Source organism: Nicotiana tabacum, chromosome 22 (genome assembly GCF_000715075.1).
Source record: "Nicotiana tabacum cultivar K326 chromosome 22, ASM71507v2, whole genome shotgun sequence".
Taxonomy (NCBI): domain Eukaryota; kingdom Viridiplantae; phylum Streptophyta; class Magnoliopsida; order Solanales; family Solanaceae; genus Nicotiana; species Nicotiana tabacum.
In genome coordinates, this window is record NC_134101.1 from 29,342,644 (window position 1) to 29,414,732 (window position 72,089).

Genomic DNA, 72,089 nt, shown 5'->3' on the forward strand with positions numbered 1-72,089 from the left:
TGGTTCAGGGTTCAAAATTCGAGCTTGTAATGTGATATATACTTGGCTTTATTGGTTGTATGATATTATTGTGTTTGGGGGCTTAATGCGCTAAATGCCGCTCATTTACCGCTTTGATATTATTTGAACTGTATAAACTGTCTTCTTACGCCTCCCTTATGAGTCTTCTGAATTTATGGTGCACACATGCGCGTGGCCCACTTTTTTGTTAGAGGTCGTACCAATTAGAACGGGGTTGGTTTAGTAACTAGGCTGGGTAGACTTTCGCGCTCCTGGTGCGTTGCTCCCATTTCGGCTCGAGCTGTCCGCTTGGATAAGTTGTCCGCTAGAATAACATAACCTCATGTCGAATCTCTAGTAGGAATGTTTGTACCCAAAATTATAAAACCATCCTGATACATCTTACGTGCTACTTGTTCATTTTGTTTAAGCTGGTTTGCATGTTGACCGGTTTCTAGAATAGGGACAGAAAAGTTAATAAAAACAGGAGTGAGAGGTAGGAGAGAGAAAATTCATCCGATTTCTAAATTTTTTTTGAAAATATCCCGAAACTCTGCCGAAGTTTTGAAAAATAAAAAAAGTCATTTCAAAACGAGCCAAAATTTTCAAGTGTCATGTTTCCCCTATTTTGTCAAAATTGATTGAACTACGCTTGTGTGATTCTCACCGGATTTGAAATACGTAGGCAACCTTCATCAGTCCAGCCCCAACTTTCAAAATTCAAAAAAATATATTTTCTTTAATTCCTTCTTTAGAAGTCTAAAATAAATGAAATAAAATATTTTCCTTCTTTTTTTTTGAAGTATTTCAAATCAAAATACAAAATATGTTTTTCCATTCTTTAGAAGCCTTTCTCCCAAAAAATAAATAAAAAAAATTCAAAATCCAAAATATTCTCTTTCTTCTTTAGAAGTCTTTCTTTCATAATTTCATAAAACTTGAAAAATTGAATCCCAAAAATATGTTCGCTCTTTTTCAGAAGTTTGATTTCGGAAATGAAAAAGGAAAATTCAGAAATTCAAATTTTTTTCATTGAGGCCTTTCTTTTGGAAATTCAAAGATAACATTCAAAATCCAAACAATATTTTCTTTCTTCTTTAGAAAAAGATAAAAACGAATCGAATCCAAAAAAAAATTCTTTCTTCTTTCGAAATTCCCAAAAATTCAAAACTAAAGAGAAAGAAAAAGAAAAAGAAATCTTTAGAAGTCTTCCTTTAAAAAGAAAAAAAAACAAAATAACAATCAAATTTTTTTTCCCTTGATTAGGAGCCATTTGTTCCCTGAACTACGTGATGATCTCATTACGTAGGCAATCCTCATCGGATGCGATCATAACCATAAACAAACTGAGTGAAAAATAAATAAAAAAGGAGAAAAATTAGGTGTAAAACAAACAAAAAAGAAAGAAAAAGAAAATAAAAAGCGACACAAAATAGGAGGAGAAAAATCAAGAGAAAGAGAGCGGTAAAACCAAAAAAGAGCCAGAAATGGAAGAAAAAAGTTACAGAGTGGAAACAGGGTAATGAAAGTCGGGATGAAACACGCAATCGTTGCAAACACATGGTAGCAATGTTTAACTGTTTAGGTGAATTGCATCCCAACGTATGATTTCCTATATGTTAAATATCTCAAACTAACAAGGTTGTTATGTGTGCAAATTAGCCAGGGTGGTTGGTTTTGTTGGTAATCTGGTTTCCTATCCATACTTTACAAGATCTAAAGAAAGGTTCCTATGGCCTCCGAAAGCAATCTACCAATTATCAACACCAAGGATAGCCCGACACTAGTTATTCCACAGCCAGAATCAACAACTGCTGAAGATAACAGAATGTTGCGTCTCTACATGCTAGACATAAAGGACGCATGGTCAAATTGGAGGGAACCTACGAGTGCAATTCCTAAGTTTCCTGAGTTGATCCCGAGATCAGGTGCGACTGCCAACGTCCCTATGTCCAACCCGTTTATCCCATGCGTGTATCCTCTAATGCCGACTAATGGTCCCGGCATGCCTTTTGTGGTTCGCCCCTAAGCGTTGGTTTAAAGGGCATCGCCAGTAATGTTCTCATGAACTCCTGCCTCCATCATCTCTTCCAAATTTATGTTCCAATATCTTCTTGTCATCCCCCCCCCCATTCTTTTTCAAATAAAAAAAGAGACAAGGAATCCTGAACTGAAATAAATAATTGTTCCCAATCGGTTAACAGCCGACTGCTCTACAACTGAGCTACTGAGGAACAACAGGAGATTCGATCTCATAGAGTTCAATTCTCATTCCCAACCCATGACCAATATGAGCTCGAAACTTCCGTCATAACTCCCAGAACCATCCTAAGCTCGTGCTCGTTTACCAGTTGTACAAGTCATTTCACTCTCCATTGACATCAAATAAAGGTGCAACGATACATTCTAACCCAAAGTCATGTTGCATCCTTCTTCATATTAAGAAACTCCTTCATGTTGTATCCAATCTTCCTCAATATAGCAGCTAATATTACAACTTAAGTCCGTAGACCTAGTCAATGTCCATCCTAAATCCAAAATCACTCCAAACTTTCCTCAAGACGTGTAATTATCCTACCATGTAATCCATATGCTACCTTGCCACTCTCCCACTTTGGTCAAACCCTCTCTTTTAAGCAGCTACTCGACTTCTATTTCTTACACTTGGCCTTCTCGGAACCTAACCACCACAAGACACCTTTAACATGTCCTTCCTCATCCTTCGCTGCAAAGTTGTTGCCTTAACTCAAAATCCGTCTCTGTAGCACTTGAACCAATATATCGTTACCAACTTTAAACCTTTTCGAGGATCATCCTTCTCGAGCCATCAATACTAGGAACACCGCTTCGATCCTGAACCACTGCACACTGCGATCTCTAAAAACTGCTTCCCCCTACACCAATTCCTAACACCCCGCCGTGAAGGCGAGTTGAAGAAAACCATAACACCGGCGAACCTTAACGCATTTAACAAGGCGATGCCACCACATCACAATTGAAAACTCTACCACGCTCGAAAATATCAAGCCTCATTACTCCATCAACCCCATACCTAAACATTCATAGTACGATTACCTTTCCTTTGCTGGAATTAAACGTCAAACCTCTACATCATATATTGAGAATAACCTTATTTCAAGTCATTCACTGCATCGCCACATAAACGAGCACCCCGCCATTACATCAATTCCCTGAGATAATAACTCATGAACATCATATCAACCTGTGCATAGCCTCAAAACCATCCGAAATATAGCTACTGAGCTGAAATGATAGAACATCGTTCTGCAAGGTGATGACAATAACCCAATCAATTACGCAGGGAGAAACATCCTGCACCACATACGTAGTATCATTACAATTCCGCAATTCTCGATATATAACAGGCGTTCCATGACGCACGAGATTGAATAGGAAAGGAACAAAGGCACAAGCCTCAAAGGAATTAAATTGCATGATAAGGAATCAAAAAAGGAAGTATTCCTAACAGCCATGTAGCCTCGAAGATAAGTACAGACGTCTCTGTACCGATCCGCAAGACTCTACTAGACTTGCTCATGACTCGTGAGACCCAAGTGAACCTAACACTCTGATACCATGTTGACACGACCCAAAATCCATTAAAGATCGTGATGGCGCCGGGCACTACTATCAGGCAAGCCAACAATACATACTTAGCTTAATTACTCACTCTAGTATTTTTGAAATCAAAAGTTTTTCAATGAAATAATAAAGATAGAACTCATAGAGTAAATGATAAATATTTTTAGCAACTAAATTTCTAAACAATTCATAACCATTCCCAAAACCCTGTGTCACAAGTGCATGAACATTTACTAGGGAATTAAAAATAAAATACAACATCTGTCCAGAATACAAGTTAGATAGGAAAAATATAATAACTCTGAAGGAGACTCTGTTGGCCGCGGATCGTAATACAGAATGCAGCTCACCTAAGTTTTCACATTTAAACCACACCTCTATGCCCACAAGGCCGCTAGACATATATGTACCTGCACAATAAAATGTGCAGCAAGTGCAGTATGAGTACGAAAAATAACGTGTACCCAGTAAGTATCAAGCCTAATCTCGAAGAGGTAGAGACGAGATGGCCGACTTTGACGCTCACTAAGAGTTAATAATAATAAATAAAATAAAAATAGCAATATCTAGATCGACATGATTTATAAAATTTATAATAATTTTCTTTAACCAGCAGAATACAGGAATAACAATAATTTCCTTAACAAGCAGAGATAATTAATTCTTTCAATTCCATCAATTTCCAATTTATCTATTTTAATTCCTTCAAATGCAACAATTCTCAATCTATTAATTAAATTTACAAGCTGCAATTAAAATAGCAAAGTATCGAGTAATTATTATTATTATTAGGCACGATTTCTGCCGAGGTCATACAGCCCGATCCAGAGTGTCGTGTACACTACCGAGGGACGTGCGGCACTATTCATAGATGCATCTATCCTGCCGAGGCGTTCGGCATGCTCCACAAGAAAGGAGGACATTTTCTTATGTACCTCTGGAAGGAGAGTATATTCATTATAGGATTAATTCGAGAGGATGAATAATTTATTTTAACAATTAATTAGTTTAAATAGAAAATTAAATATATAAAATTTCCATCTTTTACTATCTTCCCTAACAATTCACAATATATATCACAATTTACACAAGTAATTCATGATTTGAGTTCTAAACTACCTGGACTTTTAGCATAAATAGTAGCTACGCACGGACTCCCATCACCTCGTGTGTACGTAGCCCCCAAAATTAACAACAATTATTAATTTAATTACCTATGGGGTAATTTCCTCCTCACAAGATTAGACAAGAGACTTACCTTGTCTCAAAGTCCACTTTCCGATCACCACATCGCGTTAAATTCTCAATTCAATACCGAAAAATCTGAACTATCCAAAAGTTATATAAAATAATTAATACACGTTCAATAATTCAAAATTTATCTATTAAATAAATTAACCTATCCAAAATGGTAAAATTCCTAAAATTCACAACGGGCCCACGTGCCCGGATTTCGGAAATTTCTGGAGAAAAACGTTACCCATAATCTCAAGAACTCAAATATACCATTTCCATCCAATCCTATAGCAATTTTTGTGGTTAAAATCTAAAAATACCAATTTTTAGATTTTTCTTCAAAATTCCATATTTCTACAAAATTTTCATGCCTAATTCCATGTATAAACCTTGTATGTAACTCCCAACTAGTAGAAATCACTTACCTCATGCTTGATGATGGAATCCCTTCTTCAAAAGCTCCAAATATCGCCCAAGCCGTGTGAAAAATGGGTGAAATGAACTCAAACCTCGCTTTAAAAATGTTCTGCCCAGCCCAGGTCTGGCCTTCTACGCGTTTGCGACCAAAGCCTCGCGTTCGCGAAGGCCAAAAGACTCTGCCCCAAAATTCCTCTTCGCATTCGCGACTAATGCCTCGCGTTCGCGAAGGCTAAGCACTTCCTGGCCCAGCTCCTTTCTATCTTCGCGTTCGCGACCACTGCGTCGCGTTCGCGTAAGATTGACCAGTTCTTGCCTCGCGTTCGCATTCCACACTCCGCGTTCGCGAAGGCCAACGACCTCGGACCCATCTCTTCCTTTCTTCTTCGCGTTCGCGTTGCCTTGGCCACGTTCGTAAAGGCTTGCCCAGATCCTTCTTCGCGTTCACATCCATTGCTTCGCGTTCACGAAGGCCAAACCAACAGCCCCTCAAATTTCTCTTCGCGAACGCGGGACTCCCTTCGCGTTCGCGAAGAATTAAACCAGATACCAGTAACAGCAGTCCCAAAACAATCCGGAATGATCCGAAATCACCCCGAAACTCACCCGAGGCCCCCGGGACGCCGTCCAACCATACCAACCAGTCCCATAACATAATAAAAACTTGCTCGAGACTTCAAATCTTATCAAACAACATCAAAAATCATGAATCACACCCCAATTCAAACTCAACGAACTTTGAAACTTCAACTTTTAAAATAGATGTCGAAACCTATCAAATCACGTCTGATTGTCCTCAAATTTTGCACACAAGTCATAATTGACATTACGGACCTACTACAACTTCTGAAATCGGATTCTGACTCCGATATCAAAAAGTCAACTCCACGGCCAAACTTCCAAAATTATCCAAATTTCCAACTTTCGCCAAATGACTCCAAAATGATCTACGGACCTCCGAGTCCACTTCTGGACACGCTCCCAATACCAGAATCATTATACGGAGCTATTCCCGGACTCATAATCCCAAACGGATATCGATAACATTGAAATGTACTTCAACCCAAATTTATAAAATTCTTCCAAAATGCCAACTTCCACAATAGGCGTTGAAACGCTCCCGAGTCATCCAAAACTCGTTTCGTACATACGTCCAAGTCCAATATTATCATACAAACCTATTGGAACCGTCAAATCCCGATTCCGGGGTCTTTTTATCAAAATGTTGACCGAAGTCAAACTTGGCCTTTTAAAGTCAAACTAAGGAACCAGTTGTTCCGATTTCAACACGATTACTTCCAAATTTCGAACCAACCATCCTCGCAAGTCATAAATTAATAAAAGCACATACAGGGAGACTTATTTAGGGGAATGGGGTTCTAACAGTCAAAATGACCGATTGGATCGTTACATTAATTAACTACAGTTAGGAGGATCCATCCAATAGCTTAATGACTTGCTTGAGTCATCTAAGAGGTAAGGCCTCCTCCGATCGACCATCACTTTCATTATTGAGCTAAAGGAGTTCACTAGCCCTTTAAGTTTACACGTTGATCCCTCTATGATGACATTCTTCTTCCTCTTCGACTTTATGATATTATTCTAGCACTTTTTTTGCCGTTTAAGCTAAAGTATAAGAATGACGGATTTATGTCCAGTGTGTGATCACAACCGCTACCGCATTTCTTTTTTCTTGGGGGGGGGGGAGGGGTGTGTGTAAGGGCGGACGGGAATGCCTACCCCTCAAAATCAGTCTTCCTCCGCCCCTTGCGAGGAAGAATCAATGGTCAATGGTTCTACAACTGCAAAAGCACTTACTAAAAAGACTATTCTACGACCAGCCGCGTCGCAAAAATAAATTAGTATTTTTCGGAAATTCTCGGTAAGAAAGAAGGGGATGTATTTTTTTTCTGGTTTAAGAAAAGGAAAATCTTATTTCCCGATTGAATAAACAATTCCAAAAAATCTTTGACATCCGATTCTTTTTTGTTTTTTTTTTCAATAAAAAATTTAAAATACGAAAATAATCAGAATGAAAAGCGCCCATTGTCTAATAGATAGGACATAGGTTTTTTAAACCTTTGGAATAGGTTCAAATCCTATTGGACACAATGTATTTCCATATATAGTTTTTCTTAGATTAAAGGGAGGAGGCACCCCTTCTTCCGAAGTTACAGGGCTATTTTGCCGAGTTCCTTAGGGAGAGTTGTCTCGCGCCCCTAGGTATTCTCTACCTACCCACCTGTATCGGTTTCGGGTACAGGTACCCTCTTGCTCAAAGTTGTTCGAGCTTTTCCTGGTAGTATGTCATAGGTTATTTCAGCGTCGTAGCACCTGGTATTCGAACATTGGATTAAGGCATTTTCTCTACCCCTTATTACCCTGAAAAAGCAGGGACACCTTACATTCTTGAACCGATAACCATCTTTCAGCTAACCTAGCCTCCTCCGTCCCTCAGGACCAACAAGGGGCAGTACAAGAATATTCACTTGTTGTCAATCGATTACGCCTTTCGGCCTGATCTTAGGCCCCAACTCACCCTTCATGGACCCTTTCTCTTCAAAGGGTGATATTAGGGTTTTGAGATCGGTTCTGACGTCGAACAGGTTTTCGTCCCAAAAAGCTCCACATAACTATTGTATGCGAGTACTACGAGCCCCGCGACTTTCTTGATCGCCTCATTCTTCAACCATGGGTTAAGATATGGCTAAAGTCTCTCTGATGGTAGAGTATATTACGCTCGAGGTCTCTCGAGCCTCCTCTTGTACCAATGTCTCCATTTAAGGGCAGCACCTGTCTTCACCGCAACGCAACTAACAATACCAGGCCATGTTTTGAGCCTCCGACTTTTACATTCCAGGGCCCACAATTTCAACAAGACATGACCTATGTCACTCTAAACTCATATACTCATTCTCCATAGTATAAGTTCCCGGCTGAACAAGAAAGAATGGCCAAGAATCCCGAGAAAGAATAAATGGCTTGGAAAATGAAAGCTTGGAGCAGAGTTTAAAGAATATGCAAGGTCTGAGCGGCCAAAAGAGTGTCTCTTACTCTAACTTGTGCATGTTTCCCCATATCCATTTGCCAGACGGCTTCAAGATGCCAAAATTTGAAAAGTACGATGGGCACGGAGACCCGATCGCTCATTTGAAGAGATATTGCAACTAGCTAAGGGGCGCTAGTGGGAAAGAGGAGTTGTTAATGGACTACTTTGGAGAAAGTCTCACATGAATTGCTTCCGAGTGGTACATGGATCAAGAGATCGCCCATTGGCATGTGTGGGATGATATGGCCTGAGATTTTGTCCGCCAGTTCCAGTATAATGTGGACATCGCTACTGATATAAACTCTTTATCCAATTTGAAAAAGAAAATTGCGGAAACTTTCTGTGAGTATGCAATCATGTGGCGGGAGAAAGCTGCTAGGCTCAAGCCTCCAATGGATGAGGCAGAAATGGTTACGGTCTTCCTAAAGGCCTAGGAGTTGGATTACTTCCCAAACATGATGTCGGCTATGGGGAAGCTATTCGCTAAAGCCATTAAAATTGAAGAGATGGTCGAAAATGGTTTGAAAACGGGTCGAATCCCGAGTCAGGATGACTTCAAAGCCACATCATAGGCCATCCAGAATGGTTCGGGGGGTCTAGCCAATAGAAACAGGAGAGAAGAGGGAACCATGATGGCTTCGAGCTCGAGGGGGACACACAAGTCATTTAACCAATCATATGTGCCTCCTAAGGTTCCAAAACACTATTACCCCGTCACGATGTTGCTTATACCGTGGAACCGCCTCACTATGCGGTGCTGAATGTGAAATCTTACACATGGCCACATAACTACCCACAAAATCGAGATCCATCTTCCATAAATGTTCGTCCCTACCAAACTCTATATAATCCATAGCAAAATATTCTCCAATACAATCCTTGCCCAAGAGAGTCTCTTAGAAGAAATCAGTTCACCCTTATTGGTCAATCGTATTCAAGTTTGTTTCAAAAGCTAATGAGCCTAGGTCTGCTGTAGCCAATGGCCCCGAACCGGCTGAACCTTGAGCCCCCTCGCACCGAGTTGATGCTAGATGTGAATACCACTCTGGAGCAGTGGGACATGATACATAGGACTTTTGGACCCTCAAGAGGGCAGGTGAAGACTTGATTGAAGCTAAAAGAATCATTCTTAGGGATGAAGAGGCTCCCAATGTGACCAATAATCCTTTCCTACTCACAATAATGGCCCAGTCATTGGAATGATTTTTTATGATAGGGAATTTGATCCGGCCCTGAAAGTCATTATAGCCATTGTCGCGATAGAAGAAAAACCAAAAAACGGTTGCCAAACTTGAAAAGGTCCCTATCATATGGAAGTCTCGGTAGCCGGTCTTGCTGTCCTTTCTGCATCCGAATTATTTCAGGGTGTAATCCAAACATTTTTACTTTACTGTCTTACCTTCTGATGTAAACCCTTCTTTCTTTCTTTTTAAAAAAAAAATTCAAATGAATGAAATTAATATTCTATCATCCATAAACGCTTCTTTTCTTAATCTTATCACTTTTCTTATTCTCTTTTCAGTTCTGTTAATGCAGATTTTAATAACATGACATGCATGCAGACTTCACACCTAGATCCTAAAATACTGTCAGACTATCAAGAAGCAAAATGTGTTGAAGATAAGGCTTGCAAGAAAATAAACAGAGAATTGGAATAGTAAGCCTAAACCAAGTCCAAATGAAACTACCCTTACTTGATTGGTTTATGGCACGGAAGCCGTGATACACATAAAAGTTGAAATTTCCTCTCTTTGGATCATTGTCGAAGCCGAGACTGAGGACAAAGAATGGGTCAAGACCCGATTGGAACAATTGACTTTGACTGATGAAAACGACCGGCCACAGTTTGTCACGGGCAGTTGTACCAACAAAGAATGGTCCGTGCCTACAATAAGAAAGTGTGGCCCAGGAAATTTGAAATGGGACAACTCGTTCTGAGACGTATTATCCCGCATCATGAAGAAGCTAAAGGAATATTTACTCCAAATTAGAAAGTCCATATATTCTAAGCAGAGTTTTGCCGAAGGGAGTGTTGTACTTGGGAAACATCGAAGAAAATGTCAATGCAGATACAGTCAAAAGGTACTATGTTTGACCCTTTACGCAGCATTAATGCTCTTTGATTGGAACGAAAGCTTTCATTCTCGCTACCCAAACACCGTTGCCCCTTTTTTCCAACCCGCTGAGCCGGTTACCCTTTCCTTGATCACCCTCTTTGGAACCCTATATAATTAAAAAGAAAGAAGGGAAGAAAGAAAGAAAGTTAGATAGAAAGAAAGAAAGAAAGGAAGGAAGAAAGAAAGAAAGAAAGAAATAAAAATAAAAGAAAAGAGAAAAAAGAGAAAGAAAGAAAACAAAAGAAAGAAAAGAAAAACAAAAAAAAATCAAAACAAGTTCAAGTTTATTGAACTACGTTCTATCTGATTCCGAAAGGATACGTAGGCAGCCTCACTCTAAGGTTAGGTCACACCGAAACAAAAAATCCACATTCTCCAAAAGTGAAAACTAGGGCAGATGTTATAATGGCTCGACATTGGTTTCGTCCGAAAGGTTCTAAAGTTGTAATTCAATCTAAATTTTTTTTACCCAAATGCTTTTCAAGTCCTTCCGATTAATTAGCGAGAATTTTCAAGAATTGAAGGATATAATTATTTGGATCTGATGCAACTAAAATGAGAAAAATAAAATAAGAGAGAGTCTTGTTGGTGAAAATCATCACGGACATTGCAAGGCGATGATGAGTAGATAAATTAAAGATGAGAGAATCTTATTAGTGAAAACCCGCAAAGGGCACTATAAGGCGATGGTGAGAAGATAAATGAGAGAGGTCAGCTAGTGAAAATTCGCAATGGGCACTGTTGATCGAAAAGAGGATCCACACAGCCATGACATCAACACAGTCCTAGGCAAGGTTTGTTGGTTTCAAGACAAAAGTTGTGACGAGTTTCTGAGAGTCGGACAGTTTAATCAGATCAAGCATCCAGTCCAAAAGGCATGTCATGTTCATTGAAGTCCGCATGTACTCCCAGATAAATCCTTCTTTCTGTTCCCCGAAAGGGATACCTCTTGTTTAAACTGATTCTCCATTGAATTGCTTGTTATTCTTTGAATCCCCATCGGTCTAACTTTGTTCCAAAAACTAAGGCAAATAAGAGATGGTCATGGTGGATGATGCTTCGAAATCGAAAACTCTAGGAAAAAGGAAATCAAATTGAAGTACCTACAAGGGAAAAATAAAGTTGAAAAGGTTAAGTCCCACGCAACTAACTATCTTGCAAAGTTTGAAAATCCAAAGGTTCCTCAATGCTCTGAAATTGGAACTTTGAACAAATAAGTCAAAAGTTAAATGCTCACAACGGCAAAATAAAGTTGGAAGGGTTAAGTCCCGCTACGTGACTAGCCGTCATTGCAAAAGTTTAAAAAGTCAAAGGTTCTCCGGGGCCAAAAATGCAATCGGTATTCAGGAAACAACCAGTTGCAGTTGAAATCATCATCGAAAGAAGATGGGCTGAGATCAAGTGACTGAAACACGCCACAAAACCAACCACTGGTTCGAACTGATAATTGTTCTTTGTTGAAAAATAGAAAACAAGTATAATCCAAAAACAACCTCGCAAGAAGCAGGTGCAACCAAAAAGGAAATCGCGCGGAGACCGAAAGCAGCTATGCAACAACAAAAACTCTCAAAAAGAAAAGTCTTCTCAAAATTCTTTCCTGCATTTTACTCATTCTCTAAATTAAAAGAAAAAGAAGAAAATTCAAAATCTTGGTAGTATAGGGTACACCAATCCCTAGCTGCGTTTTCCAACATAGGGTACACCACTCCTTAGTTGATGTTATTTTAGACTTAGGGTACACCATTCCTTAGTCTCTTTACCGATATAGGGTACACCAATCCCTAGCTGTGTTTTCCAACATAGGTTACAACCCTCCCTAGTTGATTGATCTTAAATGCAGGGTACACCATTCCCTGATATCTTTATTGACAGAGCTTAAATGCAGGGCACACCACTCACTGCTATCATTCTTTTAGACATAGGGTACACCACTCCTTAGTTTCCTTACCAGTATAGGGTACACCAATCCCTAGATGTATTTTCCAACATAGGGTACACCACTCCCTAGTTGATGATATTTTAGACATAAGGTACACCACTCCCTACTCTCCTTACCAGTATAGGGTACACCAATCCCTAGTTGTATTTTTTAACATAGGGTACACCACTCCCTAGTTGATGATATTTTAGACATAGGGTATACCACTCCCTAGTCTCCTTACAGGTATAGGGTACACTAATCCCCAGATGTGTTTTCCAACATAGGGTACAAAAGCTTCCTAGTTGAGTTGAGCTTAAACGTAGGGTTCACCGGTCCCTAATTGAGTTGAGCTTAAACGTAGGGTACACCACTCCCTGATATCATTACCAATTGATCTTAAATGCAGGGTACACCATGACCTGATATCTTTATTAATAGAGCTGCAAGGTACACCACTCCCTGATATCATTCTTTTAGATATAGGGTACACCATTCCCTAGTCTCATTACTAGTATAGGGTACACGAATACCTAGCTGTGTTTTTCAACATAGGGTACACCACTCCCTAGTTGATGATATTTTAGACATAGGGTATATCACTCCCTAGTCTCCCTACCAGTATAGGGTACATCAATACCTAACTTTATTTTCTAACATAGGGTATACCACTCCCTAGTTGATTGAGCTTAAACGTAAGGTACACCACTCCCTGATATCATTACCAATTGATCTTAAATGCCTAGCTGTGTTTTCCAACATAGGGTACACCACTCCCTAGTTGATTTTTTCCAACATAGGGTACACCACTCCCTAGTTGATGATACTTTAGACATATGGTACACCACTCCCTAGTTGATGATACTTTAGACATAAGGTATACCACTCCTTAGTCTCCTTACCAGTATAGGGTACACCAATCCCTACCTGTATTTTCCAACATATGGTATACCACTCCCTAGTTGAGTTGAGATTAAATACAGGGTACACCACTCTCTAGTTGAGTTGAGCTTAAACGCAGGGTACACCACTCTGTGATATCATTATCAATTGATCTTAAATGCAGGGTACACCACTCCCTAATATCTTTATTGATAGAGTTTAAACGCAGGGTACACCACTCCCTGATATCATTCCTAGACATAAGGTACACCACCCCCTAGTCTCCTTACCAATATAGGGTACACCAATCCCTAGATATGTTTTCCAATATAGGGTATACCACTCCCTAGTTTATGATGTTTTAAGACATAGGGTACATCACTCCCTGATATCATTACTGTTTAATTGAGCTGAAATGCAGGGTACACCACTCCTTTATATCATTTCAAATACATGGTACACCATTCCCTAGTTTTTACAAATATAGGGTACACCAATCTATAGTTGTGTTCTCCAATATATGATACATCACTCCCTAGTTGATTTGATATTAAATGTTGTAATGACCCGATCGGTCGTTTTGTGTCATTGCGCCTTGTTACCCCTTTTTATGCTTCATACATATGTGTTTATGATTTTATGACTTACGTAGTTGGTTAGTTTCGTTCCGAGAAGCTTTGGGGTTAATTTGGATCCTTGATTCTTGACTTAGAACTTAGAAGTTTAAATTAGAAAATGTTAACTAAATTTTGACTTTTGTAAAAATAACTCCGGAACTATGTTTTTATGGCTCCGATAGCTTCATATCGTGATTTCGGACTTGGGCTTATGCCTGAAATTGATTTTGGAAGTCCGTAGGTTGATTTATATTGATTTGCCAAAATTTGGCAATTTAAAGTTGGAAAGTTTGACCGTAGGTTGACTTTTAGCTATCAAACTCAGAGTTTGATTTTGGGACATGGAATAGGCCCATCATGGTATTTAGTACTTGTCTGCAAAATTTGGTATCGTTTGGAGTTGATTTGATAGGATTCAGACGTATAGTTGTACTTTTAGCAATTCTTGAACTTTACTTTGAAATGCATACGTTTTAGAGTTTAATTAGTAGTTTTAGATGTTATTTTTGTATTTTGATCGTGCGAGCGAGTTCATATGATGTCTTTATACTTGCGTGAATATTTAGTTTGGAGCCCCGAGGGCTCGGATGAGTTTCAGACATGTTCCAGAGTGTTTTGGACTGAAGTTGGCAAAAAAAACTAGTGTCTATGCCTCTGGTGTCGCAATTGCGAACACCATGGTCGCATTTGAGAGCTTAGCAGGGGGCCTCAGGTATTGCAATTGCAATTCCAGGCTCGCAATTGCGGGAAAAAAACTTCATGTAGAGGGTAGTTCGCATTTGCGACAAAAGAGCCACATTTGCGATGGAGACAGGCTTCGCAAATGCGAAGCCAGAGTCGCAATTGCGACCTCCTCATATGGCTGAAAGTGGCTACATTTGAGAAAAAAACACCACAATTGGGAACCCATGTCGCAATTGTGAACCCATGTCGCAATTGCGACATCTCCAACTAATCAAACAGGCTGGAAGTCGAGATTTATATCTCATTCTCTCATTTTTAAACCCTAGACTCGGTATGAGGCGATTTGGAGAGGGGATTTTTACCTACAAACCTTGAGTAAGTGATTCTAATCCTTTTATAATTATATCCCATCAACATATCTTAGATTTGAACATCAAAATCATGTGAATCAAATTGAAACTTTGTGAAACTTTGTCAACTTTTTGAAAAATAAGAAATTGAGTTTTGAGAGTTGATTTGGACTCAGATTTTGAAACTAATAAAATATATGAACTCGTGAAATCATGGATAGTCGGAATCTACCATTGGACCCGAATTTTGATCGGGCGTGCCCCGAGTTGACTTTTGTTGACTTTTTAGGAAAAGTATAAAGATTTTAGCTTTATCTATTGTAATTGAATTCCCTAGCATTGTTTGATGATATTGAGCCTATTTTGGTTAGATTCGAGCCGTGTAGAGGAAATTTGTAAAGGAAAAACTAATTTCGAGTGTTGAATTGGCCTAGTTGAGGTAAGTATCTTGCCTAACCTTATGTGGGGAAACTACCCCTTAGTATTAGTATTGTTTGATTCATTTGTGTTATGTGAAATCCGTGTACGCAAGGTGACAAGTGGGTACACAGTTTGTACGTGGTATTTGACCGGTTTAGGCTACTTATACTCCTTCCATGTCTTAATTTAATCATCATATCATGTTCTAAATTCTCATATTCAATCTATTATTACTTGTGTTAGTCCATACTTACATGCGTTAAATGATTTCGTTATCACTTGTTCTATATTCTAATTGATAAATTGCTCTCGTGCTTTAGTTTAACTTGTTGCCTCTTTAATTGTTACGTGTTATCTCTTTCATTGTTGATTATCATTATTTGAAGTTATTATTCATGTTATCTCTTTCATTGTTGACTATCATTATTTGAAGTTATTGTTCAAGTTATCTCTCTCATTGTTGATTGTCATTATTTGAGGATATTGATCATGTTATCTCTCTCATTGTTGATTTCAATTATTTGGAGTTATTGTTCATGTTATCCTTTCCCTTTTTGATTTCCATTATTTGATGTCATTGTTATACATTATCTATTGCATTGTGAGTTATTCTTATTTAATATCGTGGTTATACATTGTTTCTCATTGTTGAGTTATTAGTGTTGAAGTTGTGAAGCCATTATCACGTTGAGGCGAAATTGTTATTGCTGAAACATCTTCTTGTTGAACATATTAAATTCATTGTTGTTGCTATTCTTGTACATGTTGTGGTGGAATCATGTGCTATTGTTGTAGAGACATTAATATTGTTGATTGTGGGCAAGTTGTGATATATGAGCATTTGTGGTGGGAGTTGTTATTGTGATGTGATATTGACATGCATGCAGCGGTATAAGGCTTGGGGTTAATGTGCATGTGACGGTATAAGGTGGGGCTTATATGCATGTTGCTTGTAGGGAAACTATGTGAAGCCACGCGGCATCATAAGCTGGGCTAAAGTACGTGTAGCTATTTCGGGAAAACTATTTTAGAAAAAAAGCCTACTTCAAATGTAAGGCTCACGCGGCGGTATAAGGAAAGATTATAATTGAGAATATGAAATGTGTATACGAGGCGGTACCTCGGTTATGATTCTTTGTTGTTTATCTCTTTTTACAAGAAGTTTTGGTAGTAACATTTCTGTTGTTTTGTTCTTCGTTGTTTAGCAGTTGTTGCCCGTACATGATCATTTTGGCTCTCTTTAGCTGCTTCTTTTATGTTACTTTCATGTCTAATTTCCGATATTAATTCATGCTATTATCTTATTTCGTATCGGTTTTTTCTTTGTTTTTAATTATTTATCCATATTACATTTACACACTACTTATTTATATCCTGGTAGGTGTCCTAAACTAGCATCGTCACTATTCTACCGAGGTTAGACTTGATACTTATTGGGTACCGTTATGGTGTACTTATACTACGCTTCTGCATAATTTTTGTACAGATCCAGGTACGTCTACCCGTGCCAGGCACTTGAGTTGATTTGAGTTGCTGCTTGGAGACTTCAAGGTATACCGCTCCATGTCCGCAGGCCTCAGAGTCACCTTTCCAATTTTACTTCCTGTTGTATTCCTTTCATACAGTGATGTATTAGATATTCTAGTTTATTCTATAGAGCTTATGACTCTGTTCCAACGGTTTTGGGGAGTGTATTAATGAGATTCTGTTTTGTTTCAGAAGGTTATATCAATTATCCAGCTTTATCTTAGTATTTTGATAATTGTTTCTGCCATGTTATTGTTATCTATTAGGCTTTCTTAGTCGTAGATACTAGGTGCCATCACGACGTCCTACGAAGGAAAATTGGGGTCGTGACAAGTTGGTATAAGAGCTCTAGGTTCATAGGTGTTACGAGTCATAAGCAGGTTTAGTAGAGTCTTGCGGATCAGTACGGAGACATCTGTACTTTTCTTCAAGAGGTACGGAACTGTTAGGAAAACTTCATTTCTTTGATTCCTTATCATGCGAATTGGTTGATATCGAAACTGAATCTTTGACTTTCTATTCTCTCACAGTTGGTGAGGACACGCGCAACTGGATCCGAAGATCAGACACCCACGCCCCCTGCTAGAGCCGTGAGAGTCCGGGGCCGGGCAGAGGTCGAGGAGGAGCACGTGCCAGAGCACCTGCCTGGGCTGCGACAGAGGAGCCACCAGTAGCTCCAGTTGGGGGATAGGCACCCGAGGTACCTGTTGCCATCCCAGCACTTCAGGAGACCCTCGCACAGTTCTTGAGCATGTTCGGTACCTTAGCTCATGCAGGGTTGATCCCACTTGCACCAGCCACATCTTAGTCTGGGAGAGGAGCTCAGACTCTCACTGCCTATACCCCAGAGTAGCAGGTCCGGGTTGATCAGGTCCCACAGGTTATACCGGTACAACTTGTTGCTCCGGTTCAGCCCGTGGTTAGGGTAACAACATCTAAGGAGGAGTAGCTTAGGCTCGAGAGGTTCCAGAAGTATCACCCTCCTACTTTAGTAGTTTAACTTCAAAGGATGCACATGGTTTTCTTGAGGAGTGCCACTGTATTCTCCGCACTACAGGCATTATGGAGATGAGTATGATTGCTTTTACTACGTTCCAGCTAAAGGGAATGACATATCAGTAGTGGGGAGCGTACGAGGTGGGTAGCCTAGCCGAGGCAGCTTCACTTAAATGGACTCGGTTTTAGAGTTATTCTTGGGAGAGTTTGTTCCTCAGACCCTTCGGGATGCATGGGGCGTAAAGTTTGAGTAGCTACGCCGGGGTACTATGATAGTGTCGGAGTATGCTGTTCGATTTAGTTATTTGTCCAGATATGCACCTGCCTTAGTTTCTACAGACAGAGAGCGAGTTCATCGATTTCTCGAGGGGCTCAACTATGGTATTAGATTCATCATGGCTAGGGAGTTGGAGACAGATATCCCATATCAGTAGGTGGTAGAGATTGCACATAGGTTGGAGGGTATGCAGAGCCGTGAGAGAGATGATAGGGAGGCCAAGAGGCCTCGAGGTACTGGGGGATTTAGTAGTGGCCATTATGCAGCTTCAACCCGTCATGGTAAAGGCTATGTGAGTCGTCCAGTTCACTCAGACTTCCAGCTTCTTGGGGTGTTCCGGGTATTCTGAGGTTTCAGGTTGCACACGTTGATCAACCACTTTCTAGTGCACCTCCTACACGGGGTGCCTTCAGTTGTCAGTCCATCCAACCAGGCCTGAGCCAGTCCCAGCAGCCACGCCTACCAAGAGCTTTCTTTGAGTGTGGTGATACTCGCCACATGGTTAGAGACTACCCCAGACTCAGGAAGGGTACACCTTCCCAGACTACTTATGCTCCACGGATTCAGTCAGGTCCACAAACTTCTCAGGCCATGATTGCTGCCCCAGTTGCCGCTCCACCCACACAGCCAGCTAGGGGTAGGGACGAGAGGGTAGAGGTCGCCCTAGAGGGGGAGGCCAAGCTAGATTCTATGGTTTTTCGGGTAGGACAGAGGCAGTTGCTTCAGACTCGGTCATTACAGGTATAGTTCCGGTGTGCCATAGAGATGCATCAGTCTTATTTGATTCGGGATCCACTTATTCATATGTGGCATCTTACATTGCTTCATATTTCGATATATCTCGTGATTCTTTGTGTTCTCCTATTTATGTGTCCACGCATGTGGGAGATTTGATTGTTGTGGACTGTGTGTATCGGTCATGTTTAGTTGTTATTGGTGGTTTTGAGACAAGAGTTGATCTATTGTTGTTTAGTATGGTAGACTATGATGTTATATTGGGCATGGAATGGTTGTCACCCTGTCATGATATTCTAGATTGTCATGCCAAGATTGTGACGCTAGCTATGCCAGGTTTACCACTGTTAGAGTGGAGGGGTGCATTAGATTATGTTCCTAGAATGGTTGTATCATTTCTATCAGCGGATGGTTGAGAAGGGGTGTGATTCTTATATAGCCTTCATGAGGGATATCAGTGTTGATACGCCTACCGTTGAGCCAATTTTGGTCTAGATGTATTTCTAGCGAACCTTCCGGACATGCCGCCCGATAGGGATATCGATTTTGGTATTGACTTATTGCCAGGCACTCAGACCATTTCTATTCCACCATATCGTATGGCCCCAGCGGAGCTGAATGAGTTAAATGAGCAGTTGTAAGAGTTGCTTGATAAGGGTTTTATCCGGCCTAGTATGTCGCCTTAGGGTGATCCGGTCTTGTTTGTGAAGAAAACGAATGGTTTTATATGCATATGTATTGATTATCGGCAGTTGAACAAGGTTATAGTGAAGCCATTGCCATATATTAATGACTTATTTGATCAGCTACAGGGCGCTAGAGTGTTCTCAAAGATTGATTTGTGGTCAGGTTATCATTAGCTGAAGATTCGGGATTCGAATATTTCGAAGACTGCCTTTAGGACTCGGTATGGTCACTATGAGTTCCTTGTGATGTCATTTGGGTTGACCAACGCCCCAGCAATATTTATGCACTTGATGAACAGTGTATTCCAACCTTATCTTGATTCATTCTTCATTGTGTTTATTGATGACATATTGGTGTACTCCTAAAGCCGGGAGGATCACGAGCAACACCTAAATATCGTGCTCCAGACCTTGAGAGAAAAGAAGTTGTATGTAAGAATTTCAAAGTGTGAATCCTGGCTTGATTCAGTGGCATTTTTGGGTCATGTGGCATCGAGTAAGGGGATAAAGGTAGATCCGAAGAATATTGAAGCAGTGCAGAGTTGGCCCAGATCGTCTTCAGCTACTAAGATCCTGAGTTTTCTTGGTTTGTCAGGGTATTACCATCGTTTCGTAGAGGATTTCTCATCTATTGCTGCACCTATGACCAGATAGACCCAGAAGGGTGCTCCGTTCAGATAGACCGAGTAGTGTGAGGAGAGCTTTCAAAAGATCAAGACTGCTTTGACTATAGCCTTAGTGTTGGTGTTGCCTACGAGTTTGAGGTCTTTTACTGTGTATTATGATGTGTCACGTGTTGGCCTTGGCGTGGTATTGATGCAAGATGGTAGGGTGATTGCATACGCATCTCGGAAGCTGAAGACCCATGAGAAGAATTATCCAGTCCACGACTTGGAGTTGGCAGCTGTTGTACATGTATTGAAGATATGGCGGCATTATTTGTACGGTGTCCCTTGTGAGGTCTTTACCGACTACCAGAGTCTACAACATCTGTTCAAACAAAAGGATCTTAACTTGTGGCAGCAAAGGTGGTTAGAGTTGCTTAAGGACTATCATATCACCATTCTATATCATCCTGGGAAGTCCAATGTGGTGGCTGATGCCTTGAGTCAAAAGGTGGAGAGTTTGGATAAATTAGCATATCTACCTGCAGCGGAGAAGCCATTAGCATTGGAGGTTCAGGCCTTAGCCAACCAGTTTGTTAGATTGGATGTTTCGGAGCGCAGTCGATTTCTTGCCTGCGTGGTTTCTCGGTCTTCTCTATATGACCGTATCTGAGAGCGTCAGTATGATGACCCCCATTTACTTGTCCTCAAGGACACGGTTTAGTACGACGATGCCAAGGATGTTCCTATTGGGGATGACGGTATGTTGCGGATGTAGGGCCAATTATGTATGCCCAATGTGTATGGGTTGCGTGATTTGGTTATTCAGGAGGCCCACAGTTCATTCATGTGCCGCTAAGATGTATCATGACTTGAGGCAGCGCTATTGGTGAAGGAGGATGAAGACAGACATGGTGGAGTATATAGCTCGGTGCCTAAATTATCAGCAGGTGAAGTATGAGCATCAACGGCCGGGTGGTTTGCTTTAGCAACTTAAGATTCCCGAGTAGAAATGGGAGCGTTTCACCATGGACTTCGTTGTTGGGCTCCCATGGACTCGGAAGAAATTTGACGTTGTATGGGTGATTTTGGACAGGTTGACCAAGTCGGCTCATTTCATTCCGGTAGTGACTACCTATTCTTCAGAGCAGCTGGCTTAGGTTTATATCTGCGAGATTGTCTGACGTTATGGCATACCGATATCAATCATCTTTGATCGGGGTACGCAGTTCATATCGCGTTTCTGGAGAGCTATACATTGTGAGCTAGGCACGCGAGTTGATTTGAGTATAACATTTCACCCTCACGGATGGACAGTCCGAGCGCACTATTCAGATATTGGAGGATATGCTTCGTGCCTGCATTATGGATTTCGGGGGTGCTTAGGATCAGTTCTTGCCACTTGCAGAGTTTGCCTACAACAACAACTACCAATCGAATATTAAGATGGCTCCGTATGAGGCTCTATATGGGAGACGGTGTCGTTCTCTAGTTAGGTGGTTTGAGTCGGGAGAGGCTAATTTATTAGGCACAAATTTGGTTTGAGATGCATTGGAGAAGGTCAAGATGATCCAGGATCGGCTTCGTACAGCCCAATCTAGACACAAGTTTTATGCGGATCGGAAGGTTCGCGATGTTGCATTCATGGTTGGAAAGCGAGTCTTGCTCCGTGTTTCACCCATGAAGGGTGTGATGCAGTTCGGGAAGAAGGGAAAGTTGAGCCCTAGGTATATCAGACCTTTCGAGATCCTTGAGAGGATTGAGGAGGTGGCCTAAGAGCTTGCATTGCCACCTAGTCTATCTGCGGTTGATCTGGTGTTCCATGTATCTATGCTCCGGAAGTATTACATTGATCCGTCTCATGTTCTAGACTTCAGTACAGTCCAACTCGACGAGGATTTGACTTACATTGAGGAGCATGTGGCTATCTTGGACAGACAAGTCCGAAAGTTGAGATCAAAGAATATGGCTTTAGTGAAGGTTCAATGGAGGGGCCATCCGGTCGAGGAGGCGACCTAGGAGACCGAGCACGACATGTAGAGTCGTTATACTCACCTATTTACCACTCCAGGTATGCCCTTCTGAACATTCGAGGACGAACGTTTGTTTTAAGAGAGGGAGAATGTAACGACCCAATTGGTCATTTTGTATAATTGCACCCCGTTATCCCCTTTTTATACTTCACACATGTGTGCTTATAGTTTTATGACTTACAGGGTTGGTTAGTTTCGTTCCAGCAAGCTTTTCTTGATTCTTGACTTAGAAGTTTAAATTAAAAAAATATTGACCAAGCTTTTACTTTTGTGAAAATAACCCCCGGAACTGTGTTTTTATAGCTTTGATAATTTTGTATCGTGATTTTAGACTTGGGCGTATGCCCGAAATTGATTTTGGAAGTCCGCAGGTTGATTTATATTGATTTGCCGAAATTTGGCAATTTAAAGTTAAAAAGTTTGACCGTAGGTTGACGTTTAGCTATCGAGCTCGAAATTTGATTTTGGGACTTGGAATAGGTCCGTCATGGTATTTAGAACTTGTCTACAAAATTTGGTATCGTTTGGAGTTGATTTGATAGGATTCAGACGTCTAGTTGTAATTTTAGCAATTCTTAAACTTTACTTTGAAATCCATGCGTTTTAGAGTTCAATTCGTAATTTTAGATGTTATTTTTATGTTTTGATCGCGCGAGCAAGTTTGTATGATATTTTTTAGGCTTGTGTGGATGTTTGGTTTGGTGCCCCGAGGGCTCAGATGAGTTTCGGACATGTTCCGAGTGTTTTGGACCAAAGTTGGCAAAAATCTAGTGTCTATGCCGCTGTTGTCGCAATTGCGAACACCATGGTCGCATTTGCGAGCATAGTATAGGGACCTCAGGTATCGCAATTGCGATGCCATGCTCGCAATTGTGAAAAAAAACTTCATGTAGAAGGTAGTTCGTATTTTGCAAAAAAAGAGCCGCATTTGCGATGGAAACAGGCTTCGCAAATGCGAACCCATGTCGCAATTGCGACATCTACAACTAATCAAAAGGGATGAAAGTCGGGATTTATCTCTTATTTTCTTATTTTTGAACCCTAGACTCGGTAGGAGGCGATTTTCATCTACAAATGGGTAAGTGATTCTAATCTATTTCTAATCATATTCCATCAACATATCTTATATTTTAAGAAATTGAGTTTTGAAAAATAAGAAATTGAGTTTTGAGAGTCGATTTGGATTGAGATTTTGAAACTAATCACATATATGAATTCGTGGGGTCATGGGTAGTCGAAATCTACCATTGGATGACCGGGCAAGCCCCGGGTTGACTTTTGTTGACTTTTTAGGAAAGGTTTAAAGATCTTAGCTTTATCTATTGTAATTGAATTTCCTAGCATTGTTTGATGATATTAAGTCGATTTTGGCTAGATTCGAGCCGTGTAGAGGAACATTGTAAAGGAAAAGCTAATTTCAAGTGTTGAATTGGCCTAGTTGAGGTAAGTGTCTTGCCTAACCTTGTGTGGAGGAACTACCCCTTAGGATTGGTATTGTTTGATTCATTTGTGTTATGTGAAATCCGTGTACGCAAGGTGACGAGTGGGTACACAGTTTGTACGTGGTATTTGACCGGTTTAGGCTACTTATACTCCTTCCATGTCTTAATTTAATCATCATATCATGTTCTAAATTCTCATATTCAATCTATTATTACTTGTGTTAGTCCATCCTTACATGCGTTAAACGATTTCGTTATCACTTGTTCTATATTCTAGTTGATAAATTGCTCTCATGTTTTAGTTGAACTTGTTGCCTCTTTAATTGTTACGTGTTATCTCTTTCATTGTTGATTATCATTATTTGAAGTTATTGTTCATGTTATCTCTTTCATTGTTGACTATCATTATTTGAAGTTATTGTTCAAGTTATCTCTCTCATTGTTGATTATCATTATTTGAGGGTATCGTTCATGTTATTTCTCTCATTGTTGATTTCGATTATTTGGAGTTATTTTTCATGTTATCCCTTCCCTTTTTGATTTCCATTATTTGATGTCATTGTTATACGTTATCTATTACATTGTGAGTTATTCTTATTTAACATCATGGTTATACATTTCTCATTGTTGAGTTATTAGTGTTGAAGTTGTGAAGCCATTATCACGTTGAGGCGAAATTGTTAAATTCTTGTTGAACATATTAAATTCATTGTTGTTGTTGTTGTTGTTGTTGTTGTTGTTGTTGTTGTTGTTGTTGCTATTCTTGTACATGTTGTGGTCGAGTCATGTGCTATTGTTGTAGAGACATTAATATTGTTGATTGCGGGCAAGTTGTGATATATGAGCACTTGTGATGGGAGTTGTTATTGTGATGTGATATTGACGTGCATGCAGCGGTATAAGGCTTGGGGTTAATGTGCATGTGACGGTATAAGGTGGGACTTATATGCGTGTTGCTTGTAGGGAAACTACGTGAAGACACGCGGCGTCATAAGGTGGGCTAAAGTGCGTGTAGCTATTTCGGAAAAACTGTTTTTAAAAACAACTACTTCAAATATAAGGCTCACGCGGCGGTATAAGGAAAGATTGTGATTGAGATTGTGAAATATGTATACGAGGCGGTACCTCGGTTGTGATTCTTGATTTATACGAGGCGGTACCTCGGTGGTGATTCTTATTGTACACGAGGCGATACCTCGTTGTGATTCTTGTTGTTTATCACTTTTTGCAAGCAGTTTTGGTGGGAACATTTCTGTTATTTTGTTCTTCCTTGTTTAATAGTTGTTGCCCGTACATGATCATTTTAGCTCTTTCTTTAGCTGCTTCTTTTATGTTTTCTTTAGCTGCTTCTTTTATGTTTCTATTACTTCATTGTTGGTTGTAAATCGATAATTTTTCCGTCGTTGGTCTTACATTAATGTTCTTTCTATTGTTAGCTTATGTATATCTTGAACAAGTTTCTATGTCTAGTAAGTGTCTTGACCTGGCCTCGTCACTACTCTACCGATGTTAGGCTTGATACTTACTGGGTACCGTTGTGGTGTACTCATACTATGCTTCTGCATAATTTTTGTGCAGATCCAGGTATGTCTGCTGGTGCCGGACGCTAGAGTTGATTTGAGTTGCTGCTTAGAGACTTCAAGGTATACCTGCTCCATATCTGCAGGCCTCGGAGTCGCCTACCCTATTTTACTTCATGTTGTATTCCTTTCTGACAATGATGTATTAGCTATTATAATTTATTCTATAGAGCTTATGACTCAGTTCTACCGATTTTGGGGAGTGTCATGATGAGATTCTGTTTTGTTTCGGAAGGTTATATCAGTTATCCATCTTTATCTTAGTATTTTGATACTTATTTCTGCCACGTTATTGTTATTTGTTAGGCTTACCTAGTCGTAAAGACTAGGTTCCATCACGTCGTCCTACAGAGGAAAATTGGGGTCGTGACAAATGTAGGGTACACCACTCCTTGATATCATTACAAATATAGGGTATACCACTCTCTAGTCTTTTACAGTATAGGGTACACCAATCCCTAGTTGTATTTTCTAACATAGGGTACACCACTCCCTAGCTGATTTAATCTTAAGTGCAGGATACATCACTCCCTGATATCATTACTAATATAGGGTATACCATTCCCTGGTCGTATTTTCCCAACATAAGGTACATCAATCCTTAGTTGAGGAGTCATTTTGACAAGAAGGGTACACCATTCAAAAATAAATCATCATGTTTTCCTAGGGTACACCATTCTTGGCCTTTTATTGCTTTCAATAATGAAGCAGTTTAGAATTTTGGCAACAATAACTCATGAAATTTTCCTAATGAAAAATAGGGCAGAAAAATTTTGTTTGTTTGTTTGTTTGTTTTGGTGTCTGAGCGGGCTTTACCTCGAGGCACAGGGTCCGAGATGGCCAAAAGAAGAAGTCTCAATCCAAAACTAATGAAAAGAAAAGAAAAAGAAGTAATCCAAAATGCAGAAGTGGATGAAAAGATGTGGATTGCTCAAGACATGATTGAAGTCACGAGCATTGTATGCCCCGTTTTTATCAGAAGAAGCCATAGAAGAATGAACTAGCACCTGCAGCTAGCAAACATTAAGGTTTAAATCAGAGTCTGTATGAAGAACCAGTCAAGACTCAAGATCGGGTTTGAGAAGATTTATAAATAGAAATCTTGTAACTCATAGCTGATATGCTTGTTTAGTTTCTTTTGATTTTTATTTTTGGTGTAATAAAGAGTTTAGCAAGCAACAACAGTAGCAACAACCGTGAGATCATAGCCTTTCGGTAGTCCCAACTACCAAACTTTACAGAGCTACACTTACCTGATTCCTTTATAGCCAAGGATATGTAGGCAATCTCGAAAGCAAGGTTCGGTCAAACTTTTTCAAAATGCTTCCCACGGAGTATCAAATGGGCAAAAACTGTTCATGTTTGCTCACTTTATCTTTGTCCGAAAATTCTTCATATTTTCGTGCAAAGAGGGACAGCTGTGAGCAAGTAATTTTTACCCCGCTCGAAAATTACTCCCAAAAAATCACAAAATTGATCTTATAGAGTTTAGCATTTTTGTTTATTTATTTGATTGCATTTCTTGTGCATTAATAGACCATTTGCATTTTTTGCGTCACTAGGAATATTTTGAAGTTATAGAAAAATCACCAAAAATATTTTATCCTTCATGTTTGATTTTTAGATTGCATCGTAAGAGTTTATTACATTTTATTGAAAAGTCACAAAAATACATTAGACATGTTGCATATTGGCATTTTAGGTTTAATCAATTAGTTTCTTTCTTTAATGTGTCAAATAGTTAATTGATTTGTTAATGGCTAGATCAAAATAGATAAATAGGGATAATTTTGCAAATTAGTTGTGATTTTAGGTGGATTAATTAAAAGTGGTTAAAGTTGAAAATTTAAAATTGAAAGATGAGAAGGAAAGAACGGGGCAGTTTGTTTTCTATTTTTGAACTGGGCCAACAAATTAAACGGCCCAGTTTCCTTCTCAAATTACCACCCAGCTCTGCCCCAAACCCAGTCCAATACCCAGTCCAGACCTTACAACCACCAAAACGACACCGTTTCAGCCCCAATTAATCTCCATCATCCATCAGATCTCATCTGACGACAGAAAACTGGTCCCTTTAGTTACATAAAATTGTCCTAAAACACCTCATTTCTAACCTAATACACTCTCCTTCCTCTATATCATTAGCCGCCACCAATCACCCCACCGGTAATCGCTTCGTCGCCCGTGCCACCCCAAAGCCGACGTTGACCACCGTTGACCACCGACCGGAAATCGCCTCCACCGTCCGGAGTCAGCCAAAAGACGTGAAACCACCATGTTTCTTCTCCACTTTTCCTCCTTTACATCATCATAATAAGATCGTACTACCATTTCCGCCCCGCCATTACCCCATAGAAATACCTATCCATTCGGCCCTTCTCTGATTACTTTGACCTTAGTATCGGCATACCTCTATGCATATATCATTAGATAGATATGAAAAAAATCTATTCAATGATATAAGTATTAGGGTATTTCGAAGTCATCAAGACCCGGTCAAATCGCTGTTGACTAGCCATATCTTGCTAAAACACCTTCTAGTGTTTCACTTAGAGGTCAATAGGTAATTTTAGTAGGTAAATAACATAATTTAGAGGGATGTAAAAGAAAAAAAATAACTGAAAAAGATTCTCTGCATTTCTATATAACAGGACACTCTTCACACCTATTAAAACCATTCATTCTCACTCTCACTCTCACGCAAGACACACTCATCTTTTCACAATCTGAGATTTCAAAATACAAATTCACTCTCATATCCACAGAATACCCAACAGACTCTCACTCATCTCTATTCATTCTCACACATTCATCTTCATTCACTGCACTCACACAACAACATCTGGAATTCAAAAACATGGAGATCTGAAAAGAAAACCAAAGTTCTGAAGAAAAGCATGAAAAAACAATAGAGTTCTAGGTTAGCTTTCACTCAAAACAGTTCATAAGTTGTAGCTGTTTCGATTTGTTGTATTCTCTCTTGCATTTTTGGGTTTCGAAGTTGATCTAGCTTTGATTACTGGTTGTTTGCTGCTGTTCTCTGTCAACTAGTAGCTGAGCTTCAGTTGTAGTTGTTCTCAGCCTTTATTTGGCTATTTTAAGACTTGTTTGTTGCTGTGTAGGTATGTTCAAACACCTCTGTAGCTTTAAATTGAAATCATGAGTGAAATTAAAGATGTTTAATGCCTAATTCTATAGATCTAACATGTTTAATGATTTAATTTATTTGAATCTCTCTCCCTATCAATCTCTGAAGTTATGAACGTGTAAATTTGCATTGATTAGTGTCAATGGGCCATGTGTTAGTTGTTTTGAGTTTCTGTTGGTTTGTTATGAGATCTGAATTATTGTTGCAATATGTGTTCGATTTTCTTCACGACTTTGTTTGTTTGCTAAATCTGTTTATCTACACTCCTATGTTAACATCAGTTCTCTGTTTGTTTTGTTTATTTAACTGAAATTTAGATTGAAACTACTCACAAATTTATTTAGTGACTACTGATAATCATTTATCCTATCAAAGCATGCTAATGTTATTTCTGTTGTAGTATAGAATATACAACATACTGAAACACAGTGGTGAAACATAATTGGAGTTGATGTTTTCGGGTTTAAATGAAGCTAGAAGGAAGTGTTCATATCATATCTTCCTGTTCTGATTATTTTGCATTTGCATCTGGAAATCTGAAGAAGAAACATCGAGAAGGTCATTTGTATACTATTTTAATTCATTTAGTTTAGAACTTGGAAGCCATTTTCATGAGTCTAAGGATTGAATCAGAGAGTTCGTAACAATTTAGTTCATCGGTTTTGTAATTAATCGGTGGGTTAACAATTGTTACTTTAGTTTTCTCAAATTGGTTGAAATTTTTGTAACTGATTTATTCCTACCTATGATTGTGTAAGTAATGTTAGATCGGATGAAGCTTACGCAAATGAGCATATGCTGAATTACCCTTTTCTTTTGACGTTTGGGCGTCGCTTGGAGCCCAGTTCTGAGAAAACAACTTTGTTTAAGGCTAGTTGCGAGCCTGACTTTAAGCTAGCCCATTTCAGTAGCCTCCAGGCCCAAACCCATAAGAGTTCCACTTGGAATTTGGTCAGGCCCATTTTATTGTGATAAAGGCTCAAATTGAGTCTAAATCATTAAGCCTGAGTGGTATTATTAACTCCAACACCCTTGTCATTCAATCAACCACATTTCGTGAGTATAAACTTGAATTAACAGTGGGTGATTGCCCCTTTTCATCCCATAGAATTAGAGTGTTGATCTACACATTAGTCTTCTCTCAAAGTTAAACAATTAAAAATATCCCTTTTAAATCCACAATGCTTTTCATAATCATACCTCACACTAATCTCAAATAAGTTCTTTTTAGGAAATTAATTAACTTATGAATATTCGTAGGATGCTTTATGCGCGTTCTAATCTACTGGCATGATTATGTACACGTTCGCGTGGCATAATTATGATCCCAAAATAAATCAAGATACATGTTCACGCGACTTTGGCAAAACAACCTTACTAATAATAAAGTGTTATTAATTGTGTATACGTACGTATGACATGATTTTTATTGCACTAAATAAAATGTATTCACACACATGTGGTTCGTTTCAAGATAATTCTATAACATCATAATCGAGTAATGTAAATGCGGTAAAAGGTTAAAATGCACATAGATTCTAAAATACGTAATAATCAAATTAATAAGCAGAGTGTAGATTGTAAAGCGACTGTGCTAAAATTGCATAATTCGGAAATGCCTAATACATTCTCCTGGGTTAACATAATTTCTTACCCGGTCTTCTGTGTTTTGCAAACTTTAAACAGATTCAGTTTTTTTTTGATTTGGGATTTTAAAATAAATCGGTGACGCGGGAAACCATAATAATTATTCCAAATGACGATTCTAAATATTAAAATAAATTAATCCCATTTTAATAATGTCACTTAAAGTGGAAAAACTCATTTTCCCGTCAAAAGGAGGTGTGACACCACTCATAATTTTAATTACTATACTCCAAGCTTGTAAATTTTTGCCCAATTTTCTTAACCCATTTGAGTTCCAAATCAACAGCATAAATCCCAACTAAATAATTCTAATTGTAAGGCGAGAGTACTTCAAATCTTAAAAATAGTTACACTTAAATAAAAATAGAAATAAAAAAAAGTGCTTCAATGGAGGAAAATGGCGTGTGGTGGTATTGATGAGGAAGATGAAGAAGGGACAGAGAGTTCTGAACAAATAAAGGTTTAGAAAAAAAAAGGATGAAAAAAGAAGAGAAGGGCTGGAGGTGGAGGTTGGCCGGCGAAAAAACAAGATAGAGATAGAGGGAGGGTGGGGAAGATGAGGGATTTGCTGACACGTGAAATTAAATAAGTATTTAGACAGTATTTTAGCTGGTAGGCGCGCTTCTATCTTGGTGTTTTGGTCGGGGTTAAAAAAAGGTGTGTATTAGACACACTTTTAAGAGGTTGGGTGTGTAATATAATTTCAGCCTACAAACAATGTGTAAAAGAGATTTGGCATATAGTTTAGATGGTAATTTATGTATTTTGCCTAATTAATACTCTACTAGAACAATATGGGTGCGCACCTAATTTTTCACTATATTTTAATTTTTACCACATTTTACTATATAAATATTTTTAGAAATTTAATATATATATTTTTAGCTTTGTTATATTTTTTTAAATATAGGGTAAGAATTAAAAATAATTTAAGAGGTCAAATTATTACTATTAGTATTATTTTTATTTTTTATCTTTATTTTAAAATAAAATAAATTAAAAAACGAAAAAACAAATATTTTTTAAATTTTCGGATGGGAATAAAATAATAAAAAAATTTAAAGTATGGAATAAAAAATGAAAAGTAAAAGTAGGTGGAAATTATTTTTATAAAAAAGTAAAAGAAAGTGGAAAATTAAAAAGATAAAAGTAAAAGAATGTGCAAATTTTTAAAAAAATGAAAAGTAAAAGAAATATGAAATTAAAAAAATAAAAGTAAAGGTAGCTGAAATTATTTTTTAAAATATAAAACAAAGTGGAAATTAAAAAAAGAAAAAGTAAAATAAGTGGAAATTAAAAAACAAAAGTAAAATAAGTGGAAAATAAAACAAAGTAAAGTAAAAAAAAGTAAAAAATTTAAAAATAAAAGTAAAGGAAAGTGGGAAATTATTATTTTTTTTAAAAAGAAGAAAAATAGGAAGTGAGAATTCTTTTTAATTAAAAAATAATAAAATAATAGAAAAATAAATCTGAAAAAATTTAGAATTTTCCCCCTATAAATAGAAGAGAAATGTGAGGAGAAAAGGGGAGAAGAAATGAAAAAATAGAGGAGAGAATTGAGAGAAAACAAAATTCTTCTTCTGCGCTAAGTGAATTTCTACTCGTTTTATTATTTCTTTCGAAAATTCAAGCAATTCATCACCCTGTTTAAGAAATAAAAATGCCTCAAATTCAAGCCTAAAAACACCTTGTGAAGCTTCATTAATAGTCACCTCTCTCACGCCAAAAACCAGCAGCCTCACGAGGTACAGTCGAATTTAAGTCCGCACTCGAATTTTAGAAGGTTCGTCGCTAGATTTTCTTCTCATCTGCCGATTTGCCCTTGGTTTTGGTGTATTTGCTCGGCTCAGAATTGTTTTTGCATTAATCAAGTTCTGAAGGAAATTTTTTGCTTAAAGGTTCATTGCTTATCCTCCCTTTGTTAATTATTTTATTGTTTTGTGTGATATTCTTATAGAGGTTCATGTGATAATTTTTTGTGTTGTTTTATTTATACACATTATCATGTTGAAATTTTCTTTTACATGTTTCAAGCGATTTGTCAACAGATTATTTGAATAGGATTTCATCTTAATGAGATTTGCTATTTAGAATTAAGAATGAAGATCTTGCCATATTAATGGGCCATGCGTTGGAGTTCAAGTAAGTGAACCAGAAATGAGTTACCATATTTAATAGGAAAGAAAGAATTAGACATGGGTTGGATTGAGTATAAATCTGTCAGGTCCAATAATTTTGTCACTAGACTAATAATTAGCTCATTCTTCCATAATGGATAAATGTCTCATAATTTCAAAGATAGAGTAGTAAGTTGTAAATATTTCTAAGTGTGGATGACTTTTCAATACTTTAAATAACTAATATATTTTCCGACTTCCAAATAATTTTCTATCCATAAACTCTTGGTCTTACAATAATTTCAAATTAGTTTAGGAAAATAATACAAGTGCGCGTTCACATGACTTGACCAATCAACTTCGAATAATGATAAATGTGTTATTGATTGTGTACACGTACGCGTGGCATGATTCTTGACGCCAAACAAAAATGAGTACACGTACGCGTGACTTATTTCAAGATAATTTTTATAAATCTAATCAAGCAATAAAAGCGGACATAGGTAAAACATGAGAACTAATAAAACATAGGTTATCCAAAAATAATATAAGCCAAATGTAGTCAATAAAGCGACCGTGCTAGAACCACGGGACTCGGGAAATGCCTTACACCTTCTTCCCGGTCAACAAAATTCTTTACCCGAACTTTATTTTCGCAGACCAATAATAATAGAGTCAAACCTTCCTTTGACTAGGGATTCAAATAAAAGGTGACTTGGAACACCCAAAAAATCTATTCCAAGTGGCGACTCTGTAAATAAAATAATCCCTATTCAAGTTTGTCACTTTAATTAGAAAAACTCTTTAACCCACAACTATCCATAACACATATATCTTTTGTGGGGTAGACTTTCGTGCTCCCGGTACGTTGCCTCCACCTCGGCTCGAGCTGTTCGCTTGGGTAAGCCAGGTCTAAAATACCCCCCCAGGATTTTAAACCTAAAATAACATAGCCTCATGCCGGATCCTTAGTAGGAACGTTTGTTTGCATCACGTGCATTTGACTTTGGGGACTCAACACATGGGTTGGATCCGTCTAGGACAGGTGTACCCAAAAATAAAATACCATCATGATGCATTCTACGTGCTATTTGTGCATTTTGTTTGATCTGATTTGCATGTTGACCGGTTGTTAGAATAAATACAGAAAATTGAGAAAAGGCAAAAGGGAGAAGTAAGAGAGAAAATTCATCAGGTTATTTGAAAAATCTAGAAACTCTACCGAAATTTTGAAAAATACAAAGAGAAAAAGAAAAGTCATTTCAAAATGAGTCAAAACAAATCATGTTTTCCCTGTTGTGTCAAAACCGGCCGAACTATGCGGGTTTGATTCTCACCGGATGTGAGATACGTAGGCAAACCTCATCGGTTCCGGCCCCCAAATTTCAAAAATCAAAAAGATATTTTTCTTTAACTCCTTCTTTAGAAGTTTTTCGTTGCGACGTCAAATCCAAAAATTCCAAAAAATATTTTCTTCTTTTTTAAAAAAGAAATGTCTTTTTCTCAAAATTCAAAAAAAAAATCAAAATCCAAAAAAATATTTTCTTTCTTTTGAAATTTACAAAAAAAAAAAAAAATCAAAATCCAAAAATATTTTTTTTCTTCTTTAGAAGTCTTTCTTTCATCAATTCTAAAAAAAAACAATTCGAAATCGGAAAAAAAATTGAAACTATTTTCATTGATAGGAGATTTTGTCGGATTATTTGTATATGAGTTAAAAAAATGTTAGTTTATCTATTTTATTCCTGATCTTCCTGAAATACGCAAGATCCGATTCATGCGACGTCATGATACGTAGACAATCCTCATCAGATTCGATCATAGCCATTAAATAAATCGAGTGAAAAAAAAGAGAAGAAAGAAAAAGAAATAAAGGAGTGACAAAAATAACAAAGAAAAAAAATCAAAAAAACAATCCAAAAAGAGAACGATTTGTCCAATTTGAAAACAAAAATCGCGAAAAATTTCTGTGAATATGCTGTCAAATGTCGCGAGTAAGCCGCCCCTGTAAATACTCCAATGGACGAAGCAGAAATGGTTACGATTTTCCTACAGGCCCAAGAGTCGGACTACTTACAGAACATGATGTCTACTATAGGTAGATCATTCGCCGAGGCTATCAAAATTCGCTGAAGGTCATTGCAGCCATTGCCGAGACAGAATAAATGCCGAAAAAACGATCGCCAAGCCTGAAAGTTCCCCATTAGACGGGAGTTTTGGTAGCTAGTCTTGCTATCCTTTCTGCGTTCGGATTATCTTAGGGTGTGATCCGGATGTTTTACTTTATTGTCTTACTTTCCGATGTAAACCCTTCTATCTTTAAAATTCAAAAAAAAAATCAAATGAAATTAATATTTCATTGTCCAAGAATGTCTCTTTTCTTAATTTTGTCACTTTTTCTTATTCTCTTTTCAGTTCTGTTAATGCAGATTTTAATAACATGACATGCTTGCGAACTTCATGCCAGATCCTAAAACGTTGTTAGACCCCGAAATAATGAATCAAGAAATAATATATTTTGAAGACAAGGCTTGTAAGAAAATAAATAGAAAATTGGAACGAAGTTGAGATACCCTCTTTTCGGATCATTGTTGAAGCCGAGATTGAGAATAAAGATTGGGTCAAGAACCGATTGGAACAATTGACACTGATTAATAAAAAATGATTGGTCGCAGTTTGCCACAGGCGGTTGTACCAACAAAGAATGGCTTGTGTCTACAACAAGAAGGTGCGGCCCAAGAAATTTGAAATAGTACAACTCATTCTGAGACGTATCATCCCACCTCATGAAGAAGCTAAAGGAAAATTAGCTCCAAATTAGTCCATACATTGTAACGAGAGTACTGCAAAAGAGAGCGTTGTACCTGGGTAACATCAAAGGAAATGTCCTTGAAACAACTGTCAACACATGGGCAGTCAAAATGTACTATGTTTGATCCTCCATAAAATATTAATGTTCTCCGGTTGGGATGACGAATGCTTTCATTCTCGCTACCCAAACACCATTAACCCTTTTGTAAACCCTTTGAGCCGGTTACTCTTCTTTGATTACCCTCTTTGGAACCTTAAAGTATTATTAAAAAAATAAGAAAAGAAAAGAAATGAAAAATGGGGGGGGGGGGGAGTGAAAACAAAACAAAACAAAACAGAAGAAAAAGCAAAAGAAAAAAAAGAAACAAAGTTTCATTGAACTACGTTTGACTTGATTCCGAAAGGATACGTAGGCAGCCTCTCTCTAGGGTTCAGTCACACCAAAACAAAAATTCACATTCCCCCAAAAGTTGAAACTGGGGCAGATGTTACAATGGTTCGACAATGGTTTTTCCTGAAAGGTTCCAAAGTTATGATTCAATCCAAATTCTTTTTACCCAAATCCTTTTCAAGTCCTTCCAATCAATCAACGAGAATGTTCAAGAATTGGAGGATACAGTTACTTGGATATGATACAACCAAATGAGATAAATAAAATAAGAGAGACTTATTTGTGAAAACCCTCACGGGCATCGTAGGGCGATGTCGAGCAGAGAAAATAAAAATAAGAGAGTCTTGTTAGTGAAAACCCGCAAAGGGCACTATAAGGAGATGGTGAGAAGAGAAATGAGAGAGGTCAGCTAGTGAAAATCCACAAAGAGCACTATAGATTGAAAAGAAGGATCTTCACATCTATTGGCATCGATACAGTCCTAGGCAAGGTTTCTCGGTTTTGAGGCAAAAGTTGTGTTGAATTGCTGAGAGTCGGACGGTTTACACTGACCAGGCATCGATCTAAAAGGTATGTCATGTTCATTGAAGTTCGCATGTACTCCCAGATAAATCCTTCTTTAATTTTGTTCCCCGAAAGGGACACCTCTTGTTTAAACTCATTCTCCATTGTTGTTTTCTTTGAATCCCTTTCGGTATAACTTCGTGTCAAAATAAAGGCAAAGAAAGGATGGTAAGACCGATTACAGGGCTCTCGTTTGAAGCAAACAGATACATTAAAAAGGCACCCAAACTCGGCAGAGGCATCAAGTCAACCCCGACTAGCCATGGGGATGATGCTTTGAAATCAAAAACACTCAAATGGAGGAAATCAAATTGAAAGTGCCGACAAGGGCAAACTGAAGTTGAATAGGTTAGGTCCCAAGTGGCTAACCGTTTTGGCAAAGTTTGAAAAGCAAAAGGTTCCCCAATGCTCTGGAATTGAATGTTTTGGAGGAAAGAAGTCGAAAGTGAAATGCCACAAAGGCAAAATAAAGTTGATAAGGTCAAGTTCAGCGCGACCAACCGTCATGTAAAAGTTTGAAAAGTCAAGGGCTCTCTAGGGCCAGAAATGCAAGTGGTTGTCGTGAAACATCTAGTGGCAGGTTGAAATCATCATCAAAAGAAGATGGGCACAAAGCTAAGCTGCCAAAGACATCAAGGCCACAAACTGACCACCACTTTGAACACTCGTGATTTTTCGTTGTTTACAGTAGGAACAAAGCAGTGCAGAATGGCGATTCCTAAAGGACGAATGTCGCCAAAGATAAGTTTCCTCAAAATCTCCACTTTCATTTATTTTTAGCATGCATCACTACTGCTCATACCTCTCATTTTCGTAGCTTAACCCAGGTAGAACCTTTTCGCCTAGGGGGATCCAGCTTATAGTTTCGGGTAGAAGTACTCTTCGCTCAGGTTGTTTTACATAGATTAACCCAGATAGAACCTTTTTGCCTAGGGAGATCCAGCTCATAGTTCCGGGTAGAAGTATTTTTTGCCCAGGCTATTTTTTGTAGCTTAACCCAGGTAGAACCGTTTCTCCTAGGGGGATCCAAGCTCATAGTTTCGGGTAGAAGTACTCTTCGCCCAAGCTGTTTTTCGTAGCTTAACCCAGGTAGAACATTTTTGCCTAAGGGGATCCATCTCATAGTTCCGGGTAGACCTACTCTTCGCCCAGGTTGTTTTTCATGTAGCTTAACCCAGGTAGAAACTTTTCGCCTAGGGGGATCCTGCTCATAGTTCCGGGTAGAAGTACTCTACACTCAGGTTGTTTTTCGTAGCTTAAACGAGGTAGAACCTTTTCGCCTAGGGGGATCCAGCTCATAGTTCCGGGTAGACGTACTCTTCACTCAGGTTGTTTTACATAGCTTAACCCAGGTAGAACCTTTTCGCCTAGGGGGATCCAGCTCATAGTTCCAGGTAGAAGTACTCTTTGCCCAGGCTTGTTTTTTGTAGCTTAACCCAGGTAGAACATTTTCGCCTAGGGGGATCCAGCTCATATTTTCGGATAGAAGTACTCTTCGTCCAGGCTCTTTTTTCGTAGCTTAACCTAGGTAGAACCTTTTCTCCTAGGGGATCCAGCTCATAGTTCCGGGTAGAAGTACTCTTCGCTCAGGTTGTTTTTCGTAGCTTAACCAAGGTAGAACCTTTTCACCTAGGGGATCCAACTCATAGTTTCTGGGTAGAAGTACTCTTTGCCCCGGCTTGTTTTTCTTAGCTTAACCCAGGTAGAACCCTTTCGCCTAGGGAGATCCAGCTCATAGTTTCGAGTAGAAGTACTCTTCGCCCAGGGTTGTTTTATGTAGCTTAACCCAGGTAGAACTTTCTCGCCTATGGAGATCCAGCTCATAGTTTCTGGGTAGAAGTACTCTTCGCCCATGCTTGTTTTTCTTAGCTTAACCCAGTTAGAACCTTTTCGCATAGGGGGATCAAGCTCATAATTTTGGGTAGAAGTATTCTTCATCCAGGCTTGTTTTACGTAGCTTAACCCAGGTAGAACATTTCGCCTAGGGGGATCCAGCTCATAGTTTTTCGGGTAGAAGTACTCTTCGCTCAGGATGTTTACGTAGCTTAACCCAAGTAGAACCTTTTCGCCTAGGGGGATCCAGCTCATAGTTTCGGGTATAAGTACTCTTCACCCAAGCTTGTTTTTTGTAGCTTAACCCTGGTAGAATCTTTTCGCCTAGGGGGATCCAGCTCATAGTTCCGGGTAGAAGTACTCTTCTCTCAGGTTGTTTTACGTAGCTTAACCTAGGTGGAGCCTTTTTGCCTAGGGGGATCCAGCTCATAGTTCCAGGTAGAAGTACTCTTTGCTCAGGTTGTTTTACGTAGTTTAACCTAGGTAGAAACTTTTCGTCTAGGGAGATCCAGCTCATATTCCGGGTAGAAGTACTCTTCGCCCAGACTCGCTTTTCGCAATTTAACCCAGGTAGAACCTTTTCGCCCAGGGGATTCATATTCATTTCAGTAATACAGGGCACCAACCCCTGGTTACATTTCTTTTCCGTAATACAGCGTGTCATCCCCTGGTTACATTTCCTTTCAGTAATACAGGACGTCATCTCATGATTACATTCTTTTTCCGTAATACAGGGCACCAACCCCTGGTTACATTTCTTTTCCGTAATACAGCGTGTCATCCCCTGGTTACATTTTCTTTCAGTAATACAGGACATCATCCCATGATTACATTCTTTTTCCGTAATACAGGGTACCAACCCCTGGTTACATTTCCTTACCAGTAGCAGGGTACACCAATCCCTAGTCACTTTTCCAATATAGGGTCTCCACTTCCTAGTTTCTTTCATTTTAGACATAGGGTCTCCATTCCCTAGTCTCTTTTTGTTTTTATTAACTCACGAAATTTTCCTAGTGCAAACTGGGGCAGAAAAAATTTCGTTCGTTTGTTTGTTTTGGTGTCTTAGTAGGTTTTACCTCGAGGCACGGGGTTCGAGATGACCAAAAGAATTCTCAATTCAGAATAAAAGAAAAGAAAAAATAAATGAATCCAAAATGGAAAAGCAATTGAAAAGATATGGAATGTTCAAGACATGACTAAAGCCACGAGCATTAGAGTCCTGTTTTGATTAGAAGAAGCTATAGAACAATGAACTAGAACCTACAGCTAGCGAGCATCAAGGTTTAGATCAGAGTCTGCATGAAGAACCAGTCAAGACTCAAGATCAAGTTTGAGAAGACTCATAGATAGGAATCTTGTAACTCATAGCTGATAGGCTTGTTTAGTTTCTTTTTTTATAATAGCAGGATCACGGAACCTCACTCGACTCATCAACTCATCATTCCACCATTCTCCTTGAACTACACGTGACCTGATTCCCCTATAACCCGGGATATGTAGGTTGTCCAAAATCAGGACTCGGTTACACCCTATCTTTTATTTATTTTCCTTTTGAATAACGTGTTTGGTCAAAAAATAGTTACATGGCTCACCTAGTCTTTGCCTGAAAACTTTTCATATTTTCAAGCAAAGAGGGGCAGCTATAAACACCTAATTTTTCACTATATTTGAATTTTTACCACATTCTACTATGTAAATATTTTTAGAAATTTAATATATATAATTTTAGCTTTGTTACATTTTTTTTAATATAGGGTAAGAATTAAAAATAATTTAAAAGGTCAAATTATTACTATTAGTATTATTTTTATTTTTTATCTTTATTTTAAGATAAAATAAATTAAAAAAACGAAAAAAATAAATATTTTTTTTAATTTTCGGATGGGAATAAAATAATAAGAAAATTAAAAGTATGGAATAAAAAAGTAAAAGTAAAAGTAGGTGGAAATTATTTTTTTAAAAAAGTAAAAGAAAGTGGAAAATTAAAAAGATAAAAGTAAAAGAATGTGAAAATTTAAAAAAATTAAAAGTAAAAGAAAGTGGGAAGTGAAAATTCTTTTTAATTAAAAAATAATAAAATAATAAAATAATAAAAAAATAAATCTGAAAAAATGCCAAATTATTTTTCCTATAAATAGAAGAGTAATGTGAGGAGAAAAGGGGAGAAGGAAGGAAAAAATAGAGGAGAGAATTGAGAGAAAAAGAATTCTTCTTCTGCGCTAAGTGAATTTCTACTCGTTTCATTATTTCTTTCGAAAATTCAAGCAATTCATCACCCTGTTTAAGAACCAAAATTGCTTCAAATTCCATCCTAAAAATACCTTGTGAAGCTTCATTAATAGTCACATCTCTCATGCCAAAACCAACAGCTTCACGAGGTACAGTCGAGTTTCGGTCCGAGCTCGAATTTTAGAAGGTTCGTCGCTAGATTTTCTGCTCATCTGCCGATTTGCCCTTGGTTTGGTGTATTTGCTCAGCTCAGAATTGTTTTTGCATTAATCAAGTTCTGAAGGAAATTTTTTGCTTAAAGGTTCATTGCTTATCCTCCCTTTGTTAATTATTTCATTGTTTTATATGATGTTCTTATAGAGGTTCATGTGATAATTTTTTGTATTATTTTATTTATACACATTATTATGTTGTAATTTCATCTTACATGTTTCAAGCGATTTGTCAACAAATTATTTGAATAGGATTTCATCTTAATGAGATTTGCTATTTAGAATTAAGAATGAAGATCTTGCCATATTAATGGGCCATGCGTTGGAGTTCAAGTAAGTGAACCAGAAATGAGTTACCACATTTAATAGGAAAGAAAGAATTAGACATGGGTTGGATTGAGTATAAATCTAGCATACCCAATAATTTTGTCACTAGACTAATAATTAGCTCATTCTTCCATAATGGATAAATGTCTTCTAATTTCAAAGATAGAGTAGTAAGTTGTAAATATTTCTAAGTATGGATGACTTTTCAATACTTTAAATAACTAATATATTTCCCGACTTCCAAATAATTTCCTATCCATAAACTCTTGGTCTTACAATAATTTCAAATTAGTTTAGAAAAATAATACAAGTGCGCATTCACATGACTTGACCAATCAATTTTGAATAATGATAAATGTGTTATTGATTGTGTACACGTACGCGTGACATGATTCTTGACGCCAAACAAAAATAAGTATATGTACGCGTGACTTATTTCAAGATAATTTTCATAATTCCATATTTTAATATAAAAGCGGACAGAAAAACATGGAAACCAATAAATCACAGTTTATCTAAAATTAATTCAAGCCAAGTTGTAGTCAATAAAGCGACCGTGCTAGAACCACGGGACTCGGGGAATGCCTTACACCTTCTCCCCGGTCAACAGAATTCCTTACCCGGACTTTATTTTTGCAGACCAATAATAATAGAGCCAAACCTTCCTTTGACTAGGGATTCAAATAAAAGGTGACTTGGAACACCCAAAAAATCAATTCCAAGTGGTGACTCTGTAAATAAAATAATCCTTATTCAAATTTGTCACTTTAATTAGAAAAATTCTTTAACCCACAACAATCCATAACACATATATCTTTTGGGGCAAAAAGAGGTGTGACAATATGTTAAACTTGAAAACAAGGTAAGAAATGATATTTTTTGTATTTTTTAAAACGTTAAATATTTCAAAAAAATAAGTAGGGAATGACCCATTGACCATTATATGTCATCAGTCCATCTCTTACTATCAAATAAATAACACATTAGAATAATAGCTTGTTGTTATAAGAAAAATTAAATTATGGTGGATGTCTACTCTTCCTCCATGATCTTCTCAAATGCTTAATGACATATTCAATGATATATTTCTATGCTTAATGACATATTTAATGACGTATTTTTCTTCACTTTTCATGCCTATATAAAGGCCTTGTAATAGATAGGAAAATACACAAAATTGAAGAAGAAAATCTCTTCCTTCTCTCTATCTCCATTTGTTGTTCATGTTTTACTAAATTGCTTTTATTTCATAACAACATGTCTTGTTCATGTTTTACTAAGTTGCTTTTATTTTATAACACGTTATCAACACGAATTGCTCATTTCATGATCTTCTACGTCAAGACTATGTAAATTATAAGCAAACAATGAGATCAAGTACAATGAAAAATGTCTTGGATGATAATACAAAGATAAGTTTTACATCCATCTAAACCCATTCATACTTTCATATCTTTGCATTAACTTTATGTACAGTGTTTAGTAAAAAGAAAATTTTTAATTGTATCCAGTGAAATAAAGAATTGGAAAGGTATGTCTTTATTTGCTACATCTCTTATAGGACAGATAATATTCCAACGTATATATATGTTCTGACCTTTTACATACTATGATAGATAATTATTAAGGTAATTTAGTAATAATATTTTTACCATAACATGATGTATTTCATTAAAAGCAAAATTGGCATATATCCTAACTAGCATTTTTGTTGCAGAGAAACTACTTCAAGATTGAAATAGTTATATATGTCTTCTTGAAAGTTAGTTTACTTATGCCTATAATTATGAAGTAATAATATTTTAAAGGCTCGAGTGCGAGTCCTATTGAATTTTGGCCTATTATGCCAAAGATTGAGGGTAAGACGATGGGTGCAAGTCCCAACGCACTGTGTTGATAAAAAGACGTTGGATTCAAGTTCCAACGCATTATGGCCTAGCATGCCTTTATATGGGTAAGGCATTGGGTTTGAGTCCTAATGCACCATATTGATAATAATAATAACTAAATAAAAGATAATATAATTTTCATAAAAAAGCATGAAGCTTGTCCCACTTGATTTGCTCCATTCTTGAAGTGAATGTGATAGCAGTGCATGATAAGTCTAAATAAAGACAAGTGGTTGACCAATGAATGTGGGCGTGCGAAAGGCCAAAATAATAATAGTTATCACTATGGTAATTATAAAAAGGGAGAAATTCTTTGAAGAGAATGTGACTTGTGATAAACATTGAGATTGCATACTCATTCCTGAAAGTGAATGTGAAAATATATATATGATAAAGATTATGCATAATAATATACTTGTGCATAGTTGGATAAATACTACAACTCACCTTTAATGGAGGTTTGAGACAAAGAAAGATAATAAATATTATTGTGTAGTTACATGAATATATCATTGGTTGCATGCATATGATACGCCAAAAATATTTTGTCATGCCTTATGAAAGTTATTAAAAGCAAAATTAAAGCAAGAAATTATTTTGCTTGTGATAATTTTGAACATGACAATTATTATGATATGATTCTCTTTGTGAAGGAGACATTCATTATATGGATGGTGTGATAAAAGATCTTGTAGTACAAAAGCAGTTAAGAGCTCTGAAAGAACTAATTTGTTACTACCCGAATGAATGAAATTGTTCATGATATTAATATTGTAGTAAGTCTCAAAAGAAATATTTTGATTTACAAATATATTAGCCAAAGTGATTGGCATATTGAGACTATAAATGAAAAAAAGATTGAATATCTTTATATTACTATAATCATACCGGGTAAATATGAAAGGTTATCTGACTTTTCTTCTATTTGTACTATACAAGTATAAGCATGATGATGCAATCACAAGCCACAAGTAAACTAGAGGTTTACTGAAATAAATATTAGTTGGCATGACCGGTTGACCATCGCGGTTCAATTATGATGCGAAAAAATTAATTGAGAATTACATTGGCATATATTGAAGAAATATAAGATTCTTCAAGAATTCTTTTGTACTGCTTATTCTCATGATATACCGGTTAAGGTTGGGATTGAATCCCTTGATTTCTGGAACGAATAAAAGGTGATAAATATATGGGTCCAGTCACCTTCCATATGGACCGTTTACTATTATATGATTTTAATAGATGCATTTATTCTATGGTCACATGTGCATTTGTTATCAACTTGTAGTTTAGCTTTTGCAAGATTGATTGCTCAAATTATTAGAGCACAGTTCCAGAATATAAATTATGATGATTTATCTTGATAATACTGGCTTAAATCCAAGTTGATTTAGCAGAAACTGTATGCCTCCAATTATATCTAAACCATTGGTTATGAAGATATGTGATGTATTATTTAATATACAACAACACTTATACGCATCTAGCCAAGTTATGATAAGTTCTCCCTATCACAATCGGTTCAGGGTTAGGAACCAAATAATTTCCATCTAAAAATATGAATATGCTATATGATTTAATTGTTCCACCACAATGCACAAAGATGGATCCCCAAATAAGGCTAGGGATATGTGCTGGTGATCCCAATAATAGGGGGAGAAAATGGGCAGCTGAAAAAGTAATGCGTGTAATGAATTATTATTAGTACATCGAGATCCTCGTACGAGAAAATGTGAACTTGAAGTTCAAGTGATAATTCATTTGCAAAATATTGCCAGGCGTATTTGCTGACCCAAAGCTAAATATCATATTCAACTTCTAATGCTCCAAATAAAATACAGTTCATAATGAATAGAGTTCATGGCATGCATAAAGCATAATAGACTAATCGGTTCCAAAGATAAAACTCCTTGAAGAAGGAGAGGAGCAAATGTTCAAGATGGTCATAATAAGGAGGCAAGTGCTCTAGAAGAGCACCACGACATAACACTTCATAAGACCTCATGGGAGAGGCTCAGGTACCTGAAAATAATAAGATAAAGAGATCTCAATAAGTTATGTCTTTATTGGGTAATAGTAGAACCGATATAAAATGATCGTCGACGATATTGTTAATATAATGTAGCGCTCAATATTATTAATATTGACGAGGATCTTGAGCTCAAATCTGTCATGAAATTTGGACAGATAAATGATTGGCCAAATAAAAAATACGTAATAAAAATTGATTTCACATGAAAAATATGAAGTTGGACGGATAGTCCCAACACCTGAAAGTATAAAGTCAGTGGAGGTATAAATGTGTTCTTGTGCGAAAAAAAGGTCAAGTCGATAGACATAAAGACGACTAGTGTCACAAGAAGATTAATAAATATCCTGGCATTGATTATATAGAGACATGCTCTCATGTGGTGGATGTTGCCATTTCAGGTTTTAATCTGGCAATACAAGAAAAATGTGATATGCGTATAATGGAAATCATTGAAGGATTTAAATTGTTCTGAAGCATATTAAGGTTTCCAAGAAATTTATTAAATAAAGCTTTAAAAATTCTTATACGGATTGAAACAATTAGGACACATGTGGTATAATCGCCTGAGTGAGTACCTGTTGAAAGAAGGGTACAAGAATGATTTAATTTGTCCTTGTGTCTTTATAAAAAGATCTGGATCTAAATTTGTTATAATCACCGTGTATGTTGATGATTTAAATATCATTGGAACCGCTAAGGAACTTTCTAAAGCAGTAGAGTTTCCGCAAGTAGTAGACTATTTAAAGAAAGAATTTGAAATGAAAGATCTTGGAAAGACAAAATTTTATCTTGGTCTACAAATTGAGTATATGAAAGATAATTTTTTTGTCCATCAATCAACGTACACTAAAATGATTTTAAAGCGATTTTATATGGATAAAGCACATCCATTCCGACCTCATGAAAATAATGAAGAGCTTCTTAGTGCCGACGTACCATATCTTAGTGCAATTGGTGCACTAATGTATCTTTCTAACATTACAAGGTATGACATAACTTTTTCAGTTAATGTCTTAACAAGATATAGCTCTGCTCCTACAAGGAGACATTGGAATGGAATCAAACATATATTGCTGTATCTAAAAGGGACTACGGGTATAAGATTATTTTATGACAATGATTCCAGTCATGATCTTGTTGGTTATGCCGATGCTGGGTATTTATATGACCCACAAAAGGTTCGATCTCAAATAGGCTATGTGTTTACATATGGAGGCACTGCCATATCTTGGCGATCGACTAAGCAATCAATTGTGGCTACTTCATCTAATCATGCTGAGATAATTGCTATTCATGAAGGAAGTCGAGAATATGTATGGTTGAAGTCTATAATACACCTTATTCGAGACAAATATGGTTTGAAGTGTGACAAACTACCCACAATTTTGTATGAAGACAATGCAGCATGCATAGCCCAGTTGAATGGAGGATTCATAAAAGGAGATAGGACAAAGCATATTTCACCAAAGTTATTTTTCACACATGATCTTCAAAAGAATGGTGATATCAATGTGCAACAGATCCGTTCAAGTGATAATATGGTTGATTTGTTCACCAAATCTCTACCGACGTCAACCTTCAAGAAACTAGTATACAAGATTGGGATGCGAAAGCTCAAGGATGTGAATTGATGCTCTTATAAGGGGGAACCACTAGGTTTTCCCTGCAAGGCTTTTAACGAGGGAACCAAAAGGTGTATTTCTAAACATGTGTACTCTTTTTCCTTCACTAGGATTTTTTTTCCCATATGGTTTTTTCCTAATAAGGTTTTAACGAGGCACATTATCTATGGACATCTAAGGGGGAGTGTTATAAGAAAAATCAAATTATGATGGATGTCTACTCTTCCTCCATGATCTTCTCAAATGCTTAATGACATATTCAATGACATATTTCTATACTTAATGACATATTCAATGACGTATTTTTCTTCACTTTTCATGCCTATATAAAGGCCTTGTAATAGATAGAAAAATACACACAATTGAAGAAGAAAATCTCTTCCTTCTCTCTATCTTCATTTCTTGTTCATATTTTACTAAATTACTTTTATTTCATAACATGTCTTGTTCATGTTTTACTAAGTTGCTTTTATTTTATAACACTTGTTACTTTATCAGCCAAATTTCTTAGCTTTCCTACTTTCAACCTGAAAAATAAAACTTGCAAAATACAATTTAGCTTCTTATTTCTTTTTCTATTGCTCAATTTTCTACTTAAGAAATAGTCATCAAATTGGAAACAAATTCTTCAATGTTTTTATCTGAACTCCCTCCTTCATCCACAGCATTTCTAGAAAATTCCTTCCATTTCTTTGCATTTTTCCTAATCACTTTTCCTTTCTCTTCTTCCATCACTAATTTTATACTTTCTTCAATAATTTCTCTTCTAACTATCCCTTTGTCATCTTGTTTGGCTCTAACTCCCATCTCCCAAACATCCTGCACAAGCTTTGCATTTGTTGGTTGATCTGACCATTGTGGCATTGTCACCATTGGCACTCCCAAACTAATTGCTTCCAAAGTGGAATTCCACCCACAATGTGTGAGAAAACACCCTATTGATTTATGTTCCAACACTTGTAATTGTGGACACCATGATACCACTAAACCTTTATTCTCACTTGCTAATTTTAATTCCTCTATAAAGTTCTTGGGAAGATTGGATTCTTCAGTGGATCTAACTACCCACAAGAAATTCTTGTTGCTATTCTTCAAACCCCATGCCAATTCTTCCATTTGCTCAGCTTCTAATTTGGCCATACTTCCAAATGATACATACACTACTGAGCTAATTGTTTGATGATTTAACCAATTTAGGCACTCTTTTGCCATTGGCTTGAAGAGACTGAGGCCATATTCTTTGTCATTTGGTAGCCTCTTGTCTAGGTACATGGATGGTATTGTTGGTCCAATTGTCTTGATTGGATAAAACTTGGCCATCCAATCAATTACCTACATGTCAAACAATTAGAAACATGATAATCTGAATACATTGACAATATAAATAATCGTTTTATAATACTTATTAGTTACCATTTCTTTACGTTACTAGTTAATTACGTGGTATTTATATTTTGGATGAAACTAGTATTATTTACTTCAAAATGTTAATCTATTTACTCTATATTGTATCTTCTTAAAGGTTTTACATGTGCTTTAATAAAGATATTTAATAGCCTTAATCATAAGAGTATTTGTTGAAACTACCATTTACCTCTTTGTAAACATTTCACTTAATTAATACTCTACTAGAACAATATGGTAAGCTTGAAAACAAGGTAAAAAAATGATTTTTTTGAGTTTTTTAAAACGTTATATATTTTGAAATAAATCCAATTTATTGATACAATTACTCCTACTAATTTTGGAATCTGGATGAGAACTTTGAATTACATATATGGATTTAATAGACAAAGAAATAGAAAAAAAGTAGAAGAATATTTCTGTTACCTCTTTCTCCAACTCATAGAAGCTGTTTATTAGGACCCAATCCACTTTCTCAAGATTTGAGAATTGATTCACCAACATTTCAACTAATTTATCTGATTGAGGACTAGACTCAAAACTAGGTACATCTGAACTCTCAATTGTACTTGATAATCCAGGAATTAATATTTCTCCATCAACTTGAGTAGGAGGAAGTTTTAGTACCCCTTTATGTACATGGTAGTAAATGTTATCTACTACACAATTTTGTGTGAAAAAAGCAGCACTAACTAATCCAAAATCCTTTGCCACTTCAACAGCCCAAGGAAGGAATGGATCATAAACTATGCAATTCACAGGGCACTCACTATTTTCTAATTTCTTAATAAGCTGAGTCAGAGTATCGGAGCCAACTTCTTTGAATCGTGTTATGTAGGCCAAGAAAGATTTTGCTTGGTCGATGCCACCATCGTCGTAGCCATCGGATATGGCTTCGATTGACACTGAAATTGGCAATTCTTGCATGGTTTTCAACAAGGATTTTGTAGCTGCTATTGTGATTTTAACACCTTTGGATTGTAAACGTTTGGAAAATTGGAGCATTGGGTTGATATGACCTTGCAATGGATATGGTAAAAGTAAGCAATGAGCTTTGTGAGTAGTACTCATTTTTTGTTTTTTTGTTTTTTTTTGCAACTTCTCAATTGATGGAATGGCAAATTAAGATTTGAGAGGATGGGAAATTCTTATGGTGAAAATGTGGTTCTTATAGTTTGTTGATAGAGTTAGAAATGTCCAAATTGGACCTACATTCGTAAGAAAGTGTCTTGGCTTTTTCTTATTATTGATACCAACTTCTTTTTGCCAACATGTGCAATGACATAAGAAAATTATGGGGTCCAATGCAATGACTATGTAGGGGTCGTATTCTATTCATGCATCTACCCTTTCACGTGAACACACAATAGTCTTTGTTCGGATATTATATTTTTACTAAAATTTTTATTAAATATATAAATAATCAAGTATGAACCTAATTATTATTTTATATTAATTTATGGTTTTTGTAAGAACTCAAAAAATTTGGATTCGCCAATGCAAAAACGTACTGACATATTTATGGTTTTATTATTGCTGATACCAGTGATCGGTTTCCTTTTCTTTTTATATAGGTTGGGTAGGGGTTGCCAATGATGTTACTCGTTGAAATGAAGAATCGAAAGTTATCTTTTAGAACTCATTTATGAGAGTCACTCAACTTAATAAAGTCATTCATCTATTTGGTTCCAATAAAGTCACTTAAGTCTATATTTGTCTTACAATACAAAGTAACAATTACTAGAGCCACTTTAAAAGTGAAAGAAAAAGAGTCAAATAGTCCCTTAAGTTTGGACTTTGAATTAAAACCATCCTTATTTTTTAACATGGAACACTAATAGTCCTCCAACTATTTTTCACCTTTTTTTCTTCATATATTTTTGTTCTATAGGTAAGTCCATTAATATTAAAAAGTAAAAAGAGATAAAAGGGGTTAATTTAGAGTAATTTTTATTTTTATTTTTGTGCAATAAAAAAAAGAAAAATAATTTTTGGATAATGAACACAAAGTTGAATGACTTTTACGTAACAAAAAAAATTATTTTTAGTTAATGAACACAAAGTTGAATCACCCACAAAATTTACTCATGAAAAAATTGAGCACATTATTTTATTATTGAATTCCTAAGTTTCCAAATAAATAGAGTACATAGAGGCTGATTTCATACTTTTTTAGCACTGATGAAATGATTTTTTTATTTTATTTCTAACTTTACCAGTCAGTTCTTGGTGGGCACCGTTATCCTTTAATACCACCGTTAGAACTTAGAGCTGAACTAAAATTGCACTACATAGTTGAAAGGTTATTAGTGTTTCATGTTAAAGAATAAGGGCCATTTTAATCTAAAGTACAAACTTATGGGACTACTTTGGCCCTTTTTCTCTCATTTTAAAGTGACCTCCAGCCGTTTTATTTTGTAAGATACATGTATAAATTTGAATGACTTTGTAAAACAAAATAAAATAAAATAAATGACTTTACCAGATACTTTTCTTAAGCTAAATCATTTGAGTTATTGACTCTTGTCTATAGTTAGACAAGTCCAATGTGTTCTACATCTTAGTTATTTCTCTTGTGAGTAACGTGAGCGTAAAGCGAAGCGTTTTACATATGTATCGACGAGGCGTAAGCATTGAGGCACGAGACGTAAGCTCCATGTGTTGTTTTATAAATGAATTAAATAAATATATGAATAAAATAATACATTAAAATTGTAAAAAAAATAAAAAAGTAATAAAATTAGTAGGAAAATGTATATATCTATTACTAACATGCTAATATATGCACGAACCATTAAAAAAAATAAAAAAATGAAAAAGTGAATGACGTAAAGATACATTGCACTATTAACATGACTATGTGGAACATAGTTAGAGTTGTAAAAATGATACTCTATCCAATAACTCAAAGATAAAAAGAACAATAATATAAAGTTATTGTTTAAAACCTAAAACTAGATAACAAATTAATACTCACTATGATACAATTAGCCAAAATAGAATGTTCAAAACATTATATACCAAAAGCAATTCTAAAACTAAAAACTAGAAAAAGATAAATTAAAGAATACTAAAAAATCTCGAAGAAAATAATGCATAAAGAAGAAAAACCCAAGCATGGAAGCATAGTAGGAATTGGATGACAAAACTCTTTGTTTAGTAGTTTAAACTTTACATACAATACTCCGTAAATAACAAAGAGAAGAGATTATGAAATTAGGACAAACAATTAGATTTTTCTTTTGACTTTTTGAGAATTTTACTTTGACAATTTACTACTATGAATTAACTTTTGAAGATTTGACTTTTAAAAAAGAATTTATTAAGTAATTGTGGCTCAAATTTTAAAAAGTTCTCGGGGTTTACACCTCCAATAAACTTCATAATGCCAAAATGTTGGGTCCTACGCCTAGGCAAACATCCAGAAGGTTGGGGCTTACACCAAATGATACTTACGCCTTGCCAGTACCCTCGATGCTTTTTTGGTACGCCTCCCTCCAAGGCTAGCTTGTCACGGGCCGACTTTCTTACGCTCGCCAGCGGCACCGAATTGCATGTGCGGCGCCTGCAGTTCCCCTCGCTGCAAGCCAACCTTCAACCTTTCCTAGGTTTTCAAGCACGATCATGTGCCTGTTGGTGAAGCCTGTCTGGAAGGCATGTTCCAACTTGTGCTGCCTATAAGATGTCTAGGCACTTGGTCCTAGACATGTCGTGGCGCTTCTCGTCTTAGGATCATAATCCATGCGCGCCATGGGGGTTGGCTTAGGACATGTCTTGTCCCTCGCCTAAGACTGAGCATCGCTCTCGCGTGCACAACCCAATGCTCAAACTTGACACTCGCCTAGTGCATCCGCAACCAGCTCGCACCTCGCCCGAGTAAGGAAACCTTTAGTCCTTGGCCATTGTCATGCGCGTCTTTCGTGCCATGCCCATACATAGCCCTCGTGACACACTTCCATCCCGAATAGTGTAGTGTCGCCCCACAACTGCACGTTTAGGCCAACGGACCCTTGCTCGCTTGGTTGAACCCAAGCTATGCTCACAAGTCGACACATGATGACCCTAAGATAGGTGCATCAAGTATCCAATCAGCACGGAGGTCTCCTTCCAACATTTCGGCAGCTCGCGGGGCAGGCCGTCCCACACATCGAGCCTCCAGCGCCCTTTTGGTGCCCAACGCTAGCCCGAAGGCGTTGCGTGCGTTCATAGAGTTCCCTAACTCGTATGGATACTTAGGACACTCCTTTGAGTCATCTAGGCAGCCCCTTGAGGTTGCCCCCAAGGTAGCTCATTCAATACGGCTTGGTGGCAGCACGTATGGGGGAGGCAGGTCGGAGCTTTCATCACCTATACCCCCTATATATGTTTAAAATTAAAAAGTCCAAGTTACATGAGTAGACAGATCTATGTCAGACAATCAAAAGAGCCTTTTCTCACCAGTTCTTGGCCGAAGTCACAACCCCAAAGTACGGGTTATGACATAGCTCCCTCACTAGAAAATGCCTTTTAAAACATTATGCTCGTGAGAAGAGAAATGAGGAACAGTGAAGTCCTCTAACATCGTTTTCGTATTAAAAGTCAGATTTGATTTTTAACTACCACAACTATCCAAAATAAACACACTAGTTATTTTAAAAAAATAAAGCAAGAAACATGCTATAATAGTTAAAATTAAGCTAATTAAAAATAATTAATGCTAGTGAAGAGTAGATATGGAAAGAAAAGTGTATCCTTACCTAACGGGCCCATTTCTACCATCGAAACACAATATTTTACTATATGTGAGGGACCATGTAAAGAGTTTTGCAGTCCGTAGTTACACTATAACTATCTTGTTAACTTGCCAACCGAAAGGGTTTGCTCATCCAAATATAATTAATCAAACAATCATATTTAGGGGTAGGCGTTAGAGCAATTCAGATTGGATATGAAAATTTCGGTTTGGATTTTGGGTTTTCGGATTGAAGAAATAATAATAAACTCGGATTGGATCGGACTTTTTAAGTTTTGATTCGGATAAATTGGTTTGGATATTTTAGATTTTCAGTTTTGAGCTTATAAGTTGAGATATTTCTTCTTTGTACGGTAATGAATATCCAAATGAAGCATTCATGTTAAATTGCTTAAAAAGTTTCTCATTTCACCGTAATCATTCAAATAAAGTATTCAAGTAATGAAATCATCATCAAGGAAATACAACAAAGACATTAGTAAGGCCGATGAGAAGTAGCAATAGTAAAATAATATCCAAATAGAAAATTTTTTGATAGTAACTTAGTAATTAATATTGAATATATAAGATTATGTCTAATGGTTAGGATATTGGACTTGTTACTATTGGTATATGAATAATTGACTAAATATAAAACATAAAAATTTCGAATATCCAAAAATCTAAAGTACCAAATCCAATATCCAATCCGAAATCCAAAAATTTTAAAAATTAGATCCAAAATCCAATCCATAATCCGAAAATCCAAACCAAAAATCCAAATAGTTCGGATTTCGGTTTGGATTTTGGGTTTGCCCAAACTATGCCGACCCCTAATCACAATAAGCAAAATATAATAATCAAACAGCTTGAAGGATCAAATTGGAAAATTCTGATCTCTCTCTATATATATATATATATATATATATATATATATATATATATATATATATATATATATATATATATATATATGAACATGAAGCGCTCAAACTGTTCCACAATGCTTTAGAACTTCCAAATTCATCCGAACATCGTCTAATTAGGCTCCTGTCATTCATGATAAACAATCCAAATTAGGATCCAATTTCATGAAAATTATAAATTTTAGTCCCTAAAGTTTCAGCTTTTTAAACAAAATCAATCTAGAGATAATTACAGTCCAACACCTTTTGGTGATTTAATTTACAAAATAGCCAAAAAATATATAAGTTTTGTATATTAAGTATCAATATACATAAAACATAAATATACATAATCCGTCTATAAATTTTGTATATTTCGGCGGGCACCCGTAATTAATTTTGGCCAACAGACCAAAAATAAAAAAATACATTTAATCTAACATGTGCTTTTGCTCCGTGAGACCAAAGTAAGTTGCCTATGATGCCATCTACAATAAAGAATCATTTAAGAAGCAATGGTCAAAATTGAACTTTTAATGGAACTTTATATTTGTATACGGGTAAAATCGAGCACACTGAGCACCCCGGTTTACCGGTGAGTCAAACGGAGCAGGGACGTGACCGTAAGGAATCAGAATCAGAATCAGAGCGAGTAGCCCCTTATATCGGGGCTCGAGCAAAACACCTGCCCTCGGAGGCATCGGGATCACGCCCTCCAAGTCTAGTTCGAGTCCCAAGACTTTGGAGTGCATTACCAAACAACCGCACACGACTAACAAAGAGCCGTGATGTCCGTGCCCAACCGGATATTACGGCGTGAATCTCGGCCCGTATCGGCAGAAAATCAATGATTAGCGAAAAGGAAGATTTTTACATTTCTTAGGATTATACATAGGGTAAAACTCCCCTACTATATAAAGGGGAAGCTTATTATTTATTAGAGACATTGTAACACGCATACCAAGTCAATATACTTCTATTTCTGAAAGCTATTCAAAGTTCATGTTCTTGTTCATAAGTTCTTCATAAGTGCAAGCTTGGAACCGAAGGCACATTCTTCGTTAAGCCATTAACCGAGCTTAGACTCATTCTTATCATTGGTTTGTTCATTTATTACGTCTTTTATTTGCTCAATCTAACGTCATTAATCACTTGTATTGAATTAATTCACATATCCTTAAAATCGCGTAAAAATTCAATTGTTATCCGTTTTAAAGAGTAAACAGTTTTGCGTCCACCATGGGGCTAAGGATAATAGTGGTAATTTGATACAAATTTCCATAACGCACTCTCTTTTACAATTGCTCTTTGAGATTTTAATTTCAGGTCAATTTAAGAATGTCAAACTCTCAATCTGCTCACTTGAACGTTGATGCTGAGTCTGGCCACCATGGCGAGAACAACAATATAGTGCCCAGCAACGAGGTGCCCCCTGTTGACCCCAACGGAGTTCTGGTCGCAGACCCAATTGATGCCAACTCACACGTAGCCATCAATGCAAACTTGCTTACCGAACCCGAGAACAGCGTTCGCGGAGGAGCCCGATCAATAGCCCGGGGTACGCACGACGGCGAAAGCGATGGGATCAATTTGCAGGTGATCTTCGAAATGTTACAAGCTCAGTATGCGGCGATAGCCCAGTTACAGAACCAAAGCCGCACCCCCAGCAGAGTTGAGCCTGAACCATCCCGGGAAAATACCTGAAGAAATGAACAAACCACGGAAAGGCCGGGTGAAGTTGAACCCTGGACCAACCCCGAAATAATAAAGATGCTTGACGAACTGAAATAACGGGTGGAATTGGGGGAAAAGAAGATCAAAGCCAACGACAAAAACGTGGAGACCTATAACTCCAGGGTTGATCAAATCACAGGAGCACCCCCGATATTGAAAGGCCTGGATTCCAAGAAATTTGTCCAAAATCCTTTCCCTCCAAGCGTGGCACCAAAGCCAATCCCGAAAAAGTTCCGTATGCCCAAAATTCCAAAGTATAACGGGACCATGGATCCAAATGAATATATGACCTCCTACACATGTGCCATCAAGGGAAACGACTTCGGAGATGATAAAATTGAGTCGGTTTTGTTGGAAAAGTTCGGAGAAACCCTTTCGAAAGGAGCAATGATATGGTATCACACCTTACCATCTAATTCCATTGATTTATTTGCTATGCTTTCATATGCCTTCTTTAAGGCTCACGCCGGGCCCATCAAGGTCGAGACCAGAAAATCAGACCTTTTCAAAGTGAAACAAAGGGATAATGAGATGCTTAGAGATTTCGTGTCGAGGTTTCAAATGGAACGAATGGACTTGCCTCATGTTGCGGACCATTGGCCGTTTAGGCATTCACTCAAGGACTCAACCCCCAAAGCTTATTGGCTTCACAGCAGCTGAAACATAATTTGATAGAGTACCCGGCGGTAACTTGGGGCGACATCCACAACAGGTACCAATCAAGAATCAGAGTCGAGGATGATCAGCTTGGGGCCCCCTCCGGGTCCGTGTATCCAATCAAAACTAATGACAGGTCTAAAAGAGTCGTTGATCATGAACCAAGACCTAGCAGAGATCGGTATCAACCGTATAGCGGAGATTGATGAGGTAGCAGATCCGGACGTAACCCTGCGAGGAATGAAAAAAGTAGCGATCGAGGCCATAATAGCCGGGGACTCATGAGTAAAAACGGTTTCGACAGGCCACTCGGGGCTAGGGAGGCACCGAGACAATCGGAATACAACTTCAGTGTCGATGCTGCCAGCATCGTATCTACCATCGGACGCATCAAAGATACCAAGTGGCCTCGGCCATTACAGTCCAACCCTGCCCAAAGAGACCCCAACCTGATGTCTAAGTATCATGGCACTCACGGCCAGAGGACCGAAGACTGCCAACAACCAAGAGAAGAAGTGGCCCGGTTATTCAATAACGATCACCTTCGTGAATTTCTGAGCGATCGAGCCAAACAATCACTGTAGGAATAGGGACTCCAACAAACAGACAGAGCAAGAAGAAACTCAGCATGTCATCAACATGATCATTGGTGGAGTCGACTTCCCCCAGGGGCCAATGCTAAAGCGCACTAAGGTGTCCATTACAAGGGAAAAATGAACTCGAGATTACATGCCGGAGGGGACCATCTCTTTCAACGATGTGGACGCTGAAGGCATCGTGCAACCGTATAATAACGCACTCGTAATATCTGTACTCATAAATAAATCTCGAGTTAAGGTATGTTAATTGATCCATGTAGCTCGACCAATATCATCAGATCGAGGGTCGTAGAGAAGTTGGGTCTACAAGACCAAATAGTGCTTGTAGTTCGGGTTTTAAACGGACTCAACATGGCATACGAAACTACTAAAGGGGAGATAACCCTGCCTGTGAACATCGTCGGTACCATTCAGGAAATGAAGTTCTATGTGATTGAAGGGGATATGAGATATAATGCCCTATTCAGAAGGTTGTGGATTCACAACATGAGGGCAATACCCTCGACACTACACCAGGCACTGAAGTTCCCCACACCGGGAGGGATCAAGACGGTTTACGGAGACCAACCATCTGCAAAAGAAATGTTTGTGGTCGATGAGGTGATCCTGATGTATGCACTCTCGACATCAAAGAACTCGGAGCCAGTTAGGAAAGAAGAAACTAAATAGAAATCACCGACACCGGCCCCGATGCAACGGCCGATCATGAGATACTCAGCTTTCTCGACGCCAATTCTGGGTACAACCAAATTCGGATGGACCCGGGCAATCAAGAAAAAACTTCCTTTATCACTAAATTCCGTACCTATTTCTATAACGTAATGTCGTTCGGACTAAAAAAAATGGTGATGCCACTTATCAACGCCTAGTAAACCGGATGTTCGAAGAACAAATAGAAAAATCAATGGAAGTTTACATTGACGACATGTTAGTTAAGTTCCTGCGAGCAGAGGACAATTTGAAACATTTGCAGGAAACCTTCAACATACTGAAGAAATATAATATGAGGTTGAACCCGGAGAAATGCGTATTCGGGGTCAGATCCGGGAACTTCCTTGGATTCATGGTGTCCAACTGAGGGATCGAGATCAATCCCGATAAAATCAAAGCTATAGAAGATATCACCGTTGTGGACAGTGTCAAGGTCGTTCAGAGGCTAACCGAGCGCATAGCCACCCTGGGCCGATTTATATCAAGGTCTTCCGATAAGAGCCATCGATTCTTTTCATTATTGGAGAAGAAGAATAACTTTTCGTGGACCCCAGAGTGCCAGCAATCTTTGGAAGAACTCAAATGGTACCTTCTGAGTCTACTCTTGCTCCATACTCAGAAGGCAGACGAGCAGTTGTACAGGTATTTGAGATAGCAGTAAGTGGAGTCTTAGTCCAAGAAGAGGAAGGTACGCAATTTCCTATCTATTATGTTAGTAGAACTCTAGGCGAGGCCAAAATAAGGTAACCTCACATAGAAAAAGTGGCGCTCGCTTTGCTAAGCACCTACATAAAGTTAAAGCCGTATTGTCAATGCTACCCCATATCCGTCGTAACTTCTTACCCACTAAGGTCATCCAATAGCGACACCAGACTGCCATCCAATCTCAAATTTTGGCAGACTTTGTGGCCGACTTTACACCGGCCTTAATACCCAAAGTCGAAAAGGAATTGTTGTTAACCTCGGGGACTTCCTCGGGAATCTGGACCCTCTTTACGGACGGTGCCTCAAACGCAAAGGGATCCGGACTCGGCATCGTTTTGAAGCTTCCTACGGGTAACATAGTTAGGTAATCTGTTAGAACTATGAAATTGACTAACAATGAGGCCGAGTATGAGGCCATGATTGCAGGTCTTGAATTGGCTAAAAGCCTGGGGGATGAAGTGGCCGAAGCTAAGTGCGACTCCTTCCTTGTGGTAAATGAAGTCAACGGGACATTCGAAGTAAAAGAGGAACGAATGCGAAGGTACTTAGACAGATTACAGGTAACGCTGCATCGTTTCAAGGAATGGACCCTACAACACATACCCCGGGATCAAAATAGTAAAGCTGATGCTCTGGCTACCTTGGAGTCATCAGTTGATGATGATGAATTCAGCTCAGAAACGGTCGTACATCTCATGAAATCAGTAGTAGAAGAAAGCCATGCCGAAAGAAACTGAACAAGTTTAACTTGGGACTGGAGAAACAAGTATATAGACTACTTGAAGACTGGGAAGTTGCCCTCAGATCCTAAATAAGCGAGAGCTCTACTCACGAAGGCAGCCAGGTTTAGCTTATCCAAAGGTACTCTATTCAGAAGAACATTCGATAGCCCACTCACCATATGCATGGGGTCAGGAGAAACTGAATATGTTTTGAGGGAAGTTCACGAAGGCATGAAGAAACTATTCAGGGGCAGAATCTTTGGTTCGTTAGATAATCAGAGCCGGCTATTACTGGATCAATGTGGAGAAAGATACAAAGGACTTTGTACGGAGATGTGATGGCTGTCAGAGGCATGCACCAATTATCCATCAACCCGGAGAGCTACTACATTCCGTCTTGTCACCTTGGCCGTTCATGAAGTGGGGTATAGACATTGTCGGTCCCTTGTCGTGGGCACTGGTAAGGCTCAATTCATATTGTTTATGACCGACTATTTTTCTATATTTGAGAAGGTCCGGGAAAAAGAAGTCGTCAACTTCATTTGGGACCACATAATATGCTGGTTCGGAATACCAACCGAGATAGTGTGCGATAACGAGAAGTAGTTCATCGGCAGCAAAGTAAATAAATTTTTCGAGGACTATAAGATCAAAAAGATCTTGTCAAAACCCTATCACCCTAGTGGGAACGGACAAGCAGAATCCACAAATAAGACCATACTTCAAAATCTGAAGAAAAGGTTGAATGATGCCAAAGGGAAATGGAAGAAAATTCTGCCCGAAGTCTTGGGGGCGTACCATACAAACTCGAAATATAGTGCCGGGGCTACTCCGTTTTCATTGGTCTACGGTGACGAAGCACTAATACCTGTCAAAGTGGGAGAACCGAGCCTCAAGTTCCGATATGCGACCGCAGAATCAAACGGCGAGGCCCTGAGGAAGAGCGTGGAACTATTGGATGAGAGGCGCGAGGCCGCCCTAGTCTGGTTGGCCTCCCAGAAACAACGGATAGAAAGATATTACAACCAAAGACCCAACCTCCGACACTTCAATATCGGGGACTTGGTGTTAAGAAAAGTAACATTGCACACCTGAAACCCGAACGAGGGGACGCTGGGGCCGAATGGGGCAGGACCATATCGAGTCATCGGGATTATCGATAAAGGTTCATACAAACTCGAAGTAGGAAACGATGCACAACTACCGAACAACTGGAACGTGACAGACTTAAAGTGGTACTACTGCAAAGGTACGACCTCGTTCACCTTTTTTAATATTACGAATCGGACTAACACTTGCATGCAACAACCAAATGAGAATGTGACTATTAGGTCTGAAAGCACGCATTTCACTCTTTTTTCCTTTAGCCAATTTTGTCCCAAATGGGTTTTCCGGCAAGGTTTTTAACGAGGCAATAGTAAATTGTGCTAACTTAGAATCGAAGACCGATTTTAAATCGAAGTCAATGGTCTCATCAAAAGTATCCGAGTCCTCTCAAGATCGACCTCAAATACTGAGGGCCATCACCCTCGGGTCAAACTTCTTAGCAAGGAAGGAGGGAAACTTGGTGCTTGAACAGTTTAGGCTCTGTGGTTAAGATTTATTGTACTGGCCAAACGGTCAAAATAAACGGTGCCCACGTAAGCCACCTTATCCATAATACATGCTTTTACACGCTTTCAATCTTTACGTTACACACAGAAATGAAAGAAAGTTTCTACCTTGCTATTACATACTTTTGCTTGTTAAAGCGTCGAGCCTAAGGGCTATTCCTACCCTGGGGACTATCGAGCTCAAGGGCCACCCCTATCCGATCCCAAAGGGCTACCCCCACTCGGGGACTGCCGTCCGAAATAATTTTGGGCGGCCCGGGTTGTCGAAACACGAAGGCACAAAACCTATTAGGCAGTGCCTAAACCTAAAAGGCTATGGCCACCCTAAAAACAGTTCAGAAACGTCCGAAGCCCGTAATCAAAACGTAAGGCCTTCAACAAAATTCTAAACTTGTTAAAAGGTTACCCTCAGCAAAGGCATCGTCTAAAAACACTTAAGCAAGCATCTAGGGAAAACTTCCGGTCACTCCGAGTTTCCAAAAGTTTCGAGCAAAATTTGCATCGAGGATAGGTGTTTTTGGACCTTCGAAAAATAAATGACTTATTACTATGTTTGTTATGTGCTAAGTCTTTAGAAATATTTGCAATTATAAAAAATGCTAAGATAGTAGAGACTTGAAATTGCCAAAAAGGGAAAATTTTATATATTCCGGAATATCTTTACAAAGGCCCAACAAAAAACGGCCTCAAGAAAAAATATGTACAGAATACAAAAACTAAAAAATCCTAATGCATTTACGCCTGATCTTTGTCCCGACTCGGAACTAGAACCATCGGGGCCTTCGGATTCTTCGGAGCCCTCTTCACCTTGGGGTTCAGCTAGATTCTTCGCCTCGACCTCAAATCTTTTGCCTCCTCGATCTCAGTAGATAGGTCGAAGCCTCGGGCATGGATTTCTTCTAGGGTCTCCCTTCGAGATAGCTGCCTCACGTACTCAGCGGTGGTCTTCAGACGGGCCTCAGCTGCTTCGACTTCAGCCTTATATTGGGCCACCATCTCGTCAGCATCGACCGAGGTTATATCCAACCCGGACCTCGTTATTTCAAGTTCTTTACCAAGGGCATCCCGTCCAGGGATGGCCAAGCCTAGTTGTGTTCGGAGATCCTCATTTTTCTAAGCTCGTGTATCATCCTTCTCTTTCGCCACCCAAAGTTGAACTTCCATCGAAGACAACTTGGCCTGGGCAGTCTCCTTCTCTGAGGCCAGCAAGTCCATCTTGCTTTTCCACCCGTCGGCCATTACTTGGATCTCGTCCATCTCTTTTCGGAGTTCGTCAATCTGGTCGATCTTCTGCTGGACCTGCGAGGTATTGTTGTTAGCCACTGCGACCAGATCCTCGTTTCTAACTTCAAAAACCTTTACTTTTTCCACCAAGTCGACGTGCTCCCGCCTTAAGACCGATGTTTATTTATGAGTTGCATCCAACTCGGCCTGGAGGTTCTTAATGTCCCATTCTTATTGCTCACTAAGAAGCTTGTACATGTCCCTTTTCTTGGCAAGATCCTTGATCTTAAGCTCGGGTTGGTTGACCTCAACCCGGTACCGGAGGAATCTCTCGTGATGAAGTACTGAGGCCTGCAAAAAGGTGACAAACGTGAGAAATATAAAAAACCTAAGTAAATTTCCGAGGAAAGTGATGACGCCTTACCCGATTCAGCGCCTGATGCGCCTCATTGAAAAGGCACGGCACATTCACCTCGTTTATTTTTGCCAGGTCCTCCTCAGTCACCAGGCATCGGAGGTAGATAGTTATCCCCATAAGAGCAGACAACACTCGGGCATCTTCGGAGCAGGGAATTGGTGTTCGGGCTCGGGCTCGAGCTTGGCCCGCCAGCTTCCGATGATGTGTCCTTTATCAGAACTTCCAGGTCGCCTATCTCGGAGAAGTCTTCCAAATAAGACGAGTCCGTGCCATCGAAAAAGGAGTGAAGGGGATCGTTCGCACCATGGACCCCCTCATTGGAATTCTCCCTTCTTGTTTGGGCCTCCTCGAGCATGGACTCAGTGTAAGAGGATGTCCTCGAAATCTCAATTATACCGGGCGCATCCTTTGGAGTGGAGCCAGCATCTTGGGATTCCCACCTCGGGTCTCCACATCGATCTCTTGAGTCTAAGGGGGGTCGACTTCACGAGTCTCCCCCTCAGATGTCGCCTGCTCCCCGGGAAAGGTCGTCCCGTGGGTAACAAAAATAAGTTAATCCTCCGGGTCGTCCCTAAGCCGAAGAAGAGAGTCGGAACCCGGCACCCGGGAGCTAGAGCTCCTCCTAGGCTTGCGGACCACCCTCTTCTTTGGTTTCTTCACCTCGGACCCGGGGAACCCGAAGTTTCTCTTCCTTTTCTTCTTTTCTTCTGCGGCAACCCCGGGCTGCCCCGCAATGGAGGGATCAGCGGACAGAGACACATCCTCATCCCATTACAAAGGCCTAAGTTCGGTGGCCTTAGGCAGACCTGCAATAACAAAGGGAAAGAGAAGTCAGCATGATAGAAGATAGAAGCATGATATTAACTATTCAAAAGGAGGCCTTACCATGAGAACATGCCTCCCATCAGCCCTCCGAGAGTCCGCGCCATGTGCGCTCGGAGTACGACATCTGAGTGCAGATGCCCTCAATCCATTATTTTAGCCGGGGAATTGCTTTCGAAACTCGGGCGATAGCTGCACGACCACGATTATGAATGATAAGGAAGAAACTCAAGAAAAATAAATTTTAACGTTTAAAGAGAGATTGCACTTACGGGACGCATTCCACTTCTCAGGGAATGGCATGTATTCGGGGGTGGGGGGTCAAATCCTCGATCTTCACTCGAACGGAGAATCCTTGCCAGCCCCGATCTCGGTTTTCGTCGATACTCGAAAAGAGGGCCTTGCTGGCTCATCGAGTAAGCTTGATCAGTCCCCCTTGGAATATTCGGGGACTATATAATCGAAGCTGGTGGTCGATCGTGAATCGACGATTCTCAGTCTTGATCACGAAGTAGCGGAGGAGGATCACGATCCTCCAGAATGATGGATGGATTTGCCCGAGGCACACCTCGTACCTCTTGCAAAAGTCCAGGACGATTGGGTCCACCAGGCCCAATGTGAAGGGGTAAGTGCAAACACTTATGTACCCCTATATGTGGGTAGTAACGGCGTCCTCGGGCCCGGGGACTACTACGTCTTTTCCCTCCCAATTGCAGTCCTTTCGAACTATGGGAAGAATATCTTCAGTCATAGAGCATATGTACCTTGAAACTCCTTCACCTCGGTCCTATTTGCGTGAGGGTTTCTCGATTTAAAGTCGTCTTCAATTGAGCAGCCCCCGGGAATGAGCACTTTCAAAGGAGGCTCGGGGGTCGGTTCGTTAGCAACCACCTCGGGAGAAGCCTTTTTTAGGGTGACTACTTCATGGGCAACCGTCTCGGTACTGGCGGCCAGTTGAGAATATGAAGAGATAACTTGTTGAGGAATGAATTTCAATGTTTTGGCCATTGTTATCTGGGGAAGGTTTTAAAAAGTTGAAGAAAGAATGCAAAGTTTTGGAAAAACGGGTTTTGAAGATGAAGAACAGAGTATGAAGATTTAAAGAAAATCTGGGTAAAAATCTGGAAATCACTATGAAAATTGAAGAACAAGGATGAAGATATGAAGGTTTAGAGAAGGTTTGATGATGGATGGAAAGCTCGAAGGTAATAATTTAGTCAAAAAATAGAAAAAGAACAAAGGGAGGAAGCTTTTATAGGGAAACAGTCGATGCTTCGCATTCGAGGGCAACTAGACAATGAACGACACGTGTCCGAAGTCAGAACGACGAGACTGATAGGATGTTTCGTCTCCCTCGTCGTAACATATGAAGGAAGGAACCAGAGAATATTTATCATTTCCTATCGTTTTGGCAAGCCTACTCTCCGAGAAATGAGGGGGATATCTGTAAGCCTACTGAGCACCCCGGTTTCCCGATGAGGCAAATGGAGCAGGTACATGACGGTAAGGAATCGGAATTAGAGCGAGGAGCTCCTTGTATCGGGGTTCGATCAAAATACCTGCCCTCGGATGCGTCAGAATCACGTCCTCCGGGTCCGGTTCGAGTCCCAAGACTTCGGAGTACATTACCAAACAACCGCACATGACTAACAGAGAGTCGTGATATCCGTGCCCAACCGGATATCACAGCGTGAATCTCGTCCCGTATCGACAGAAAATCAATGATTAGCGAAGAGGAAGATTTTTTCCTTTCTTAGGATTGTACTTAGAGTAAAACTCCCCTACTATATAAAGGGGAAGCTTATTAATCATTAGGGATATTGTAATATGCATACCAAGGCAATATACTTCTGTTTCTGAAAGCTATTCAAAGTTCTTATCCGTGTTCATAAGTTCTTCATAAGTGCAAGCTCGGTGCCGAAGGCATGTTCCTCGTTAAGCCATTAATCGAGCTCGGACTCATTATTATCATTGGTTTGATCATTTATTACGTCTTTTATTTGCTTAATCTAACGTCATTAATCACTTGTATTGAGTTAATCCACATATCCTTAAAACCGCATATAAATTCAATTATTATCCATTTTTAAGGGTAACGATATTGACTGAAAATGTCCATGTATACCTTCATGTTTCTAGCTCGTTTACCAAATTTCTCAAACAAAAACATCTAAGGAATCGATAGTTCAAACAGGAACAAGTGCAGGATGATCAGTTTCAATGAAAGCATCTTTAATCCGAACACAATCGAATCTCTGTATAATATGACCTGCCCAAATCCTACCATCCAATATGCTGAAAATCTTCTCTGCAATTTTTTCAAATGAATTGCATTCACTATTTATAGGATATTTTGCCAGTATGTTGTTATATATGATATTCGCGACCAACTTCGTAGCTAAATCCAGATTGTTTTGTAGTAATTTATTAAAGCTGTTTATCCGAAAAATGGATAGAGTTGAATTTATACGCAGTTTTGAGGATATGTGGCGTAACTTAACACAAAATGCAACGATAAATAAAAATGTAAATATATATTGGGGAGAATGCAAAATAGATAAGGTTATCAGGAACAATGAATCTTAGGATTCAACAAATAGAATCAATCTAAGAGATCTGAAAGAAATGATTCTTTACTGTAGAAGAATATAACACTTTTATTACAATGTAAGCCTGAAAAAAACCTGTTCTACAGAAATGGTAACCAAGCCCTTTTATAGTGGAGGGATTTGGCTCTAAGCATAATAAAATAAACATTCAGTGGGAGACCCATGATAAGTCAACTTTTTCATAATTTCTTCCAAGATTCTCTCTAGTGGGATTGCAACGGCTTTTGTCTGCGAGCTCGATCTTGCTTAGCATCCTCGATTTTGGTTTGAGCTTGATTTCGGCTTGAACTCGTGACCTTGGTTCGAGCTCGAGCCCTCGAATTGATTCAAGGTCGATGTTGGTTGGTCTCTGAATTATCAGAACGATAGATCTACTCTACATCATGGTTCGATTTTGATTCGAGCTCGATAATGATATCGAACTCGACACGGATCGGCCTCCCGAGTTCGAGGTTAGTTTGTTCCACCTTTGGGATCTTACTTCGATAAATCATCATTCGAACTCGATCGAACGTGCTAACGCCGAAATCTATTTCGACAGTATACAGATAGTCCCCTCATTTCTCGAAAAGAATGTGGCGAGAAATGATATGTTTTTTTTTTAACAGCTCAATCGGATTATATCCTGTCATTTCCATCGGGTTCTACCATGACGCATCTGGTAGCTGTCCCGTTGGTTTAGTCTTTCAAGGCATTTAATGCATGTCAGGTGGTGGTCGGCCACTGCTAATACTGAACCGACATCGCTTGAACCTATAAATAACCCTTTCTTTTATCTTTTACCACTTTTACATCTATCTTCCAAAATTCCCAAGTTCTTCTTCGTACTTTCCAACTTACCAGTAAATCTGTGATTTCTTTCCGCAAAAAACCCCTCTTCAATTCTGCCAAATCTTTGTCACTTTCTTCTATTCCTCACCTTTGAATTCGAAAATGGCGAAAACATCGCAAACCATTCCTCAGAAAGAGAAGGCTTCATCTTCACAGTGTGCCGCCGATGAGACACCGGTAGAACCACGGCCTGAGGAGTGTGTTCCTGGGGCGTGTGTCCTTACTTCAGATTTTAAGGTCGATAAAGGTTCATCCGTCCCTGGGCGGTGTGAGCCGGTATCGAGGTATATGTGTTCGATAATCGAGAATCACCTCGATCAGCTAAATAAGGATTGCAATTGGGGTGAAAAAGAAATAATAATTCCTACCCCTGACGAAAATATCACTTCTTACGTGAAAGGGTGTTTGAATGTGTATACTTACCCTTTCACTTTGGGTCCCCTCGATTCCGTCATTATTGACTTCTGTCGAAAATATTAGGTAACCCTAGGCCAGGTCCATCCTTCTTTGTGGCAGATCGTTATCCTGATCCGATATTTTGTGAGCAAAATCGAGGGGATGTCGTTCACCCTTGATCATCTTATCCGATTGTACCGTCCTCGACTTTTTCGAGGAGGGTTAATAAAACTCCAGTGTTTGGCTACCAAGGCTCTGTTCTCGAGTACTGACGAGGACAGAGACCGGGGTTGGATGGGTAGGTTCGTTCGAGTAAGGACTTCGGACCTGATTCCGACTGAAAAGATGCCATTTCCCGAGGAGTGGAATATGAAACGTAAGTGTGATCTTGCTGTTGCTTCTATTTTATTCTTTCATTTATTCTCTTATCGACACTCCTTTTATTTTTTTTTATTTTTTTGATGTAGCGGTTCCCTGGATGCCCGGAGCAGTTTTCGATCTTAAGAACTGGGTACGAGCCCTTGTTTCGACCTCCACATACGCCGAGCGCTCATGGCGTGATTTGTCAAAGGGTCGGTGGGAGGCCAAAAATCACGGCAAGCTCATTTCTCGGACTCTGATGATTCGAACGAGGCGGTTTTCAAAATATTTTTATAAGGTTTCCCATATGCAGGTTTGGGTAAAGACACGGTCTTGAGGCCCTTGTCCAATGAGGAGGAAATTTCGGCCTCTGTCCCAAAGCCGGTGAAGGAAAATAAAAGGAAGAGAGCCTCGGTTCCCGAATATCCAAAACCGAAGAAGAGGACGGCTCGTAAGCCAAACAAGAATGTCATTCCTTTGACCGTAGAATCCGTTCTGCATCTAAGGGATGAAGATGAAGAAGAATAAGAAGAGAACGATGAGTCCGCGCTGGCGGTCCAAACGAAGAGAACCACCTATGCCTCATCGCCGGCTGGATCGATGATGCTCTATGAGGCTCCGCCTCGAACTGAAGATATACTGGAGAAAGATTCGGGTAGAGTCCCCGAACTATCAGATATCGAAGACGCATCTCATCGGAGTCAACCGGCAGGGGATATGATCGAAGAGCCCCTCGAACCCCTTCGAACTGAGGGGAACACTCCAAGCGAGTCATTTGGGGCAGCAGTGATCGAGGATTCGCCTACCTTTCCCGCTTTTTCCGCATGGGAGATTCGGGATGCTCAAGCTCTGGGAGCCCTCGATCTAGACAGGCTTCATGATGAAGAAGATCCCTTTTGTGACATGTTTACCGACATTGAGTACGTTGCCCGTTTCGGTGATGAATCCGATCTTTTTCACGGATTGCGGCAGGCTTTGAATCAGGTGAGCTTTTAAAATTATTTTGTCGGTACTATCTTTATGTTCATTTTTCGTTAACTTCGCTTCTTGTTTCTTTGTAGGCAGCGGAAGTTCATCGAGAACAATGTTCTCGGTTCCAGAATGAGCTGCATCGATATGCGACAGACCTACAACGGGCTACTGACGAGAGGAACTCCCTTAGACTTTCCTTAGGGAAGAGAGAGGAGGAAATAAAAGACCTCCGAGTTGAGCTGGCCAAAGCTTATCGAGATCAGACCGATTTGTCTGAGCAGATAATGATGCTTTTGAAAGACTATGGGCTTGATAAAAGAATGATAGCTAACATTTCGGACTCACAGCTGCAGCAAAAAATCGAGATGATCGGGAAGCTTCGTGAGGAGGTCGACGTTATAAGAACGGAGTCCTTGCAGTGGAAAGAAGGTATGGACCGCTTTGCTGCAGAGAAAGAGACTGCTCGAGCCCAATTATCATCGTCCGAAACCCAACTTCAGAAAATGAAGGAAAAAGGCCTGGTTCAAGCAAGAAGAATTGAGGAGCTTGAGGTTCGGTTGGCCTCTGTACTTGCCAAGGCCGAATCCGATGCCGAAAAGGCAAAGGCCGATGCGGATGCGCTCGTGGCCATCTATCGGGCCGATGCTGAAGCTGCCCAAGTCCAGGCAAGAGAGGCATCCGAGTTCGCCGATATTCGAGCGCATTGGGTCGCCGAACTTGCTAAGTGCCGATCCAGAAGGGAAACTCTCGAGGAGATTCATGCTCGTGGCTTCGATCTCGCTGAAGAGATAAAAAGGGCCAAAGAACTCAAAGCCGATCCTGAAGCTCTGGTTTCTAATGGCGATGACAATGACGATGGGAGCAAGAACGGATCCAGAAATGGGGGAGAGCCTGATAAAGAAGAGACCGCTCCTGGTCGAGAAGTTTAATTCTTAGTTTTTACGTTGTAATCACCCATGCAAATAAATTTGTATATAGACATATCTCCCTTTTTACCGACTTGCTTCTGTTTTTGTTTTTCATCTTGCGAGGACTTTATTCATGCCTTATGAATGTTTTCACAATGATTTAAACAACTTAATCAAATTTGGACTTCGTATCCTCTGTAACCGAGCGAGCGCTTACCCAAACTTGGGGCAATGTAGCCCTTTAGGCTTATTAGTTGTCAATGATTCAATCTTGAAGAAATATAGCCTGTAGGCGTAATGGTCGAGTGAGTGTTAGCTCGAACTCGAAGTAATGTAGCCCGTAGGCGTAATGGTCGAGTGAGTGTTAGCTCGAACTCGAAGTAATGTATCCCGAAGGCATAATGGTCGAGTGAGTGTTTGCTCGAACTCGAAATAAAAATAGCCCGTAGGCTTAGTCGAGTGAATGATTCGAACTCGAAGTAGTGTAGCCCGTAGGTGTAATGGTCGAGTGAGTGTTTGATCGAACTCGAAATAAAAATAGCCCGTAGGCTTAGTCGAGTGAATGATTCGAACTCGAAGTAATGTAGCCCGTAGGCTTAGTCGAATGAATGATTCGAACTCGAAGTAGTGTAGCCCGTAGGCGTAATGGTCGAGTAAGTGTTTGCTCGAACTCGAAATAAAAATAGCCCGTAGGCTTAGTCGAGTGAATGATTCGAACTAGAAGTAGTGTAGCTCGTAGGCTTAGTCGAATGAATTATTCGAACTTGAAGTAGTGTAGCCCGTAGGCGTAATGGTCGAGTGAGTGTTTGCTCGAACTCGAAATAAAAATAGCCCGTAGGCTTAGTCGTCGAGTTTATCTTCATTCTGATTGCAAAATAAATCTCAAAATAGAGAAATTTTCATTGGATATAAGATGCCGATAAAGAAGAGAACTTTCTTCGGACATTATTACATGCCTGGGTTCGGGCCAATCTATATGAGCATGGTTCGCTTCGACCATTTGGCTCTTACAATTTTTCCTATTGGGACCCTGTTGTTGTGAAATAAATTTCTTGCGAGACCTCGGATATTGTTGTAAATGCTGCACGATCAATGGTTGCCTCATTAAAAACCTTGCCGAAAAACCCATTTGGGATAAAACCGGTCTAAGGGAAAAAGAGTGCAACGCATGCTTTCAAGCGAAAAATCTGTCTTAGCCCTTGTTCGGACTTCTGTAGGGGTCAGTTTTGAGATATAAACGAATATGGAAAGGTTGTACCTTAGCAGTAGTACCATTTTAGATGTGATACATTCCAGCTGCTTGATAACTGTTTGCCGTTTATAATGCCGAGCCTGTACGATCCTTTTTTGATGTTCTCGAGCACCTGATATGGTCCTTCCCAATTCAGTCCTAGTCTCCCTTCATTCGGATTTTGGGTATTGATGGTAATTTTTCTCAACACTAAGTCTCCAGGCTTGAAATGGTGAAGCTTGGTTCTTCGATTATAATATCTTTCGATTCGCTACTTTTGGGCGGCCAATTGGACGATAGCAGCTTCTCATCTTTCATCCGATAGTTCGAGGCTTGTATTCATAGCCTCGTTATTTGATTCTTCCATCGCGAATTGAAATCTGGCACTGGGTTCACCAACTTTGACTGGTATCAATGCTTCGGACCCATATACTAAGGAGAATGGGGTCGCCCCCGTACTGGATTTTGACATTGTCTGATATGCCCAAAGGACTTCGGGCAGGATTTCTCTCCATCTCCCTTTAGCGTCGTTCAACCTCTTCTTTAAGTTTTGAATGACAGTTTTGTTTGTTGATTCGGCCTGCCCATTCCCACTGTGGCGTCGATAGTATCCTTCTTATCTTGTGGTCTTCGAGGAATCTTGTAACTTTGCTGCCAACGAATTATTTTCCATTGTCACATACTATTTCGGCAGGAATCCCGAATCGGTATATGATATGATCCCAAATAAAGTCTATAACTTCTTTCTCTCTTATTTTCTCGAATGCCTGCGCTTCAACCCATTTAGAAAAATAGTCAGTCATAAATAAAATAAATTTGGCTTTACCTGGGGTCGATGGTAGAGGGCCGACGATATCCATTCCCCATTTCAAGAATGGCCGTGGGGATAGGACCGAGTGGAGTTGTTCTCCGGGTTGGTGGATCATCGGTGCAAACCTTTGACATTTGTCACATTTACGAACAAATTCCTTCGCATCTCTGCCCATATCGATCCAATAATACCCTGCTCTGATTATTTTTCGAACTAACGTATCGGCTCCAGAGTGATTCCCGTAAGTACCCTCGTGCACTTCCCGTAGGATATAATCGGTATCTCTCAGACCCAAGCATACTGCCAACGGTCCATCGAACGTTCTTCGGTACAGCGTTCTGTCCGAAGCTAACGTGAATCGAGCAGCTTTAGTCCGTAGGGTTCTGGAATCCTTAGGGTCCGATGGGAGTTTTCTGCTCTTCAAGTATTCAATATACTTGTTTCTCCAAACCCAGGTTAAGCTTGTAGAATTTATTTCGGCGTGACCTTCTTCGATTACCGATCTCGAAAGTTGAACAACATTTCCCAAATCATCTACCTCGACCGACAACCCCAAATTCGCAAGCGCATCGGCCTCATTATTCTATTCCCGTGGTACATGCCGTAAAGTCCATTGTTTGAAATGGTGCGAAGTGACAAGCAGTTTATCTAAATACCTTTGCATTCTACCTTCTCGAATTTCGAAGGTTTTGTTTACTTGACTCACCACCAGCAAGGAGTCGCAATTGGCTTCAATGACTTCTGCTCCCAAGTTTCTAGCTAGCTCGAGACCTGCAATCATGGCTTCATACTCAGACTCGTTGTTAGTCAACCTGATAGTGTTAATAGATTGCCTAATAGTGCTACCCGTGAGTGGTTTCAAAACTATGCCCAGCCCGGACCCTTTTACGTTCGAAGCCCCGTCCGTAAAAAGGATCCATACCCCCGATGATGTACCTAATTTCAACAGTTCTCTTTCGACTTCGGGTACGAGGGTTGGCGTGAAATCGGCCACGAAGTCTGCTAAAATTTGAGACTTGATGGTCGTGCGAGGTTGATATTCGATATCGTACCCACTGAGTTCGACGGCCCATTTGGCCAGTCGGCCTGATAACTCGGGTTTGTGCAAAGTATTTAGAAGCGGGTAAGTGGTTAACACACATATGGGATGACATTGAAAGTATGACCTTAACTTTCTTGAGGCACTTATCAGTGCAAGTGCCAATTTTTCCAGGAGCGGATATCTAGTTTTCGCTTCTCCTAAGGTTCGACTCGTATAATAAATGGGGAATTGCGTACCTTGCTCTTCTCGAACTAGGACACCGCTTACGGCGACTTCCGATACTGCCAGGTACAAACAAAGTTTTTCGTCTGTTTTTGGAGTGTGAAGTAGTGGTGGGCTTTATAGATATCGCTTTAGTTCCTCTAATGTTTGTTGGCACTCCGGGGTCTAAGCAAAATCGTTCTTCTTTTTGAGTTGAGAGAAAAATTTGTGACTTCGGTCAGATGGTCTTGAGATGAACCGGCTTAAGGCTGCAATCCGACCTGTTAGCCTTTGTACGGCCTTCACGCTGTCCACAACGACGATGTCTTTGATGGCCTTGATTTTATCGGGGTTAATCTCTATTCCCCAATGTGATACCATGAAGCCGAGGAAGTTGCCCGAACCGACCCCGAAAGCACATTTCTCGGGGTTGAGCTTCATGTTGTATTTTCTTAAAATCTCGAACGTTTCCTGCAAATGGGTCAAATGGTCCTCTGCGCGCAG

General features: G+C 39.0%; 1 protein-coding gene and 1 long non-coding RNA gene across 3 annotated transcripts; one reads left to right on the forward strand and one right to left on the reverse strand.

The window, feature by feature from the left end:
* The first annotated feature begins 27,232 nt into the window (after positions 1-27,232).
* LOC107769744 (uncharacterized) lies at positions 27,233-29,050 on the forward strand. Of its 2 annotated transcripts, none has more exons than XR_012705350.1 (2): positions 27,233-28,296; positions 28,723-29,050. It is a non-coding gene; the product is annotated as an uncharacterized LOC107769744 (long non-coding RNA). The 2 variants fall into 2 exon arrangements; XR_001644476.2 differs by having other exon boundaries at positions 28,728-29,050.
* Positions 29,051-46,283: 17,233 nt separating this feature from the next.
* On the reverse strand, positions 46,284-48,551 carry LOC107769742 (UDP-glycosyltransferase 74G1-like). Its single transcript, XM_016588981.2, has 2 exons — positions 47,830-48,551; positions 46,284-47,331 (listed from the first exon to the last, which is right to left on the reverse strand). Exons 1-2 carry the CDS (start codon positions 48,472-48,474, stop codon positions 46,594-46,596), a joined length of 1,383 nt encoding a protein of 460 aa, XP_016444467.2. The 5' UTR covers positions 48,475-48,551; the 3' UTR covers positions 46,284-46,593.
* Positions 48,552-72,089: the final 23,538 nt, after the last annotated feature.

Bases quoted from the DNA above. Each gene is read 5' to 3' on its own strand.
- LOC107769742 (XM_016588981.2), bottom strand. From the start codon at position 48,474: ATGAGTACTACTCACAAAGCTCATTGCTTACTTTTACCATATCCATTG. The intron at 47,332-47,829 runs GTAACAGAAATA...TTTGACATGTAG, and splicing joins TCTATGAGTTGGAGAAAGAG to GTAATTGATTGGATGGCCAA.